This window comes from Vipera ursinii (assembly GCF_947247035.1).
Source record: "Vipera ursinii genome assembly, chromosome: 2".
Classification (NCBI taxonomy): Eukaryota; Metazoa; Chordata; class Lepidosauria; order Squamata; family Viperidae; genus Vipera; species Vipera ursinii.
Window position 1 is genome coordinate 156,770,200 of NC_139513.1, and position 72,089 is coordinate 156,842,288.

At 39.9% G+C, this 72,089-nt stretch overlaps 4 protein-coding genes across 4 annotated transcripts; all 4 read right to left on the reverse strand.

The window, feature by feature from the left end:
* Positions 1–20,392: 20,392 nt before the first annotated feature.
* LOC310634905 (lysozyme C, milk isozyme-like) lies at positions 20,393–24,203 on the reverse strand (the record flags this gene model as incomplete). Its single annotated transcript, XM_083353442.1, has 4 exons — positions 20,393–20,456; positions 21,517–21,595; positions 23,138–23,299; positions 24,068–24,203. 4 exons carry the CDS (start codon positions 24,201–24,203, stop codon positions 20,393–20,395), a joined length of 441 nt encoding a protein of 146 aa, XP_083209568.1.
* A 14,157-nt stretch (positions 24,204–38,360) lies between these two features.
* LOC310636837 (lysozyme C, milk isozyme-like) lies at positions 38,361–41,985 on the reverse strand. The gene is made up of 4 exons (XM_083356949.1): positions 41,792–41,985; positions 40,880–41,041; positions 39,434–39,512; positions 38,361–38,469 (listed from the first exon to the last, which is right to left on the reverse strand). Exons 1-4 carry the CDS (start codon positions 41,925–41,927, stop codon positions 38,403–38,405), a joined length of 444 nt encoding a protein of 147 aa, XP_083213075.1. The 5' UTR covers positions 41,928–41,985; the 3' UTR covers positions 38,361–38,402.
* Positions 41,986–47,342: 5,357 nt separating this feature from the next.
* Positions 47,343–50,551, reverse strand: LOC310637001 (lysozyme C, milk isozyme-like; the record flags this gene model as incomplete). The annotated part of the gene is made up of 4 exons (XM_083357244.1): positions 47,343–47,409; positions 48,627–48,705; positions 49,542–49,703; positions 50,416–50,551. The coding sequence occupies 4 exons, from the start codon at positions 50,549–50,551 to the stop codon at positions 47,343–47,345; spliced, it is 444 nt and encodes a 147-aa protein (XP_083213370.1).
* Positions 50,552–61,749: 11,198 nt separating this feature from the next.
* Positions 61,750–64,592, reverse strand: LOC310637000 (lysozyme C, milk isozyme-like; the record flags this gene model as incomplete). The annotated part of the gene is made up of 4 exons (XM_083357243.1): positions 61,750–61,816; positions 62,949–63,027; positions 64,109–64,270; positions 64,457–64,592. The coding sequence occupies 4 exons, from the start codon at positions 64,590–64,592 to the stop codon at positions 61,750–61,752; spliced, it is 444 nt and encodes a 147-aa protein (XP_083213369.1).
* Between the last annotated feature and the right edge of the window lie 7,497 nt (positions 64,593–72,089).

A 72,089-nucleotide genomic window follows, 5' to 3' on the forward strand; every position in this document is an offset into this window, starting at 1 on the left:
GGGCCCAAAAATCCCTGACTCCGGCATCAGGAATTTTCTTCCCAACAAAATCTTGATTTTTAAAAATTATGATAAACACCATTTTTAAGGAAGAAATTCAACCCCGAATCTCATTCTGGTGTCCGTTTTTACATTTGGGTCAAAAAAAATATTCACCTCCTGGGCACAAAAATCCCTGACCCTGGAATCAGGAATTTTCTTCCCCGGACACCAAAAAAATCTTGATTTTTAAAAGCAATGAAAAACACCATTTTTGAGACTGAAATTCAACCCCGAATCTCATTCTGGTGTCCGTTTTTAGATTTGGGTGGGGAAAAAATTTCACCTCCTGGGCACAAAAATCCCTGACCCTGGCATCAGGAATTTTCTTCCCTGCACACCAAAAAAATCTTGATTTTTAAATTTTATGAAAAATTACATTTTTAAGGACAAAAAGCAACCCCGAATCACATTCTGGTGTCCGTTTTTAGATTTGAGTCAGAAATTTTTTTTCACCTCCTGGGCACAAAAATCGGCATAAGGAATTTTCTTACCCAGACACCAAAAACATCTTGATTTTTAAAAACTATGAAAAACTCCATTTTGAAGGACGGAATTCAACCCCGAATCTCATTCTGGTGTCCATTTTTAGATTTGGGGGTGGGAAAAAATTTCACCTCCTGGGCACAAAAATCCCTGACTCCGGCATCAGGAATTTTCTTCCCGGGACACCAAAAAATTCTTGATTTTTAAAAGCTATGAAAAACTCCATTTTGAAGGACGAAATTCAACCCCGAATCTCATTCTGGTGTCTATTTATACATTTGGGTGGAAAAAAAATTTCACCTCCAGGGCACAAAAATCGCCGGGACTTAAAAACCTGGTTGTTTGAATTGTCTGGCCTGGACTGAGGGATTTTAAATTAAATTAAATAAAATTAAAGAAATTTGAAATTTGAAATTTGAAATTATTTGAAATTTGAAATTTGAAATTTGAAATTTGAAATTTGCCTTGCCTTGCCTTGCTTTACCTTGCCTTGCCTTTGGCATCAGGAATTTTCTTCCCCGGACACCTAAAAATTCTTAATTTTTAAAAGCTATGAAAAACACCATTTTTAAGAATGAAATTCAACCCCGAATCTCATTCTAGTGTGCGTTTTTACATTTGGGTGGAAAAAAATTTCACCTCCTGGGCCCAAAAATCCCTGACTCCGGCATCAGGAATTTTCTTCCCAACAAAATCTTGATTTTTAAAAATTATGATAAACACCATTTTTAAGGAAGAAATTCAACCCCGAATCTCATTCTGGTGTCCATTTTTACATTTGGGTGGAAAAAAAATTTCACCTCCTGGGCACAAAAATCCCTGAATCCGGCATCAGGAATTTTCTTCCCCGGATACCAAAAAATTCTTGATTTTTAAAAGCTATGAAAAACATCATTTTTAAGAATGAAATTCAACCCCGAATTTCATTCTGGTGTGCGTTTTTACATTTCGGTGGAAAATAATTTCACCTCCTGGGCACAAAAGTCCCTGACTCCGGCATCAGTAATTTTCTTCCCCGGACACCAAAAAAATCTTGAATTTTAAAAGCTATGAAAAACACCATTTTTAAGCACGAAATTCAACCCCGAATCTCATTCCGGCGTCCGTTTATAGATTTGGGTGGGGAAAAAAATTTCACCTCCTGGGCACAAAAATACCTGACTCCGGCATCAGGCATTTTCTTCCCAACAAAATCTTGATTTTTAAAAATTACGAAAAACACCATTTTTAAGGACAAAATTCAACCCCAAATCTAATTCTGGCATCCGTTTTTACATTTCGGTGAAAAAAAATATTCACCTCCTGGGCACAAAAATCCCTGACTCCGGCATCAGGAATTATCTTCCCTGGACACCAAAAAAATCTTGATTTTTAAAAACTATGAAAAACACCATTTTGAAGGACGAAATTCAACCCCGAATCTCATTCTGGTGTCGGTTTTTAGATTTGTGGGTGGGAAAAAATTTCACCTCCTGGGCACAAAAATCGCCGGGACTTAAAAACCGGGTTGTTTGAATTGTCTGGCCTGGACTGAGGGATTTTAAATTAAATTAAATAAAATTAAAGAAATTTGCAATTTGCAATTTGCAATTTGCAATTTGCAATTTGCAATTTGAGATTTGAGATTTGAAATTTGAAATTTGAAATTTGAAATTTGAAATTTGAAATTTGAAATTTGAAATTTGAAATTTGCCTTGCCTTGCCTTGCTTTGCCTTGCCTTGCCTTCGGCATCAGGAATTTTCTTCCCCGGACACCAAAAAATTCTTAATTTTAAAAAGCTATGAAAAACACCATTTTTAAGAATGAAATTCAACCCCGAATCTCATTCTAGTGTGGGTTTTTACATTTGGGTGGAAAAAAATTTCACCTCCTGGGCCCAAAAATCCCTGACCCTGGCATCAGGAATTTTCTTCCCCGGACACCAAAAAATTCTTGATTTTTAAAAGCAATGAAAAACACCATTTTTGAGACTGAAATTCAACCCCGAATCTCATTCTGGTGTCCGTTTTTAGATTTCAGTGGGGAAAAAATTTCACCTCCTGGGCACAAAAATCCCTGACCCTGGCATCAGGAATTTTCTTCCCTGCACACCAAAAAAATCTTGATTTTTAAATTTTATGAAAAATGACATTTTTAAGGACAAAAACAACCCCGAATCTCATTCTGGTGTCCGTTTTTAGATTTGAGTCAGAAATTTTTTTTCACCTCCTGGGCATAAAAATCGGCATAAGGAATTTTCTTACCCAGACACCAAAAACATCTTGATTTTTAAAAGCTATGAAAACACCATTTTTAAGGATGAAATTCAACCCCGAATCTCATTCTGGTGTCGGTTTTTAGATTTGGGGGTGGGAAAAAATTTCACCTCCTGGGCACAAAAATCCCTGACTCCGGCATCAGGAATTTTCTTCCCGGGACACCAAAAAATTCTTGATTTTTAAAAGCGATGAAAAACTCCATTTTGAAGGACGAAATTCAACCCCGAATCTCATTCTGGTGTCTATTTATACATATGGGTGGAAAAAAAATTTCACCCCCAGGGCACAAAAATCGCCGGGACTTAAAAACCTGGTTGTTTGAATTGTCTGGCCTGGACTGAGGGATTTTAAATTAAATTAAATAAAATTAAAGAAATTTGCAATTTGAAATTTGCAATTTGAAATTTGAAATTTGAATTTTGAATTTTGAAATTTGAAATTTGAAATTTGAAATTTGAAATTTGCAATTTGCAATTTGCAATTTGCAATTTGCAATTTGAAATTTGAAATTTGAAATTTGAAATTTGAAATTTGCCTTGCCTTGCCTTGCTTTGCCTTGCCTTGCCTTCGGCATCAGGAATTTTCTTCCCCGGACACCAAAAAATTCTTAATTTTTAAAAGCTATGAAAAACACCATTTTTAAGTTTGAAATTCAACCCCGAATCTCATTCTAGTGTGGGTTTTTACATTTGGGTGGAAAAAAATTTCACCTCCTGGGCCCAAAAATCCCTGACTCCGGCATCAGGAATTTTCTTCCCAACAAAATCTTCATTTTTAAAAATTATGATAAACACCATTTTTAAGGAAGAAATTCAACCCCGAATCTCATTCTGGTGTCCGTTTTTACATTTGGGTGGAAAAAAAAATTTCACCACCTGGGCACAAAAATCCCTGACTCCGGCATCAGGAATTTTCTTCCCGGGTCACCAAAAAATTCTTGATTTTTAAAAGCTATGAAAAACACCATTTTGAAGGACGAAATTCAACCCCGAATCTCATTCTGGTGTCTATTTATACATTTGGGTGGAAAAAAAAATTTCACCTCCAGGGCACAAAAATCGCCGGGACTTAAAAACCTGGTTGTTTGAATTGTCTGGCCTGGACTGAGGGATTTTAAATTAAATTAAATAAAATTAAAGAAATTTGAAATTTGCAATTTGCAATTTGCAATTTGCAATTTGAAATTTGAATTTTGAATTTTGAAATTTGAAATTTGAAATTTGAAATTTGAAATTTGAAATTTGAAATTTGCAATTTGCAATTTGCAATTTGCAATTTGCAATTTGAAATTTGAAATTTGAAATTATGAAATTTGAAATTTGAAATTTGAAATTTGAAATTTGAAATTTGCCTTGCCTTGCCGTGCTTTGCCTTGCCTTGCCTTTGGCATCAGGAATTTTCTTCCCCGGACACCAAAAAATTCTTAATTTTTAAAAGCTATGAAAAACACCATTTTTAAGAATGAAATTCAACCCCGAATCTCATTCTAGTGTGGGTTTTTACATTTGGGTGGAAAAAAATTTCACCTCCTGGGCCCAAAAATCCCTGACTCCGGCATCAGGAATTTTCTTCCCAACAAAATCTTGATTTTTAAAAATTATGATAAACACCATTTTAAAGGAAGAAATTCAACCCCGAATCTCATTCTGGTGTCCGTTTTTAGATTTGGGTGGAAAAAAAATTTCACCTCCTGGGCACAAAAATCCCTGAATCCGGCATCAGGAATTTTCTTCCCCGGATACCAAAAAATTCTTGATTTTTAAAAGCTATGAAAAACATCATTTTAAAGAATGAAATTCAACCCCGAATTTCATTCTGGTGTGCGTTTTTACATTTCGGTGGAAAATAATTTCACCTCCTGGGCACAAAAGTCCCTGACTCCGGCATCAGGAATTTTCTTCCCCGGACACCAAAAAAATCTTGATTTTTAAAAGCTATGAAAAACACCATTTTTAAGCACGAAATTCAACCCCGAATCTCATTCCGGCGTCCGTTTATAGATTTGGGTGGGGAAAAAAATTTCACCTCCTGGGCACAAAAATCCCTGACCCCGGCATCAGGCATTTTCTTCCCAACAAAATCTTGATTTTTAAAAATGATGATAAACACCATTTTTAAGGACAAAATTCAACACTGAATCTATTCGGGTGTCTGCTTTTACATTTGAGTCAAAAAAAAAAAATTCACCTCCTGGGCCCAAAAATCCCTGACTCCGGCATCAGGAATTATCTTCCCCGGACACCAAAAAAATCTTGATTTTTAAAAACTATGAAAAACACCATTTTGAAGGATGAAATTCAACCCCAAATCTAATTCTGGCATCCGTTTTTACATTTGGGTCAAAAAAAATATTCACCTCCTGGGCACAAAAATCCCTGACCCTGGCATCAGGAATTTTCTTCCCCGGACACCAAAAAAATCTTGATTTTTAAAAGCAATGAAAAACACCATTTTTAAGAATGAAATTCAACCCCGAATCTCTTTCTAGTGTGCGTTTTGACATTTGGGTGGAAAAAAATTTCACCTCCTGTGCACAAAAATCCCTGACTCCGGCATCAGGAATTTTCTTCCCAACAAAATCTTGATTTTTAAAAATTATGATAAACACCATTTTTAAGGAAGAAATTCAACCCCGAATCTCATTCTGGTGTCCGTTTTTACATTTGGGTGGAAAAAATAATTTCACCTCCTGGGCACAAAAATCCATGACTCCGGCATCAGGCATTTTCTTCCCAACAAAATCTTGATTTTTAAAAATTACGAAAAACACCATTTTTAAGGTCAAAATTCAAACCCAAATCTAATTCTGGCATCCGTTTTTACATTTGGGTCAAAAAAAATATTCACCTCCTGGGCACAAAAATCCCTGACCCTGGCATCAGGAATTATCTTCCCTGGACACCAAAAAAATCTTGATTTTTAAAAACTATGAAAAACACCATTTTGAAGGACGAAATTCAACCCCAAATCTAATTCTGGCATCCGTTTTTACATTTGGGTCAAAAAAAATATTCACCTCCTGGGCACAAAAATCCCTGACTCCGGCATCAGGAATTATCTTCCCTGGACACCAAAAAAAATCTTGATTTTGAAAAACTATGAAAAACACCATTTTGAAGGACAAAATTCAACCCCGAATCTCATTCTGGTGTCGGTTTTTAGATTTGGGGGTGGGAAAAAATTTCACCTCCTGGGCACAAAAATCCCTGACTCCGGCATCAGGAATTTTCTTCCCAACAAAATCTTGATTTTTAAAAATTATGATAAACACCATTTTTAAGGAAGAAATTCAACCCCGAATCTCATTCTGGTCTCCGTTTTTACATTTGGGTGGAAAAAAAATTTCACCTCCTGGGCACAAAAATCCCTGAATCCGGCATCAGGAATTTTCTTCTCCGGATACCAAAAAATTCTTGATTTTTAAAAGCTATGAAAAACATCATTTTTATGAATGAAATTCAACCCCGAATTTCATTGTGGTGTGCGTTTTTACATTTCGGTGGAAAATAATTTCACCTCCTGGGCACAAAAATCCCTGACTCCGGCATCAGGAATTTTCTTCCCCGGACACCAAAAAATTCTTGATTTTTAAAAGCTATGAAAAACATCATTTTTAACAATGAAATTCAACCCCGAATCTCATTCCGGCGTCCGTTTATAGATTTGGGTGGGGAAAAAAATTTCACCTCCTGGGCACAAAAATCCCTGATTCCGGCATCAGGAATTTTCTTCCCGGGACACCAAAAAATTCTTGATTTTTAAAAGCTATGAAAAACACCTTTTTGAAGGACGAAATTAAACCCCAAATCTCATTCTGGTGTCTATTTATACATTTGGGTGGAAAAAAAATTTCACCTCCAGGGCACAAAAATCGCCGGGACTTAAAAACCTGGTTGTTTGAATTGTCTGGCCTGGACTGAGGGATTTTAAATTAAATTAAATAAAATTAAAGAAATTTGAAATTTGAAATTTGAAATTTGAAATTTGAAATTTGAAATTTGAAATTTGAAATTTGAAATTTGAAATTTGAAATTTGAAATTTGAAATTTGAAATTTGAAATTTGAAATTTGAAATTTGAAATTTGAAATTTGAAATTTGAAATTTGAAATTTGAAATTTGAAATTTGAAATTTGAAATTTGCCTTGCCTTGCCTTGCTTTGCCTTGCCTTGCCTTCGGCATCAGGAATTTTCTTCCCCGGACACCAAAAAATTCTTAATTTTTAAAAGCTATGAAAAACATCATTTTTAAGAATGAAATTCAACCCCGAATTTCATTCTGGTGTGCGTTTTTACATTTTGGTTGGGAAAAAAATTTCACCTCCTGGGCCCAAAAATCCCTGACTCCGGCATCAGGAATTTTCTTCCCCGGACACCAAAAAAATCTTGATTTTTAAAAGCAATGAAAAACACCATTTTTGAGACTGAAATTCAACCCCGAATCTCATTCTGGTGTCCGTTTTTAGATTTGGGTGGGGAAAAAATTTCACCTCCTGGGCACAAAAATCCCTGACCCTGGCATCAGGAATTTTCTTCCCTGCACACCAAAAAAATCTTGATTTTTAAATTTTATGAAAAATTACATTTTTAAGGACAAAAAGCAACCCCGAATCACATTCTGGTGTCCGTTTTTAGATTTGAGTCAGAAATTTTTTTTCACCTCCTGGGCACAAAAATCGGCATAAGGAATTTTCTTACCCAGACACCAAAAACATCTTGATTTTTAAAAACTATGAAAAACTCCATTTTGAAGGACGGAATTCAACCCCGAATCTCATTCTGGTGTCCATTTTTAGATTTGGGGGTGGGAAAAAATTTCACCTCCTGGGCACAAAAATCCCTGACTCCGGCATCAGGAATTTTCTTCCCGGGACACCAAAAAATTCTTGATTTTTAAAAGCTATGAAAAACTCCATTTTGAAGGACGAAATTCAACCCCGAATCTCATTCTGGTGTCTATTTATACATTTGGGTGGAAAAAAAATTTCACCTCCAGGGCACAAAAATCGCCGGGACTTAAAAACCTGGTTGTTTGAATTGTCTGGCCTGGACTGAGGGATTTTAAATTAAATTAAATAAAATTAAAGAAATTTGAAATTTGAAATTTGAAATTATTTGAAATTTGAAATTTGAAATTTGAAATTTGAAATTTGCCTTGCCTTGCCTTGCTTTACCTTGCCTTGCCTTTGGCATCAGGAATTTTCTTCCCCGGACACCTAAAAATTCTTAATTTTTAAAAGCTATGAAAAACACCATTTTTAAGAATGAAATTCAACCCCGAATCTCATTCTAGTGTGCGTTTTTACATTTGGGTGGAAAAAAATTTCACCTCCTGGGCCCAAAAATCCCTGACTCCGGCATCAGGAATTTTCTTCCCAACAAAATCTTGATTTTTAAAAATTATGATAAACACCATTTTTAAGGAAGAAATTCAACCCCGAATCTCATTCTGGTGTCCATTTTTACATTTGGGTGGAAAAAAAATTTCACCTCCTGGGCACAAAAATCCCTGAATCCGGCATCAGGAATTTTCTTCCCCGGATACCAAAAAATTCTTGATTTTTAAAAGCTATGAAAAACATCATTTTTAAGAATGAAATTCAACCCCGAATTTCATTCTGGTGTGCGTTTTTACATTTCGGTGGAAAATAATTTCACCTCCTGGGCACAAAAGTCCCTGACTCCGGCATCAGTAATTTTCTTCCCCGGACACCAAAAAAATCTTGAATTTTAAAAGCTATGAAAAACACCATTTTTAAGCACGAAATTCAACCCCGAATCTCATTCCGGCGTCCGTTTATAGATTTGGGTGGGGAAAAAAATTTCACCTCCTGGGCACAAAAATACCTGACTCCGGCATCAGGCATTTTCTTCCCAACAAAATCTTGATTTTTAAAAATTACGAAAAACACCATTTTTAAGGACAAAATTCAACCCCAAATCTAATTCTGGCATCCGTTTTTACATTTCGGTCAAAAAAAATATTCACCTCCTGGGCACAAAAATCCCTGACTCCGGCATCAGGAATTATCTTCCCTGGACACCAAAAAAATCTTGATTTTTAAAAACTATGAAAAACACCATTTTGAAGGACGAAATTCAACCCCGAATCTCATTCTGGTGTCGGTTTTTAGATTTGTGGGTGGGAAAAAATTTCACCTCCTGGGCACAAAAATCGCCGGGACTTAAAAACCGGGTTGTTTGAATTGTCTGGCCTGGACTGAGGGATTTTAAATTAAATTAAATAAAATTAAAGAAATTTGCAATTTGCAATTTGCAATTTGCAATTTGCAATTTGCAATTTGAAATTTGAGATTTGAAATTTGAAATTTGAAATTTGAAATTTGAAATTTGAAATTTGAAATTTGAAATTTGCCTTGCCTTGCCTTGCTTTGCCTTGCCTTGCCTTCGGCATCAGGAATTTTCTTCCCCGGACACCAAAAAATTCTTAATTTTAAAAAGCTATGAAAAACACCATTTTTAAGAATGAAATTCAACCCCGAATCTCATTCTAGTGTGGGTTTTTACATTTGGGTGGAAAAAAATTTCACCTCCTGGGCCCAAAAATCCCTGACCCTGGCATCAGGAATTTTCTTCCCCGGACACCAAAAAATTCTTGATTTTTAAAAGCAATGAAAAACACCATTTTTGAGACTGAAATTCAACCCCGAATCTCATTCTGGTGTCCGTTTTTAGATTTCAGTGGGGAAAAAATTTCACCTCCTGGGCACAAAAATCCCTGACCCTGGCATCAGGAATTTTCTTCCCTGCACACCAAAAAAATCTTGATTTTTAAATTTTATGAAAAATGACATTTTTAAGGACAAAAACAACCCCGAATCTCATTCTGGTGTCCGTTTTTAGATTTGAGTCAGAAATTTTTTTTCACCTCCTGGGCATAAAAATCGGCATAAGGAATTTTCTTACCCAGACACCAAAAACATCTTGATTTTTAAAAGCTATGAAAACACCATTTTTAAGGATGAAATTCAACCCCGAATCTCATTCTGGTGTCGGTTTTTAGATTTGGGGGTGGGAAAAAATTTCACCTCCTGGGCACAAAAATCCCTGACTCCGGCATCAGGAATTTTCTTCCCGGGACACCAAAAAATTCTTGATTTTTAAAAGCGATGAAAAACTCCATTTTGAAGGACGAAATTCAACCCCGAATCTCATTCTGGTGTCTATTTATACATATGGGTGGAAAAAAAATTTCACCCCCAGGGCACAAAAATCGCCGGGACTTAAAAACCTGGTTGTTTGAATTGTCTGGCCTGGACTGAGGGATTTTAAATTAAATTAAATAAAATTAAAGAAATTTGCAATTTGAAATTTGCAATTTGAAATTTGAAATTTGAATTTTGAATTTTGAAATTTGAAATTTGAAATTTGAAATTTGAAATTTGAAATTTGCAATTTGCAATTTGCAATTTGAAATTTGAAATTTGAAATTTGAAATTTGAAATTTGAAATTTGCCTTGCCTTGCCTTGCTTTGCCTTGCCTTGCCTTCGGCATCAGGAATTTTCTTCCCCGGACACCAAAAAATTCTTAATTTTTAAAAGCTATGAAAAACACCATTTTTAAGTTTGAAATTCAACCCCGAATCTCATTCTAGTGTGGGTTTTTACATTTGGGTGGAAAAAAATTTCACCTCCTGGGCCCAAAAATCCCTGACTCCGGCATCAGGAATTTTCTTCCCAACAAAATCTTCATTTTTAAAAATTATGATAAACACCATTTTTAAGGAAGAAATTCAACCCCGAATCTCATTCTGGTGTCCGTTTTTACATTTGGGTGGAAAAAAAAATTTCACCACCTGGGCACAAAAATCCCTGACTCCGGCATCAGGAATTTTCTTCCCGGGTCACCAAAAAATTCTTGATTTTTAAAAGCTATGAAAAACACCATTTTGAAGGACGAAATTCAACCCCGAATCTCATTCTGGTGTCTATTTATACATTTGGGTGGAAAAAAAAATTTCACCTCCAGGGCACAAAAATCGCCGGGACTTAAAAACCTGGTTGTTTGAATTGTCTGGCCTGGACTGAGGGATTTTAAATTAAATTAAATAAAATTAAAGAAATTTGAAATTTGCAATTTGCAATTTGCAATTTGCAATTTGAAATTTGAATTTTGAATTTTGAAATTTGAAATTTGAAATTTGAAATTTGAAATTTGAAATTTGCAATTTGCAATTTGCAATTTGCAATTTGCAATTTGCAATTTGAAATTTGAAATTTGAAATTATGAAATTTGAAATTTGAAATTTGAAATTTGAAATTTGAAATTTGCCTTGCCTTGCCGTGCTTTGCCTTGCCTTGCCTTTGGCATCAGGAATTTTCTTCCCCGGACACCAAAAAATTCTTAATTTTTAAAAGCTATGAAAAACACCATTTTTAAGAATGAAATTCAACCCCGAATCTCATTCTAGTGTGGGTTTTTACATTTGGGTGGAAAAAAATTTCACCTCCTGGGCCCAAAAATCCCTGACTCCGGCATCAGGAATTTTCTTCCCAACAAAATCTTGATTTTTAAAAATTATGATAAACACCATTTTAAAGGAAGAAATTCAACCCCGAATCTCATTCTGGTGTCCGTTTTTAGATTTGGGTGGAAAAAAAATTTCACCTCCTGGGCACAAAAATCCCTGAATCCGGCATCAGGAATTTTCTTCCCCGGATACCAAAAAATTCTTGATTTTTAAAAGCTATGAAAAACATCATTTTAAAGAATGAAATTCAACCCCGAATTTCATTCTGGTGTGCGTTTTTACATTTCGGTGGAAAATAATTTCACCTCCTGGGCACAAAAGTCCCTGACTCCGGCATCAGGAATTTTCTTCCCCGGACACCAAAAAAATCTTGATTTTTAAAAGCTATGAAAAACACCATTTTTAAGCACGAAATTCAACCCCGAATCTCATTCCGGCGTCCGTTTATAGATTTGGGTGGGGAAAAAAATTTCACCTCCTGGGCACAAAAATCCCTGACCCCGGCATCAGGCATTTTCTTCCCAACAAAATCTTGATTTTTAAAAATGATGATAAACACCATTTTTAAGGACAAAATTCAACACTGAATCTATTCGGGTGTCTGCTTTTACATTTGAGTCAAAAAAAAAAAATTCACCTCCTGGGCCCAAAAATCCCTGACTCCGGCATCAGGAATTATCTTCCCCGGACACCAAAAAAATCTTGATTTTTAAAAACTATGAAAAACACCATTTTGAAGGATGAAATTCAACCCCAAATCTAATTCTGGCATCCGTTTTTACATTTGGGTCAAAAAAAATATTCACCTCCTGGGCACAAAAATCCCTGACCCTGGCATCAGGAATTTTCTTCCCCGGACACCAAAAAAATCTTGATTTTTAAAAGCAATGAAAAACACCATTTTTAAGAATGAAATTCAACCCCGAATCTCTTTCTAGTGTGCGTTTTGACATTTGGGTGGAAAAAAATTTCACCTCCTGTGCACAAAAATCCCTGACTCCGGCATCAGGAATTTTCTTCCCAACAAAATCTTGATTTTTAAAAATTATGATAAACACCATTTTTAAGGAAGAAATTCAACCCCGAATCTCATTCTGGTGTCCGTTTTTACATTTGGGTGGAAAAAATAATTTCACCTCCTGGGCACAAAAATCCATGACTCCGGCATCAGGCATTTTCTTCCCAACAAAATCTTGATTTTTAAAAATTACGAAAAACACCATTTTTAAGGTCAAAATTCAAACCCAAATCTAATTCTGGCATCCGTTTTTACATTTGGGTCAAAAAAAATATTCACCTCCTGGGCACAAAAATCCCTGACCCTGGCATCAGGAATTATCTTCCCTGGACACCAAAAAAATCTTGATTTTTAAAAACTATGAAAAACACCATTTTGAAGGACGAAATTCAACCCCAAATCTAATTCTGGCATCCGTTTTTACATTTGGGTCAAAAAAAATATTCACCTCCTGGGCACAAAAATCCCTGACTCCGGCATCAGGAATTATCTTCCCTGGACACCAAAAAAAATCTTGATTTTGAAAAACTATGAAAAACACCATTTTGAAGGACAAAATTCAACCCCGAATCTCATTCTGGTGTCGGTTTTTAGATTTGGGGGTGGGAAAAAATTTCACCTCCTGGGCACAAAAATCCCTGACTCCGGCATCAGGAATTTTCTTCCCAACAAAATCTTGATTTTTAAAAATTATGATAAACACCATTTTTAAGGAAGAAATTCAACCCCGAATCTCATTCTGGTCTCCGTTTTTACATTTGGGTGGAAAAAAAATTTCACCTCCTGGGCACAAAAATCCCTGAATCCGGCATCAGGAATTTTCTTCTCCGGATACCAAAAAATTCTTGATTTTTAAAAGCTATGAAAAACATCATTTTTATGAATGAAATTCAACCCCGAATTTCATTGTGGTGTGCGTTTTTACATTTCGGTGGAAAATAATTTCACCTCCTGGGCACAAAAATCCCTGACTCCGGCATCAGGAATTTTCTTCCCCGGACACCAAAAAATTCTTGATTTTTAAAAGCTATGAAAAACATCATTTTTAACAATGAAATTCAACCCCGAATCTCATTCCGGCGTCCGTTTATAGATTTGGGTGGGGAAAAAAATTTCACCTCCTGGGCACAAAAATCCCTGATTCCGGCATCAGGAATTTTCTTCCCGGGACACCAAAAAATTCTTGATTTTTAAAAGCTATGAAAAACACCTTTTTGAAGGACGAAATTAAACCCCAAATCTCATTCTGGTGTCTATTTATACATTTGGGTGGAAAAAAAATTTCACCTCCAGGGCACAAAAATCGCCGGGACTTAAAAACCTGGTTGTTTGAATTGTCTGGCCTGGACTGAGGGATTTTAAATTAAATTAAATAAAATTAAAGAAATTTGAAATTTGAAATTTGAAATTTGAAATTTGAAATTTGAAATTTGAAATTTGAAATTTGAAATTTGAAATTTGAAATTTGAAATTTGAAATTTGAAATTTGAAATTTGAAATTTGAAATTTGAAATTTGAAATTTGAAATTTGAAATTTGAAATTTGAAATTTGAAATTTGAAATTTGAAATTTGAAATTTGCCTTGCCTTGCCTTGCTTTGCCTTGCCTTGCCTTCGGCATCAGGAATTTTCTTCCCCGGACACCAAAAAATTCTTAATTTTTAAAAGCTATGAAAAACATCATTTTTAAGAATGAAATTCAACCCCGAATTTCATTCTGGTGTGCGTTTTTACATTTTGGTTGGGAAAAAAATTTCACCTCCTGGGCCCAAAAATCCCTGACTCCGGCATCAGGAATTTTCTTCCCCGGACACCAAAAAATTCTTGATTTTTAAAAGCTATGAAAAACATCATTTTTAAGAATGAAATTCAACCCCGAATTTCATTCTGGTGTGCGTTTTTACATTTCGGTGGAAAATAATTTCACCTCCGGACTCGTCGGGATGCTGGTCCCTCTTTTCAAACTGCGACCTCGAGGCCAGTGCGGACATGCGGGGCTGGAAGTTTGCATTGAGCTTGGCGACAAAGTCCCGGTAAGAGACGGTTTCTATGGGTACCGGGGCGAATAAGTTTGCGGCGACCGTTAGGAGTGCGGGTCCGCCTATGCAGAGCTGGGCTGCCGCCTTTGAGCCGTCCTCCGAGATCTGATTAAATCTCATGTACAGCTCGGCGTGTGACAGGTATTGGGCCCATTTCTCCACGTGGCAGGTGTCAAAATTGCGGGGTTGCCCTGTTTGTGCCATCGATCGTCCGTCGGCTGCTGTGGTGTCTGGGTTCAAGTCGTGGTTGCGGTGGCCGGAGCTGGTCTCTGGTTGCTCGTGGTGGCCGGGTCACGGTGGCTGGCAGTCGCGTTGGGGGAAAAGAAAAGATGTGTTCAGCTCTTTATTGTAGGGGGTTCTGTACTGAAGAACAAGGGCTACCTGGCCTCCTTATATACCTGGCCAGGTAGGCGGCCAGCCAATGGGGTTGGCCCTAGGTTTCCCGCCGAAACTAGGTTTCCCGACAAACCGTCCAGGCCAACGCCCCCTAGTGGCCGCTGCTATGCAGATGCCTGCACCTGGATACATAACACTTGCCCTGCTTGTCCTTGGTTGGCACCATGAGCAGCCGCCACCACCTGCCCCACCTTGTTATGCCGCTGCTGCAGGCTTCCAGCAGCGGGAGTCTCCGGGATGAGCTTTGGTGCGTCTTCTCTGCACTATGCTCTGTCTGCAGGGGCCACCCTGGGAAAGGTGCAAGCGCAGCTGTGGTCCGGGACGGTTAACTGCTCCGAGCCCTGTCTGGCCAGCTTTGTGCCTCCGTACCCCAAGAGCAACTGGTTGCGAGTTGCTGCCATGCACTTTCCTGAGTGCGCCTCAGCCCCGGATCTCCCCCCACCTGGGACTCCGTTCACGTCTTCAGAAGGTAGTGGGGCAAAGGGCGCTTTGGCATGTCTTCCATCCCTCCTGTGTGAAGGGTGCCTTCCTGCCCTGCCATTCACAGCAGCATTGTTGGCGCGCATGGACCAACTGTGAGCGAATGTGAGGTGTTTATGTTGCTGGAATAAAGCTTATTAAATGAGCTGGCGACCTCCGAGTACCGTTGATAGATCTTCCTGAACTTTCCTCCTGTGCTTCATTAAGAGTTATGTGGGCATCAGGTTTCTTGGTAAAAATGGATTAGGAAGGAAGGAAGGAAGGAAGGAAGGAAGGAAGGAAGGAAGGAAGGAAGGAAGGAAGGAAGGAAAGAAGGAACAATGGGAGAGAGGAAGGGAGGGAGAGAGGGAGAGAAATAGAGAGAGAGAGAGAAAGAGAGAGAGAGAGAGAAAGAGGGAGAGAGAGAAATAAAGAGAGAGAGGGAGAAAGAGGGAGAGAGAGAGAAGGAGAGAGAAAGAAAGGGACAGAGAAAAAGAAAACGAGAGAGGGAGAGAAAGAGAGAAATAGAGAGAGGGAGAGAAAGAGGGAGAGGGAGGGAGGAAGAGAAAGAGAGAGGGAGAGAAAGAGGGAGAGAGAAATAGAGAGATGGAGAGAGAAACAGAGAGAGAGAAAGAGGGAGAGAGGGAGGGAGAGAGATAAAGAGGGAGAGAGAAAGAAAGAGAGAGAAAGGAGAGAGAAAGAAAGAGGGAGGGGAGAGAGGGGGGAGAGAGAGAGGGAGAAAAAGAGAGGGAGAGAGAGAGATTAAATTAGTAACATGGTGGTTAAGTGAATCTGGTTTCCCCACTAACTTTGCTTGTCAGAAGGTTGCAAAAGGTGATCACATGACCCTGAACAATGTGACCATCATAAATATGAATCGGATGCCAAGCATCCGAATGTAAAACACATGACCCTGGGAATGCTGCAACGGTCAAAAGTGAAAAATTGTCATAAGTCACTTTTTCCAGTGCTGTTGTAACTTTGAACAGTCACTAAGCAAATTGTTGTAAGTCGAGGACTACCTGTACTTTATCATTGTTTTCCTTTTTTTTTGGTCAAGTTTTTGACACCTTGCTGGGCGACTGGTGGTACTCAGACATTGCCTTATCCTAAAAGTAGTACAATGGGTGAAAAGGTTGAAAAGCCCTGTTCTATAAGGTGCTGTAGGGCTTCATAGAACCAGGCAATTTCATCCTCTTCAGCACTGGTGGTTGGGGCATAGACTTGGACTACTGTGATATTGATTGGTTTGCCTTGGATTCAAACTGAGATCATTTGGGGGATTGTACCCCAGTATTGCTTTTCCTACTTTTTTATTGACTATGAAGGCTACTCCATTTCTTCTGAGGGATTCTTGCCTACAGTAGTATACCTGATGGTCATCTGAATTCACCCATTCCTGTCCATTTTAGTTCGCTGATTCCTAAGATCTCGATGTTCAGTCTTGTCATCTCTTGTCTGACCACGTCCAGCTTGCCTTGGTTCCTGGATCTTACATTCCAGGTTCCTATGGAGAATAGATCTTTACAGCATCGGACTTTCCTTTCACCACCAGATACATCCACAGCTGAGTGTCCTTTCGGCTTTGGCCCAGTCACTTCATTCTTTCTGGTGCTACTAGTACTAGCCCTCTGCTCTTCCCCAGTAGCATATTGGACACCTTCTGACCTGAGGGGCTCATCTTCCAGCGTCATATCATTTTGCCTTTTGGTACTGTCCATGGGGTTTTCATGGCAAAGATACTGGAATGGGTTGCCATTTCCTTCTCCAGTGCATCACGTTTTGTCAGAACTCTCTGCTATGACCTGTCTGTCTTGGGTGGCCCTGCATGGCATAGCTCATGGCTTCATTGAGTTATGCAAGCCCCTTTGCCACAACAAGGCAGTAATCCATAAAGGGGCCATTAATTAGTACCTCATAAAAATAGCTCACTGGTGTTCCAAATAGCAATCTTATTTATGGGAAGTGGTTAGTAAAATGTTTTCCTCAATTATAAACAGAACTGTCTCTTCCAGAGAATAATCTGAATTGAAAGATGACTTCTTCAGATCTGTATACAGCATCCAGTTTAATAAACAAAGAGACTCTCCTACACAATACATCCAAAAGTCAAATATTTATTTCTCTACTTCAAGTAAGAGCTCTATCGTAGGGCTTTTGCTTGGTCAGTTTGTTTCTTTGCTTGTTTACTTATTTATTAAATTTATATGCCACTCATCTCCTCTACAAGATGATTCTGTTCTTGCCTTACCTCTCCTTTATATATATCCCCAAAGAATCACAAAACAATTTCTTTCAACTCATTAACTCTTCTAATTCCATTGTTTAATTCTTTGGTAAACAATTTTTTTTGGATAAGAATTCTATATCCAGTCATAAATGACAAAGCAGTTCCTCGTTGTATACCTTCTAAAAGTGGTTGGTTTATCTTTCCTTAGGAGTATGTAAAGTGCACCCTGTCTTCTTTCATACACAAGTCTGTGCACAAATCTACTTCTAGAGAAATGTGTATGGGAAACAAGCCCATGTTAAAAATATATCATGCCGTACTTTTCTCCTTGAAGGAAGGGCTATTGACAAATGGCATTCAGCTGGGTAAAATTTAGGCAACGTTTGCAGTAGCATGGGATTGCTTGTCTTTTTGTCTCTGTTTGCTCCTCCAAAGCCCTGTTTTAAACCCTCTTAGGTCACATCCAAATGATTAATGTTTCCATCCCTCAACTCTTTTGATTCCGGTGTAAACAACATTTAAGGTTGATGGATTTTAATGGATTTTAGGTCCATGTACTAACATAACCAACTAAAATCAAGAGGAATTGTAATTGTTGCTTGAATCTGCAAGCTCCCTACCCATGTACATTCATAGATTTTGTAGTTTGATCCTCATTCACTATCTTTAAATGAACAAATTCCGCAGTATACTTTGTAATGGTCACTCACTGGTGCATTCAACCCACACGCCTACTTCACTCATGCATTTCTGATCTTATCCCACTGTGAAATTGTTAACAGAGGTACTTCAAGATAGCATTCCTGCTGTACTGAGATTAATTTCTATGTATTAAAGTGAACAGAAACACTCTTCCATACAAATCTTTCTGCTTATTATAATAAATGTATGACCTTCTAAACAGACTACATACTACACAATAACCTCCTATTCAGCTAAATTACTTTTATCTTTTTTTCATCCTTAGTAAATTTTTACCCAGGCACATCCATCTACTTTTTCTAATCACCAAAAATTTATGACTCCCATAATTTATAGATGTCTCCTACCTCTGAGGTTATAGGTTACTTTTCTGATTTCAAAACCCCTGACAAGAGCCCCGGGCACTCCTGAATTTCTGAGACAAGGCTTTGGAGGTCTTTGGGAGCAAAATGGGCCTGCAAGCGTCTGTGGGAAATTGCGGCTGAAGATGCATCTAGTCCCTGCTGAAATTAAAAAACTGAATCCTCTTTATGCTGGATCCTTCCAATACAGTATAGCTTGGTCTTCAGTTTTCACTAGAATCCGGTGCTTCAAATCCCATTGAATGAGATCACACAAAAGAGTGTGGATTCTTTCTGGTTGAAATTATTACAGACTGGGAGATTTTGCAGGCTGAATCTTGCTTAGCATTACCCAAATTCACCAGGAGCTGCCATTAGCTTTTGCTTCCATCTGCTGCTGGGGGTTTTGTGCATATGTTTACCTGAACAGAGTTTCCAGCAGTCTTCTCAACTTTCTCCATGTGCAGGTATCACAGCTGGACCATGTTTAATTGTACATACTGCAACTGAGTAGACAAGACTAGTAGACTAGATTCAACAGACTAGCATGTCCAGATTGTGAGAAGAGATGTGATAAGGACATTGAAAGAGCATAAATCACAGTAATTTGGTCTGTATCATTAATCTGATGTTGTTGTTTATGCTCTGGTATTTGGCAGGTAAACAGATGGGAGATAAATGGCAACAAATTCCAAATTCAGAGATCAGTTTTTCTTATGCTACAGACGAAAAGCTAAGGCTTAACATCATTGCAGGTTAACCGTAGAATTTGTGTGGCCTTGGATGCCAACCTAGAGTTTTCATATAAGAGTTTCAAGATAGTTCACTAATATTGTATGAAGAGATGCATCAGGGTCTCTTTAAATGATGCCAAGCTTTGAATGAATGACATAGTTCAGTGGTGGAGAACCTATAGCATGTGTGTCAGAGGGGGCACTCAGAGCCCTCTCTGTGGGCATGCTCGCCTCATTCTTTGGCTAAGTTTTTGCAGGAAAAAGCCATTTCCCAAGCCCCTTCCTGGCAAAAATGGAGCCAAAGCATGCCTCACTTTTATTGAGAGCAATCCTGTGAAAATAAGGATGACAAAGGATAGCACAGTTCTGAAGATGAAGTCCTTAAAATGTGGAATTCTCTGCCAAATAATTTAAGTCAATGAAAGCACTTGGGATTGCTTTCCTTACTTTGTTTGGATCATCTTATGCTTGTGAGTAGCTGTTTTCAGCTTTGAATTATACCAAATCTGACACCAGAAACAGACCAACAAATGACCTGAGTGCCACATGTGTTGCTCTCAAAACTACAAAGTATGAGCCAAGGCTAGACAAATTATCAGCATGCATACAACAGCAAAAATCACATTAATTGTTCAAACGCATGTCAAATGCAAAAGTTTACCTTTCAATAAAAAATTGTTTGTATCATTGAAAGCTTTGTTATTGTGTTTTTCTTTTAAAACAAAAGATGTTAATGTATGAGTTGTTTTTTTAAACTAAAACTTCAGTATTCAAGTTAAATTGCTGTGTTGGTACTTTGCGATAAATAAGTGGGTTTTGGGTTGCAGTTTGGGCACTCGGTCTCTAAAAGGTTTGCCATCACTGACATAGTTGGTTCCATACATCTGCTCTGCAGTAAGAATGATTCGTAGGCAGTTCAATTATTTTGGAATAATGAAGGATAAAAAGGAAATAAAACATGAAACAGGGAAGGGCATAATGCACAATACTCATTTTATGGCAGCATTTTATGGAAGATTTTAAAAAGCAAGGTCTTTCCCTCTTTTCCATCCAGAAGCCATTTAGAACTCATGTTTTGTGTGCAAAGAAATTAATTCTTCTTAATGTGTGGAATACAGTCGTAGAATCTAACTGGGGTTATAGGAGGAATAATGTAATTTTCAGTACAGGAGGAGGAAGAGAAATACAGGATCATCAGTTTCACAGGGTGCAGCCTTTGCTCCATTCTGACACATTCGTTCTTCTGCAGTTCTTCCAGGACCACCTTAAAAAAAGGAATAAGAATAAAAATAAACATAATGCATGTCTTTCTAGACCACACTTATAGTTCTTTCTTTGAAAACCTCAGTCTAATAGGGGAGATTCATGAATTTTCAAAGTAAGCTAGTTGCAACTATCATTCATTCATCTTTCTTCTTTGTTGACTGATAATTTTCTTAGTTATTTAAATTAATCTCATCCCCCTCCCAGTTTTCAATAATTGTTATAGCTAACATAGTTCTCACTTTCTATTTTTGACAATAAAGTCAGAAATAGATGCCACTGATGCCCAATAGATAATTTGGAGTCCCACATAACCTTGATAGAGTCCATGCCAGCAGGGACTAAAGAAAATCAAATTCCAAAGTATTGCGTGAGCACCGGAGGGGGTCATAAAATCCTGCCCCAAACCTTAGATTAGAGTGTCTCAGAAGGGCACACAACAGAGTAACCATTAGATAACTCAATTGTTGACTATATAATGTCTTTGTGATTTGCTTTTAAATGCTGATTGCTGGCTTAAGAGTTTTCCATGTAATGATCTGCTTCTGCAGCAGCGGTTCCTATTAATCCTATGACTTGGTGGCTTCATGAACGATCTCTCCCTATGTTTACAAATCCACTTCTCTGATCCTAGGGAGCCCATCCATGGGATAAGAATCCTGGTGTTTAAAAGGCCACCTGCCATATTCCATCTCAACCTGTACCTACTGGGTAGTAAACCCCAGATTTTAAAGCACATAGGTGGATAATGTGTGTGAAATCACTGGGAAGGAATAATCCAGCTATAATCATCAACAACAACCTCCCCCTCCCCCCTAGGTCTTAGTGTTGTGTCTTAGTCTACCATTAAACCTGGGTTCAAAAGATAAACCTACATTTTAAAGCAACCAGAATGCAAGTACAGCAAAAGAAGTGCATCTTGTCATATTCAGAAAGTATATTTTACCACCCATGCTAAAAATTGTACAATAGTCTAAAGAAAGGCAATTAACTTTCATGACTACATGTTCAGTTGCTACCCAGTGTTACAAGTGGGAGATGTTAATAAGAGATTGACTCACCATTGATTCATCCTATTGCAGCCTTTCACAATTTGCTTAGCACAAGCAATATCATCTGTGATGTCATCATCTAAGAAAGCTGCAGAAAGAGGCAAATTGGAATTTGTCCAATTCCAGATGTTTCAATGGTATTTCCAAAGATTTGCATAAAATTATTTAAAGCAGGTTCTTACCCAATAGACCCTTTAATCATAGGATTTCATTAGTTAGGTACAGTATGCAATACTGTATGCAATACATTCATGTCCTTAATGGTATAACCCAGTCATGTCAATCTCACAACGTCACGAGATGTTAGAAGACGTATCGGGACTGTTTTGCCATTGCTGGCAATGGGGTAGGTGTAGCTTCCTGATGATGCGTCCTATTTTTTACACAGCTGGTGTAGATCATTAACTGCCTCTTCTCATGCCCTTAACCATGCAGAGTAACAACTCTGAAAAGTGTAATGTACTAGTAATCAGTTTTAGCTGTAGAGCTGAATATGCTGGATATGCTGACTTCCCAACAGTCTCATTGCACTCTTGGAAAGGAGCGAGAGAAAAAACCTCTCATCTGTGTCCAAAAACCAGATTTCTCTGACAAAGGGCAGAAAATACAGGATCAGGTTCCTTAATTGGGTGGGATTCTGGAGCTTATATTGTTACCTTTAACTTGTGCCTCAAGCAAGATATTGACTAATTACAGTGAAGACAGGATCAGTTGGCTCTTTTATCAAATGACCCTTTGCATTGCACATGGAGACCGAGGTTAGTCTAGTGCAGGGGTCTTCAAACTTGGCCATTTTATGACTCATGGACTTCCAATTCCCAGAATTCCTCAGCCAGTGTGCCTGTCTGAGGAATTCTGGGAGTTGAAGTCCATGAGTCATAAAAGGGCTGAGTTTGAAGAACCCTGGTCTAGTGGTAAGGCTCCCTGTTACACACCAGGAGACTGTGAGTTCTAGTCTCACCTTGGAAATGAGAGCTAGTTGGGTGACTTTGGGCCAGTTACATCCTATCAGCCCAACTCACTTTAAGATTTAAGTTCTTATAAGCAAAATAGGAGGAGAAGGAGAAAGGAATATTAGGCAAGTACCCAACCTTGAGTTGTTTATAAAAATAATAGAAGTGTGGTATTAAAAAAAAATCTGTAGGAAGCACTGAAGAGAGTGTGAGATTGTTAATGTGAGTGGAACAGCGGAACCTGACCACATACCAGCCTTCTGCTGTTTAGATAATATTGTGGTGGATGTTCTGGGAGCAGAAAGCAAGATACATCTGTGTGAAGGAATTTAGAGTAGTTGTGACAAGTTGGGTAGCAGGATACTAAACAGAAGAAGGCTAAGAGGCCTGAAAACACAGTGGCTACATATGAACACCATTGACCTGAGCAGCAACTTGGTGATTCAATGTCAATCCTCATGGAGAGCAATCCCCAGAATTTTGATTTGACATATTTGGGACATTTCACTTTTGTAGCTTTTCTAATGAAATAGGTGCAAGCCTTTAAATCAGGTAGTAAATCAGGTCCTGAAATCAGCACTACAAAGGGTGTACAGGCACACTACCTCCTTGTGTTGTAGAGCATTATAAGAACAGAATTTTGAAAATCTGTCAAAGCTTTGACAGACGTGTCTTACCACTGCAAGGCTTATGACAGAGATCAAGTGAACAGCTCTTGTTATTTTTGCACCAATAGCGGCTGTTTATCTGGAAGATCCCATAGTTCATACTGTTATACTTGTTTGTCTGAGTCACAAGCTGGGTGTTGTACTTGCTCGTGTGAAATGCAAGACAGATCCCTGAAAGAAAGCAAATGGAGGATGGGCTATTAAAGACCAGTGCTATAAATGAAACAGCTATCCTGATTTTTTTAAATAGAACATTTATAACGCAATGTTTAACCATCTTCTCATTCTTTCCACAACCAAGGAAGGTCACAAGACTTCCAAAACATTTTGGAAACCTTCAGGGAAATTTAGAATAAATCTGATTCTTGTCTCCAAGATATTCCTGGAATTCTTAACGACACATAAAGCCACCTCTCCTTTCTCCTCTCTGCCTAATTCCAGCCTTCCAGGCAAGAGGTACATTTTTACTGTGCATCTTCTGCCAAACTGCACAAGTAGAATATCTTCTGTGATGGCTACTTCAATTGTATACGGAATTTAAATGATTTGGTGGAAGTTGAAATATCTAACCTTTGAGAGGATGCTGATCCTAGCAGGGATATCTCCTTATTCTTAAGAGAATAAATAAAATATGGGCTAAGCCATAATTGTAAAAAGACAACACAGAGACCAAGGCGGTATAACCATACCTCAGTTCTGCAGTTGTCTCAATCAGGCAACAAACCAGAGATTGATCAGCGTCATAAGAACGAGAGTATTATTGCAGGTGGTGTGTGAGGTCTTCCCAGTCATTTGGGTTGAGAAGAAAGCATATCTCCTTGTTCTAAGAACATTAAAAAGGGCTGGTTGAAGTTATTCTTGAAAAGATCTGCTCCATTTGGCATCCCTCTTGGAAATCTGGATCTTGCTGAGGTAGAGAGAAAGAGAGAGTAAACTTACAGTCATCCAAGCTGTAGCCAAAATAGTTTCCCATGCCATTGTTTTTCAGAATTGAAGCCACTTCACATTTGCTGTATCTTTTGGCTAAACTACATGCAATGAGGAGGAAGAGGAGGGTGACCACTAAAGCCTTCATTGTTATTGGCTCCTTGGAAGACAATGTCTGACTTCTCCAGGATGGCTACTGGGTTTTATAGTCAGAGCTTGAGAAACTGGCACCTCTGGAGAGCTGCCAAACAAAGTATGTAGAAATTACTCCCTACTTGAAGTTAATTTAGAGTAAGAGGCAGCGAGTGCTGAGAGAAAGATCAAAGAGAAAGAAATAATTGCCATTTTCAATTTCATCGGAAGATTAAACTCAACCAATAGTGGTTGGTGTTATATACGTAGGTTCATCAGGTTGGTACAACCACCTTCAACACCAGGTGGCACCTGTCAGGTGTCCTGATTGGTCAACCTGTCCGGCAGGAAAATAGAGCAACCAGGTTGGTTAGCTTAAGGGGCATCGGCATTATAAAAGGGGCACCAGGGGGCGTGCACGGCAGTCCATCCTTGTACTGAATAAACAGCTCTACGTACTACCCTGTCTCGTTCCTGTCTCCATGCGGTCGGCCACGCTATAACAGTTGGGAAGGGGATTTTAGCCATCAGACAGATTCTGTATCAAAGGAATCTGTATGAGAGGTTCTAGAAATGAACAAGCGGTGGTTTCAACTGTGTGACTGAAGCCCCAATTCTTTAAGGTGTCTCGCAGGTGAAATAGGAACAGGACTTTTACTGAGTGTTGACTGCAGCCTTCTTGACTTTTTGGACCCCTGCCCTGAAGACATTCTTCTCTTTCTGGGGCACCTGACATTTGTTTGAAGTTTCTATTTGTTTGTTTCAGTACAACTATGGTTTTACTGTATGTTTTTTTTGTTTGTAATGATGTGGAGTAATGTAACATATTGAAATAACCCAGTGAACTCTATTTTATTTCTTGGTTTTATTGCCATTTTACAATTCTTGCACTGGTCTTCATCCAGTTTCCGTGACCATGTAGATGGATTTTATTAATCTGATCTGGAACCAGGAGACTGGGTTTTAAAACTTTTAAGTCTCTGGATCTAATGTCCTAACATTGTCAGCTCAAATAAGCATGAATTGTAATTGTTGCTGGTATCTACAAGCTCTCTGGGCAAGTACGCTTCCTTCAAATTTTGCAGTTGATCCTCATTCATTGCCTCTTTATGAACAAATCACCCACCCAAATCAAAGTACATTACCGTGTACTTTGTAATGGTCACTCACTGGTGCAGTCAACCCACATGCCTTCCGTCACTCATGCTTTCCTGATCTTATCCCACCATGAAACTGCTAACAGTGGTACTTTAGGATAGCATTCTGCTGCACTGAGATTAATTTCATGTCTCCAACCCTCATTTCCACGTATTAAAATGAACAGAAACATTCTTCCATACAAATTGAAGGGTCCTGGAACAAAGGGAAATTACTTAGTCTAACTGCTGCTTTCTTGCTTTTTGTAATCAGCTTTTGCACCAGAGAAATCTCATGCAAGCTTGGGAAACATGTACATAGATGTGATAGACTGAAGGAGGGAATAAGGGAGTGTACAGAAATGATTGATGTCTTCTTTATGATGTAATGGCTCTGTTGTCTGATTTTCATCGGCTAACAAAGTTTATAAAGCAATGTTACCAACTTTCTAAGACGTGGCACTTCTGGACATAACTCTGCCAGCATTCCAGATTGTTGGCCACCCAGCTGCTTAATTTGATCAAATAAAGTCCTGCTTGATTAAGACGTTTCCGCTTGGGTTATCTGATTAGATTGATATGGTACCTCAGGTTTAAGTTAGGGACTGGGACCTTACAAAATCTTTCTGCTTATATCAATAAATGTATGATTCCCCTCAATAGACTGCATGCTACACATTAGCTTTCTATCAGCTAAACAACCTCTCTCTTTTTTTCTCATCGTTAGTAAATATCTACTTGTTCCATTCTTTCACCATAAATACATAACTTACATAATTTATGGGTGTCTCCTACCTCTGAAGTTATAGGTTACTTTTCTGATTTCAAAACCCCTGACAAAAGCCCTCAGTGCTCCTGAATTTCTGAGACACGGCCTTGGAGATCTTTGGGAACAAAATGGGCCTGCAAGTGGTTATGGGAAATTTTGACTGAAGACTTATCTAGTCCCTGCTGAAATAAAAAAACTGAATCCTCTTTATGCTGGATTCTTCAAATACAGTACTGTTTGGCCCTCAGTTCTTATTAAAATCCAGTGCGTCAATTCCCATTGAGTGAGATATACACAAAAGAGTGTGGATTCTTTCTGCTTGAAATTATTACAGACTGGGAGATTCTGTAGGCTGAGCCTTGCTCAGTATTCCCCAAGTTAGCCAGGAGTTGCCATTAGCTTTTTGTGTCATCTGCTTCTTGAGGGCTTGTCCATATGTTTACTTGAACAGAGTATCCAGCAGCCTTCTCAACTTTCTGCATGTGCAGGTATCACAACTGGACCATGATATATTGTGTGTCCTGGAACTGAGGATGTACAAAGTAGACTAGATTTAGCAAACTAGCATATCTAGAATTTGAGAAGAGATGCGAAAAGCTCTTTGGAACAGCAAAAATCACAATAATTTGGTCTGTGTCATTAACCCGCTGATGTTGCTGTCTTGTTTGAATGCTCTGGTATTTGGCAGGTAAACTGATGGGAGGAAGATAGCCACCAACTTTTACATTTGCAGATCAGTTTTTTTTAAACTGTAGAACGAAACCCAAGCTTTAATATAACTGGATGTTAACGGTAGAATTTGTCTGGCCTTGTACGCCAATCTACCATTGGCAAAAGAATGCTAATGAACAACTGTCTGCAAGGAGTTTAAATCTTTCCATTCCCCACCATCCAGTCACAGCTGAAGAAGCTGCTTGGATGCGAAGTGAAACGTCTTCAAAGAAAAACAAGAAATTCCAGTTGCCTCATGAAAAAGCATCTTTGGGTCAACTATGACCTGGATGAGTGGGAATCTCCATAGATATTTACCATTGGCCAATCTGCTCTACCATAAGAATGATTGGTAGCCAGTTCAATTACATTGGAGTAATGAAGGATGAAAGAAAATAAAGCATAAAACAGAGAAAGGCATAATGCACAATGCTCATTTTATTGAAGCAGTTTTTGAAGATTTCTTTCCCTCTTTTCCACCCAGAAACCATTTAAAAATCATTCTTTGTGTCACTGCACGTTTTTTTTTGTTCGTCAGAAAAGTTCATTTCTAACTGTACATTTTCCCCTGCTCTCTGCACCTGTTGTGATAACTTATCTGGTAACCATAGTGAATCCCATATGACTAGTTATGTTATGGTTTCAGTCTGTTTAGTGCGCATGTCTAGAAGAGGTTCCCACAGTTTTTTCTTTATTGTTTTATTCACTTTGCTGTTACTGTCTGTTACATTAGGATGTAGTTAGCTAGCTTTCTTTATAATATATATTTAGTTTTTATATTTTTGTAAGTAAAAGGTATTTAGTAAGATTATGCGTCGTGTTTTTATTGCCTTCCTGCATGCACATCATGCATTCTCTGAAGCACGGTCCTTCGCCCTCTACAAAGGTGATTTTTACCTTGACATTTTGGTATCGAGGATGGTTTGATTTATGTTTTTAGAGATGCATGTTTCTGCGGCTGTTATCAGTTAGTTAGTGCTAGCGAGGCAGCGGTGATTAACTGCTGAAACATGTCAGGAAGGAAGCCACGGCTGAAACGGGAGGCCAGGAGTCTGTCTGTTGGGCATCTCCCTTCAACTTTAAGAACTCCGATAGCTTCAGCCACACGCCTTGGAGATGACGCACCTACTCCTGTCAACGATGTAAGGTCAGTCACTCCTTTTTCTACTTTTCCAAGCTCCCTGGCAGCTGCTTTTGAAAATGTTCACACTCCAGGGGCTCAAAATGCATTTCAAAGGCTTGGAGCAAAATCTAAAGTTCAGCCGAAGAAAATTCCTTCTGCTCCTTCAAGCCCCAAGCAAACTATGCGAGATAGGGCTATGCAAGGCTACTGTGAACAAATTGGGGTTTTTGAAAAGCGTTTGCAGCAGGCAAAGGAACATGTGTCAATGGTTCAGCAATATGAGAGGAATTATGAGCATGAACCGGCCATATTGCCACACCCACAAGGAAAAGCCATATTGCCTCCTTCTTCCCCAAAGCCAAAGTCACGCCCATCATTGAGTGTCATGCAAGACGAATGGGAACCGGAGGCTCCTATGTCACATGATTATGGGCTGTCCCAAAGGACATACAGAGCCACAGTGATGCCTGAAGCAAATGTTATGGCACCATCTACTGGTGAAGCTGCATTAAGACATGAATTGGAGCTCTCACTCTTGCAACTGTCTGTGCAGGAATCTTTGCTCAGAGATACAAGTTTTCTGCCATTATCTGAGGCTCCAGCCCCTGATGGTGCTAGGATTCCTGTTACTATTGCCTCTCCTGTTAATATTGCTTCTATGCAAGTCCCTCTACCTGGCAGAACACAGCCATATTTAACCCACATGCAATTGCCACCGGGTTCTTATATGCGAAGGCCAGTGTCATCTGCAGGTTATGCTAATGCACCAGCCCCAGCGCCAGCGCCTCCTGCTGGCCAGGGTGGAATAGCAGCTCAAAGACAGTCACAGCCAGCACCAAGACTACCGGCAGCTTCAATGCAACTGCCGCATGTCCAGGCACAGATGCCACTGGTGCCCCCTGCAGGTTATGGTCGGATTGCACAACCTGCACAGCCAGTACCTCAATTGTATATTCCTCATCAAACACCTTCCATTGTACCACTGGCTGGTGATTCAAAATTAAAGAAGTCAGGACAGAATTACAGGGCATGGGTCAGTGAGGTTGGACTTTTGCTACGCAGAGAAGGTACTCACATGATGGTGTTTAATCCTCCTGCCCAGCCATGGACTCCTGACATATGGGACTTGGATAATAGAGCATGCACAACATTATTGATGTCAATGGACACTGAATTGCAGCTCACGTTTTCACAAGATGCAGCTGCCCAACAAATTTGGACTCAGAGACATGTTATCGGCCTACATCAATTGAGTCTACATGTTTACTTTTGTCTGAGTTCCATGGTTCCAGATTAAAACCTGGTGAACGTATTGGAGCACATTTGACTAAAATGAAAGGTATTAGAAAAGAACTGGGTGAAAAAGGCTATCCTATTGATTTTCAAATGATCAGCATTATCATCAATTCTTTGAATCATGAGTGGAAAGATGCTATTTCCAAGATTAATCAAGTGCCTATTGCTCAACGCACAGTGGATCATGTATGCAGGATTTTAGCCGAAGAAGAGGCACTTATGCAAGCTGCACCACATTTAAGGGAACCACCTGCATCAAGAGCTTCAGTGAGGCATGCCTTCCGTGGAAGGACCTACGTTCCAAGGATGCCAAGATGCTACATCTGCAATCGTGTGGGACATGCCACCCAGGCTTGTCCCCAACGAGTTCCAGCGCCCATCACATACCAGCCCAGAGGAACAGATTCCAGAGGAGGCAGAGGTAGAGGCGGACGACAAGGTCGTGGTCGTGGTTCCAAGCGTGATCCACAAGCTCCACTTGTCACATTGGTTGTGACCAACGATCCACAGCCTCAACCAGAGTACGACAGACGACTTCTTTGGACTTTGGACAGCGGAGCAGCATTACATGTTACCTACAGAAAAGAGCTTTACACAGAGCTGTACGAGCCTGAACCTGAACTTTGGGAACTTTACTCTTTTTCCAATCATCCTGTTCAGGTCATGGGAAAAGGAACTGTTTATAATGAAGAGCTTGGTGCTCTCATTCCAAATGTTTACTATGTTCCATCTGCCAGTAGTAATTTGCTTAGTCAGAGTCATTTGTCTAGGTTTTCTCATTTTCAGGTCCACCATCTTGAAGAAGCAAGTTATATAGTCAAAGACGGAGATATTGTTGCTGAAACCATGTTGATTGGTGGTGTTTATTACTTAAAACCAAAGTTTAAGCAGCAAGAGCAGGCAAGTATACACGTTCCAAAGAGCACAGGCCCAGAGAGAGATGTCCCAGAGAGAGATCCTGTTGCTACTCCAAAGGTTCCTAATAATGATAAAAATACAAAAAAGACACAGGTTGCTCACAGCAAGCCTGGGGTTCCTAATAAAAATGCTAATGTTGAGAATTCACTAACAGGTAAACCTTTGCATTCCAGGTGTATCCATAAGTGGCACAGAAGATTGGGTCATGCCAGTTTCCGTGTTCTGAAGAAGATGCCAGAGTTCTCAAGAGGTTTGGATCTAAAGGGGTGTAAGGTGTTTTTGGACTGTGCTGTCTGCAAGAAAGCCAAATCCAAGGCAGCAGCAATTCCAAAACGCGCTACACACCTGTCAACACGCATTTTTGATTTGGTACACACTGACATAGTTGGTCCTTTTGCACCAACACTTGGTGGTAAAAGATATTTCTTGACAATCGTTGATAATTATTCTAGATATGGATATGTATATCCTATGAAAGAAAAATCTGAGACCTTTCAGATCTTTAAAGACTTTGCTAGTCTTGTCTATACCCAATTTGATGTCAACATTGCCAGAATCCAGAGTGATCGCGGTGCTGAATTCATGTCTCAGCGTTTCCAGGACTGGATGCGTGAGAATGGGATAGTACATCAGACATCTGCTCCTTATACTCCAGCTGAAAATGGAGTGGCAGAACGCAGAAATGGAGTTCTGCAAACCATGATGCGTTGCCTCCTTGAAGATGCTGACCTCAGTCTTCCATACTGGGGTGAAGCTATCAAATATGCTAACCATATCATCAACCGCACTTGGAGTAGCGTGATAAATCAGACCCCTTATTTCATGTTGTATGGACACAAGCCTGATCTCTCACATCTCCATGTTTTTGGTTCATATGCTATGGTGAATATTCCTTTAGCCCAAAGAAAGAAAGGGGGTCCTGCAGCAAAAAGGATGAGATTTATGGGCATTGATGATAATTCAAAATGGAGCAAATACATTGATTCTCATCATGTTATTGTGGTTTCACAATCTGCTACTTTTGAGGAAGATGCTGACTGGTCCAGGATTCATTCTAACGATCCTGGAGTTTATTTTCCTAGAGATGATGTTGCTGATGCCACACAACCTGATCAAGATTCACAGGATAATGTTCCTTCCACGAGTTCTTCTCAACCTACTGTTCCGTCTTCGCAAGCCGCCGATGTTGCTGCTGGCGACAATGATGAAGACGAGGACGACACGGAAGAAGAATGGACGGTTGGCCCGAGGCGTTCCAAGAGGACCACAAAGGGAATCCCTCCAAAACGGTATTCGTGGCAAGTAACAAAAACACCTGTACCTTTGATTTGTAATGTTACACTTCCACCTGAGAAGTTCACACAGATCAAACATCTTCCTGAATCAGAACAAGATAAATGGTTTGAGGCGATGCAGGCTGAAATGGACAGTCTAAAGAAACTTCAAGTGTTTACGCCTGCAAGCCCTCCAGCAAACAAGAAAGTTATTGGTACTCGATGGGTCTACAGGATCAAAAAGAAGCCGAATGGTGAGTCGTTGTACAAGACCAGACTGGTAGCCCAAGGTTTCGCTCAACGTTATCTTGAGGACTATACAAATACATACTCACCCACAGTGTGGACTGAAAGTGTGAAAATTGCTTTAGCCACTGCAACTGTCCTTGGCCTGGAAGTTTTCCAGTTCGATGTTGAAACGGCTTATCTACACGCTGATCTTGACGAGGACATTTACGTGAAAGGTCCTCCAGGTTTCAGACAGCAAGAAGGGGATACCTGGTTTCTACACAAAAGTCTTTATGGTCTGAAACAGTCTGGTTTAATGTGGTACTTATGTCTTTCTGACAAACTAAATTCAATGGGCTTTATTAAGTCCGAAACAGATGAATGCGTGTTTACTAAAAGATCCGGTAATAGGTATGAGATAATTCTTGTTTATGTCGATGATATTGTTTATATTGGTCCAAATAAGCAGATGAGTGAGGTTTTTGCTAAAGCTTTACAAAAGTTTTTCACATTGAAGTGTTTAGGATGTATTAACACTTATTTAGGTGTTCAAATTGCCAAAACTCAGAAGGGGTTTAGTCTCACACAAGAAGAGAAGATTGAACAACTGTTACATCACTGTAACATGGAGGACGCTAAGCCTGTGAGTATACCCATGCAAACTGACTTTCACATTTTGGCACATGAACCAAGTCCTGAGTTCGAAGATCAAACACTATATCGCTCAGTCATTGGGTCGCTGCTGTATATTAGTAGTTGGACTAGACCCGACATTGCACTTAGTGTTAATCTGTTATCACAACACGTAGGCAAGGCAAAACAGTTTCATTGGACATGTGTTAAAAAGTTATTGAGGTATCTACAGTAAAACACACCAAAGACATGAAGTTGTTGTTGGAACCCACACATACTGACTATGCAGAGTTATGTTGTTTTGCAGATTCAGATTGGACGAGTGATAAGAAGTCACGGAAAAGTACATCAGGTTACATGATGTTCTTAAATGGTTGTCCTGTTTACTGGCATGTGCGTAAACAGAATTTTGTTTCTTGTTCCTCTACAGAAGCTGAGTATGCTTGTGTGTCTGATGCATGCAATTCTTTAACCTGGTTTGATGCTTTAGTCACAGATATCTGGACACATCCGATTCGACCGATCACAGTGATGGAAGATAATGAATCTGTGGTTTATATTTCTGAAACACGTTTTACAGGTTCAAGGTCCAGACACATTGACATCCGATATCAAAACATAAGGCAACTGGTTAAACAAGGTTTTGTGACATTACAGTATGTGCCTACACGTGATCAAATTGCTGATATGCTGAACAAACCACTTCCTACAGCCCAGCATGAGTATCTGCGTGAGAAGATGTGCCTTACTTGAGTCTTCACTTTGCTGACGAAAGAAGGGGAATGTCGCTGCACGTTTTTTTTGTTCGTCAGAAAAGTTCATTTCTAACTGTACATTTTCCCCTGCTCTCTGCACCTGTTGTGATAACTTATCTGGTAACCATAGTGAATCCCATATGACTAGTTATGTTATGGTTTCAGTCTGTTTAGTGCGCATGTCTAGAAGAGGTTCCCACAGTTATTTTTTTATTGTTTTATTCACTTTGCTGTTACTGACTGTTACGTTAGGATGTAGTTAGCTAGCTTTCTTTATAATATATATTTAGTTTTTATATTTTTGTAAGTAAAAGGTATTTAGTAAGATTATGCGTCGTGTTTTTATTGCCTTCCTGCATGCACATCATGCATTCTCTGAAGCACGGTCCTTCGCCCTCTACAAAGGTGATTTTTACCTTGACAGTTTGTGTGCAAACAAACTCATTCTTCCCAATATATGGAATGCAGGCATAGAATCAAATTGTTCAGTGTGGTTATGTAAGGAATAATATCATTTTCAGCACAGGAGAAGGAAGAGAAATGCAGGATCATCAATCTCAGAGCCGGCAGCCACTGGTCCATTTTGACAGATTTTTTCCTTTGCAGTACTTTTTCCAGGCAACCCTTAAGAAAGGAATAAGAATAAAAATAAGCATAATTCATATCTTTATAGATCACATATGTGGTGATTTTTTAAAGCGTTTCAGATGATGTAATTCTACTTGGAGAGATTCAGGAAACGTCTCCGTGAGCTAGTGGCAACTATCACTCATTCGTCCTTCCTGTTCATTGACTAATAAAGTTCTTTTTTTAGTTGTTTAAATGAATCTCCTTTCCTCCAGATTGAAATAATTGTTTTAGCTAACATAGTCCCGACTTTCTATTTTTCTCAATAAAGCTTACATGCCACTAATGTCCAGTAGATATTCTGGACTCTCTTTAGAACAGCACAGAGAGAGTACTTTTCATATAATTCAGATTATTGACCACATAACATTTGTATTGTTTGGTTCTAGATACTCAGCTTAAAAGTTTTCCATTTAATGATCTGCTGCTGTGCCCCCCTTTACTATTCTTTCTATGACTGGAGGCTTCACAAATGATCTCTCCTTGCTTCTCACAAAATTAGGTTCTTTACCCACCAGTTTTCTGATACTACGCAGCTCATCCATGGAATTAGAATCCTGCTGTTCAAAAGGCCCTCTGCCTAAGTCTTCTGCTGCCTGCTTCAGCTCGGCACTAAACCCTAGACTTTTTAACAGCTGACAGGCACGGAAGTGGAAAATTGATGTAAAATGACTGGGAAGGAATAATCCAGCTATAAGCAGCATCCATGCCCCGTCTTAAATTGTGCCTCAGGCTACTTTAAAACCAGGAATCAAAAGAGTGCTAAACCGATATTTTACAGCAATCAGAATGCCAGTATAGCAAAAAAAATTACAATCTGTAATATTCAGAAAGTATATTTCACTGCCAATGCTAAAAAGGCTTACAATAGTCTAGAGAAAGTAATTTAATTTCATGACTACAAGTTCAGTTGCTACCCAATGTTACAAATGGAAAGATGATAATGAGAGATTGACTCACCAGGCAACCATCCTAAGGGGATCACGCACAATTCTCTTAGCACAAACAAAATCATCTGCGATGTCATCCTTTGTGAAAGCTGCCGAAAGAGGCAAATTAGAATTTATCCAACACCAGATGCTTCAAAAGTATTTCCAAAGATTTGCACAAACTTATGATTTAAAGCAGATTCTTACCAAATGTCGTTTAGGACAGCATTAGTTATATACCATGTGCAATACATTCATATCATTAGCAGTATAAGCTACTATTTACACAGCTGGTGTAAACCATGAAATACCTTTTCTCCTGCTCTAACCACATAGAGCAGGGGTGTCAAACTGCCGGCCCATGGGCCGGACGTGTCATCCAAAAGCTGCACCCACCCCATTGCCGGCAATGGCGAAACTGTCCCAATACGTTCGACATGTCTGATGTACAGTAACAATTTTGAAAAGTGTAGATTACTAGGAGTTTGTTTTCGCTTTGGAGCTGAAGATGGATACATTAAAATTTTGTTTAGTCACAATCTTTCACTTTTCACATTCTGGACAAGCATTGGTCACGTATCCTAGTAAAAGATGTTACATATGTGCATAAGTGTAGTCAGTAGCATATGCCTTTTTAAAAATATCAAACATGCAAAGAAACAAAAAGAAGTCCAAAATATCTGTATTACATCCAGAAATGCCAACTTTGCAACCAATATTTCTCATCCATGACTATGGCACCCTAAGGATACCTTAATACATGCAAATGCTTCTCTGGGATCATTAACACCGCAGGGATTGCTTTTTCCTTCCAGTAACAGATTGCTGGGAAATACCAAACATGGCCTTCAGAATTCCAATGCTTGTTACAAATTTTCCTGGATGTGGTTGGAAAGAGGCTGTTTGGCACCAGAGACCACTGCCACGAGGAACACAGCTCTGGGTGGGAGCTCAGCACGGGCCGTGGCGTGTCAACTGCGGGGAGGGGAATCCCCACGGCGGCTGTGAGGAGGGGAATCCCCATGGCATGTGGCTCTGAGCCGCAGGGATGGGGGTGCAAAGGATGGGCCGCGACGCCGTAGCAAGACATCGGCATCGCTCCCAGTGACAGCACCTATGAGTTCCGGCATCTTTTTTTTTTTTTTTAGAAAAAAAGCACTGGTTTTAAGTCTCTGGATCTAATGTCCTAACATTCTTAGCTCAAATAAGCATGAATTGTAATTGTTGCTGGTATCGACAAGCTCTCTGGGCAAGTACGCTTCCTTCAAATTTTGCAGTTGATCCTCATTCATTGCCTCTTTATGAACAAATCACCCACCCAAATCAAAGTACATTACCGTGTACTTTGTAATGGTCACTCACTGGTGCAGTCAACCCACATGCCTTCTGTCACTCATGCTTTCCTGATCTTATCCCACCATGAAATTGTTAACAGTGGTACTTTAGGATAGCATTCCTGCTGCACTGAGATTAATTTCATGTCTCCAACCCTCATTTCCACGTATTAAAATGAATAGAAACATTCTTCCATACAAATTGAAGGGTCCTGGAACAAAGGGAAATTACTTAGTCTAACTGCTGCTTTCTTGCTTTTTGTAATCAGCTTTTGCACCAGAGAAATCTCATGCAAGCTTGGGAAACATGTACATAGATGTGATAGACTGAAGGAGGGAATAAGGGAGTGTACAGAAATGATTGATGTCTTCTTTATGATGTAATGGCTCTGTTGTCTGATTTTCATCGGCTAACAAAGTTTATAAAGCAATGCTACCAACTTTCTAAGACGTGGCACTTCTGGACATAACTCTGCCAGCGTTCCAGATTGTTGGCCACCCAGCTGCTTAATTTGATCAAATAAAGTCCTGCTTGATTAAGAAGTTTCCGCTTGGGTTATCTGATTAGATTGATATGGTACCTCAGGTTTAAGTTAGGGACTGGGACCTTACAAAATCTTTCTGCTTATATCAAAAAATGTATGATTCCCCTCAATAGACTGCATGCTACACATTAGCTTTCTATCAGCTAAACAACCTCTCTCTTTTTTTCTCATCGTTAGTAAATATTCTACCAAGGTACATCCATCTACTTGTTCTATTCTTTCACCATAAATACATAAGTTGCATAATTTATGGGTGTCTCCTACCTCTGAAGTTATAGGTTACTTTTCTGATTTCAAAACCCCTGACAAAAGCCCTCAGTGGTCCTGAATTTCTGAGACACAGCCTTGGAGATCTTTGGGAACAAAATGGGCCTGCAAGTGGTTATGGGAAATTTTGACTGAAGACTTATCTAGTCCCTGCTGAAATAAAAAAACTGAATCCTCTTTATGCTGGATTCTTCAAATACAGTTGCAGTGTATGCCTCCCAGCATACACAAAGGACAGCACAGCAGGAGGCTGATGGTGCAGATCAGCAGAGGGGCTGGACAGCTCAGGGCGATGACTGCTCACTCAGGATAAGCCTAATGACTTAAGCTGTTGACAGCCCCAGGCATGGTCAGCCTGGTGGGAAGCCAGGATCTACACCCATTGTCACCTGCACTGGCAGGAAGCCCAGGTTTGAACTGATTGGATGCCATCCACCTGGGCAGGTACAAATAGACACCAGGCTTCCCTGTTTCCCCAGTTCGTTCTGTTCAGAATAAACTCTTTACCCCAGCTCTGTGTCTGTCTCCATGTGAAGCACGCGACTTTACACAGTACTGCTTGGCCCTCAGTTCTTATTAAAATCCAGTGCATCAATTCCCATTGAGTGAGATATACACAAAAGAGTGTGGATTCTTTCTGCTTGAAATTATTACAGACTGGGAGATTCTGTAGGCTGAGCCTTGCTTAGTATTCCCCAAGTTAGCCAGGAGTTGCCATTAGCTTTTTGTGTCATCTGCTTCTTGAGGGCTTGTCCATATGTTTACTTGAACAGAGTATCCAGCAGCCTTCTCAACTTTCTGCATGTGCAGGTATCACAACTGGACCATGATATATTGTGTGTCCTGGAACTGAGGATGTACAAAGTAGACTAGATTTAGCAAACTAGCATATCTAGAATTTGAGAAGAGATGCGAAAAGCTCTTTGGAACAGCAAAAATCACAATAATTTAGTCTGTGTCATTAACCCGCTGATGTTGCTGTCTTGTTTGAATGCTCTGGTATTTGGCAGGTAAACTGATGGGAGGAAGATAGCCACCAACTTTTACATTTGCAGATCAGTTTTTTTTAAACTGTAGAACGAAACCCAAGCTTTAATATAACTGGATGTTAACGGTAGAATTTGTCTGGCCTTGTATGCCAATCTACCATTGGCAAAAGAATGCTAATGAAAAACTGTCTGCAAGGAGTTTAAATCTTTCCATTCCCCACCATCCAGTCACAGCTGAAGAAGCTGCTTGGATGCGAAGTGAAACGTGTTCAAAGAAAAACAAGAAATTCCAGTTGCCTCATGAAAAAGCATCTTTGGGACAACCATGACCTGGATGAGTGGGAATCTCCATAGATATTTACCATTGGCCAATCTGCTCTACCATAAGAATGATTGGTAGCCAGTTCAATTACTTTGGCATAATGAAGGATGAAAGAAAATAAAGCATAAAACAGAGAAAGGCATAATGCACAAAGCTCATTTTATTGAAGCAGTTTTTGAAGATTTCTTTCCCTCTTTTCCACCCAGAAACCATTTAAAAATCATTGTTTGTGTGCAAACAAACTCATTCTTCCCAATATATGGAATGCAGGCATAGAATCAAACTGTTCAGTGTGGTTATGTAAGGAATAATATCATTTTCATCACAGGAGAAGGAAGAGAAATGCAGGATCATCAATCTCAGAGCCGGCAGCCACTGGTCCATTTTGACAGATTTTTTCCTTTGCAATACTTTTTCCAGGCAACCCTTAAGAAAGGAATAAGAATAAAAATAAGCATAATTCATATCTTTATAGATCACATATGTGGTGATTTTTTTAAGCGTTTCAGATGATGTAATTCTACTTGGAGAGATTCAGGAAACGTCTCCGTGAGCTAGTGGCAACTATCACTCATTCGTCCTTCCTGTTCATTGACTAATAAAGTTCTTTTTTTAGTTGTTTAAATGAATCTCCTTTCCTCCAGATTGAAATAATTGTTTTAGCTAACATAGTCCCGACTTTCTATTTTTCTCAATAAAGCTTACATGCCACTAATGTCCAGTAGATATTCTGGACTCTCTTTAGAACAGCACAGAGAGAGTACTTTTCATATAATTCAGATTATTGACCACATAACATTTGTATTGTTTGGTTCTAGATACTCAGCTTAAAAGTTTTCCATTTAATGATCTGCTGCTGTGCCCCCCTTTACTATTCTTTCTATGACTGGAGGCTTCACAAATGATCTCTCCTTGCTTCTCACAAAATTAGGTTCTTTACCCACCAGTTTTCTGATACTACGCAGCTCATCCATGGAATTAGAATCCTGCTGTTCAAAAGGCCCTCTGCCTAAGTCTTCTGCTGCCTGCTTCAGCTCGGCACTAAACCCTAGACTTTTTAACAGCTGACAGGCACGGAAGTGGAAAATTGATGTAAAATGACTGGAAAGGAATAATCCAGCTATAAGCAGCATCCATAGCCCCGTCTTAAATTGTGCCTCAGGCTACTTTAAAACCAGGAATCAAAAGAGTGCTAAACCGATATTTTACAGCAATCAGAATGCCAGTATAACAAAAAAAATTACAATCTGTAATATTCAGAAAGTATATTTCACTGCCAATGCTAAAAAGGCTTACAATAGTCTAGAGAAAGTAATTTAATTTCATGACTACAAGTTCAGTTGCTACCCAATGTTACAAATGGAAAGATGATAATGAGAGATTGACTCACCAGGCATTCATCCTTTGGGGATCACGCACAATTCTCTTAGCACAAACAATATCATCTGCGATGTCATCATTTGTGAAAGCTGCCGAAAGAGGCAAATTAGAATTTATCCAACTCCAGATGCTTCAAAAGTATTTCCAAAGATTTGCACAAACTTATGATTTAAAGCAGATTCTTTTTTTATTGAAAAGTTTTATAAAAGTTACAATATTATCCCATCCCTAACCCACCCCTAAACCCCCTCCCCCTCCCCCACTTCCCAAAGCTGATTACAGGGTTACAAATATAAAATAATCATAATCTAACTAACATTAACCAACTATATAAATAACCAAATACATAATGCACTTTAACCCATCTATAACATAATTACAATCTAAAAGTATCCAACTTATACTAATACAATAATAATACCGTATAATATATATATTATTATAACTAATGATAATAATAAAAAAGGCTTAAGTTATAACAATCTAGAATTTACTTATAAGCTAAATGGAACTTTTTGGTCCCATATTTTTTCTGAATATAATCTATCCATCTTCTCCAAACCGAAATGTATCTTTCTTGTGAATGATCCTTCAAGTAAGCAGAAATCTTACCCATTTCTGCTAAATTTGACACTTTAAGCGTCCATTCCTCTATAGTAAGGCAGGCAATCCTTCTTCCAATATTGCCCTACCAATAACCTCGCAGCTGTTATCAAATTCAACATCAAGTTAATTTCTTTAGTATCACCATCTGTAATAACACCCAATAAAAATAATTGTGCTGTAAACTTTATCTTTCTCTTCAAAATCTTTGACTAATATTGACTAATTACAGTAAAGCTAGGATCATGTCACTCTCTTTTCATGGCACGTGGAGAGCCAGTTGAGTCTAGTGGTTAAGATTCTAGGCTACAAACCAGGAGACTGTGAGTTCTAGTCTCACTTTGGAATTGAAAGTTGGTAGGGTGACTTTGGGCCACTCATTTCCTCTCAGCCCAACTCACTTCACAGAGTTAAGTTGTTTTAAGGAAAATAGGAAAAGAAAGAAGGAATATTTGGTAAGTATCCAACCTTGAGTTGTTTATAAAAATAATAAAAATGAAAAAATCTTTAGGAAGCTGAAGAGAGTGTGAGATTGTTAATGTGAGGGGGACAGGTGGACTTATTACATATGAGTCTTTTGCTCTTCAGGTAATACTGTGTCAATGTTCTGCAGGCGGAAAGCAAGGTACATCTGTGTGAAGGAATTTAGAGTAGTTGTGACAGGTTGGGTAACAGGACACTAAATAGAAGAAGGCTAAGAGGCCAACAGAAAGCTAGATATAGTGGCTAAATATTATCACTGTGGACCCAGGCAGGAACTCAAAACAATTTTCATAGACTGTTGATGAGTCAATATCAATCCTGACCATAATAATAACAGAATTTTGGAAGCCCGTTACACTAGGTTTCTTACCACTGCAAGGCTTATTGCAGCCATTGGCTGTACGACCCTGGTAATTGTTGCACCACCAACGGCTGTTTATCTGGAAAATCCCATAGTCGCGACTGCCATCTGAGTTTCGAGGCCCCACAGTTCGGCTGTTGTATCTGCTCTCATAATAAGCCATACAGATCCCTGGAAAAAAGCAAATGGGGAATGGGCTATAAAAGGTCTGTACTGTAAAGGAAAAGGCTATCCTATTTTTTTAAAAAGAGCATTTATAACACAATGCTTAACTATCTTCTCATTCTTCCCTCAAGGAAGGACCCAAGAAATCCAATACATTTTGAAAACTTTCAGGGAACTTGGAATAAATCTGACTCTTGTCTCCAAGATATTCCCGGAGTTCTTAATTGCACATAAAGCCACCTCTCCTTTCTTTTCTCTCCCTAATTCCAGTCTTCCTGGGAGGAGGTACTTTTTATTGTGCATTTTATATGTAGAAAATCTTCTGTGATGGCCCCTTCAATCGTATACTGTATTTAAATGATTTGGTGGAATTTGAAAGACTTTATCTTTGAGAGGATGTTTAACCGGGCAGGGATAACCCTTTATGCTTAAGTAAATACATAAAATATTGACTAAGCCATAATTGTAAGCAGACAGCACAGAGACCAAGGTGGTATAACCACACCCCTGTTCTGCAATTGTCCCAATCAGGCAACAAACTCACCTTGATAAAATCAAGGTTATTAGTGCTGGGAGAAGTGTGAGCTTTCCCTAATCATTTGAGATGGGAAGAAAGCATATCTTCTCATTCTAAGAACATTCAAAACATTCATTGGGAAAGTTGGCTGAACTCATTCTTGAAAGATCTGCCCATTTTGGATCCCCCTTGTAAACCTGGATCTTGCTCAGGTGGAGAGAAAAAGAGAATAAACTCACAGTTGCCCAAGGCATAGCCGTAATATCCATCCAGGCCATTTCGTTTCAGAATTGAAGCCAGTTCACATTTGGTGTATACTTTGGCTTCATTGGCAACAATGAAGAGGAAGAGGAGGGCGAGCACTAGTGCCTTCATTGCTGCAGCTCCTTGGAGGACGATGTCTGACTTCTCCAAGACGGCTACAGGATTTTATAGTCACAGCATGAGAAACTGGCAGCTCTGGAAAGATGGTAAACAAAGTATGTAGCAATATTTCCCCCATCTGAGGTTAATATGGACTGATAAGCAGGGTGTGCTGAGGGCAAAGATCTAAGAGAAATAATAATTATCATTTTCATTTTTATCAGAAGCCAAAACCAACAAATAATGGACAGCATCTGTCAAGTTGATGGATCAATGAGCAAGTGGTAGTTTCAACTGTGTGATTGTAGTTCCAAAATTTTATTTGTTTTAGATGTGATGTATGTGAAAGAGGCACTTTTGGGGGGCTTTTATTATGTGGTGACTGTTGCCTTCTTGACTTTTCAGACCTCCATCCCATTGACATTCCTCTGTCTCTGGGGAACTCAACGTTTAGTTGAGATTTCTACTTCTTTGTGTCAATACTATTCTGGTTTCAGCGTATATATTTTTGTCTGATGAAGTTTGTGGAGTAATTGAAATAACCCAGTCATTTCCTCTCAGCCCAACTCACTTCACAGAGTTAAGTTGTTTTAAGGAAAATAGGAAAAGAAAGAAGGAATATTTGGTAAGTATCCAACCTTGAGTTGTTTATAAAAATAATAAAAATGAAAAAAAATCTTTAGGAAGCTGAAGAGAGTGTGAGATTGTTAACGTGAGGGGGACAGGGGGACTTATCTTTTGCTCTTCAGGTAATACTGTGTCGATGTTCTGCAGGCGGAAAGCAGGGTACATCTGTGTGAAGGAATTTAGAGTAGTTGTGACAGGTTGGGTAACAGGACACTAAATAGAAGAAGGCTAAGAGGCCAACAGAAAGCTAGATATAGTGGCTAGATATTATCACTGTGGACCCAGGCAGGAACTCAAAACAATTTTCATAGACTGTTCAGTGAAGTGTTATTTTATTTCTTAGTTTTATTGCTGTTATACCCTTTTTTATATGTATCATCAAGTCTTAATTCTCTGTGACCAAGTAGATTTTTCTCCATCATGATCTGAAATTGCTGAATTCTGCAACTGGATTCTGTAACTTATTCATGGTATGGGCCACTGAAGTGAACTTCACATAGCCTGCCCTGGAAGACTACTCAGAACCTACATGTAATCCAGAAGTAGACAGCACAGGCAGGGATGGGCTTAAGTCAATTCAGTTGCCATATTTGGTTTTTATCTGCAAGAGCCCTTCGTAGTCATAGGACTACCTCATCTGCAGGACTACCTCATCTCCAATTTTGTCTATCTATCTCAGTGGTCCCCAACTCCTGGGCCACTGTCCACTATCAAGCTGTGGCCTGTTCAAAACTGGGCCATGTGATCAGCTGGCTGGCACACAAACACAGGCACACAGTTTGATTTGTGTGAGCAGCGGGCCGGTTCCTCTCCCCCCATCCCACTGGGCCTCCAAGCCCTAAATGTTGGGAACCGCTGATCTATCAAATATGATCTAACTGGATTAGCATATCTCAAATATGGTCTAAACAGTAATTGTTATGTACTGGGTTTTGGTGATACACCACGTGGGTTGCTGGAGCAGCTAACGGCTCTCCAGCAACCCAGACTAACTGTCTCCTGTCCTGCAATTGGCTAGCCCCAGGCGGCAAGAGTGGGTTCAAACCTATTGGCTGCCGCCTTGGGGCTATACTATATATTGCGGCTGGTTGCAGCCCATGCTTCAGTACAGTTCTAGCAAGAAATAAAGTATGAGTTATCCTGTACTCAGCCTCGTGTCATCATTCCTGCACCAAAGAGCCCACTATTTAACAGTAATATCTTTTGGTTCCCATGAAGCAAGAATCTGGCTTCTCCATCCACACAAAAGCTTCTCTTTTGAAAGACCTTGAGCATCTTGATGTTTCCTTGTTGACTGGAAAGGTGAATGTGAGTCATTGTCATGAATGTTTCTGTATTTTGCACCTTTTTTGCAGGGTTTTAAATTATTATCACTTGTTTTAAGTTGCATTCAAAGAAATGTAAGTTATGACAAATGAACACATCCATTTCAAAGACTGAAATTTCAACTCAGTTTCCAGTGTTCAAAAATTAAAACACCTTCCTCTTCCCCCTTCACCTCCTTTTCTAACAGAGTTTGCTGTAAATAAATTTTGGAAATATGAAGGGACACCGTGGGGCTAGGCTGAAGCTTCCTTGCCTAAGGAGGAAGTTGGGTGGAGAAAAACTAGGAATCTTGTCTAAATTATATCTTAGGGAAGGGAGTTAAGAAAGAACCAAGTCAATAAGGAAGCAAAAGAAAATAAATATAATCTGGACAAAAGACGTTGGGCTTGAGTACATGACCCCTGCCCCCTGAAATCCCATCAATAGCTACCAGACTTGTAAAATCACAAGGTAAGTGTAGCTGCCAGTCTTGTCAATTTATTTTATTTATTTTTTATTTTATTGCATTTATATACCGCCCTTTCCCTGAGGACTCAGGGTGGTTTACAGGGAGTTAAAAATCAATCATACAAAAGTTAAAACCCAATTTAAAAAATATTAAATCAACCCTGTACTATTAAAAACCCCAATTAAAATGAATGTCTCCTCAGCCTGGGCCCGAGAGCTCAAAGAGCCAGGTCTTCAGGCCCCGGCGGAATGATCGGAGGTCGGGAGCAGTCCTCAGCTCCACCGGCAGCTGGTTCCAGCTGGTTCCAATCAAGAAAGCAAAGCAAGCAAGCAAAGATTTCGGGTGATAAGAGGGCCCACAAGCCAATCTACTCTTTCAGCAGTCTTTGGATCAAGTCTGGCGGTTTCTGATGAGTGCCTGCCATCCTAGTCGAGAAGGGTGTGGATAATTTTGGATCAGTCTTTGTGTGTGTGTGTGCTTACAAGAAAGAGCAAATGTACATTTGAGTGAAGTTTTGCTATTATTGTAAATTAATTCACTCTCTGGTTGTTCCTCAATGTTCGCTTGAAAGTGATTTTTTGCTTGACCAGAGCTGTGAGTGTGCAAGTGGCCATAAGCCAAACTGGCAGTGTGTATAACAACATTTTTGCACTTATTTACACCCTGTTTATACCTCATCTTTCACTGTGTCCATCAATCCTCTCTCCAGCAGCCTGCAACCATGCTTCTCTTCATTTACACAGGAAATTTCGATGAGAAAATTCCTCCAGTTGGGCTTTTCAACAGTTAAACACTGGGCCAAGAATTTTGATTATAATATACAGATGGCCAGTGGGAAAATGTATGGTTAAAGGTTTGAATTTAGATTGTGTTATGAACTGAAAGAGAATTTTTATAAAATGATGTCTCATTGGTACATGACACCAGAAATTTTTTCCAGAATCTGCAAAGAATCTTCAAATGCATATTGGAAATGTGAACAACATGAAGGGACATTTTATCATGCTTAGGGGAGAAAAAAGCTAGAAAAAAATGGATTCAAGTGCATATTTTGATACAGATGGTTTTTATAGATCAATAGTTATTGCAGGGGTGTATGTGTCATAGCAAAACCGTGCCCACCCCATTGCCATCAATGGAAAAAAAGTCGCAATACGTCGCGCCACGTCACATGATGTTGCGAGTTTGACACCCCTGGCCTATTGAACCCAGAACCTTCCCTTTTAGAATTAATGATAAACAGTTAGAAAAAGCCATCGAAGATTATTTTAGTATATCATTTCTAAGACAGGATTATTACATACAGAGAGAGGGAAAGGTTTTACCCAGTATGGTAAAGTCCACTATGAAGGAATGGCTGGCAGATAAATTTCACTGAAACGGATAAATTGATTTCTTTGATTAGAGAAAAGATATTATCTATATTTATTGGTGATTGGAAACTTCTTATGGGATTTGTGGGTAAAAATGATTTAGGGCTTTGATAATTAGGATAGATTATTGAAAGAAGTGCAACATGATGTAATTTTAGAAAGAGAGGTTAAAATAGAATTGTGCAGTGCTTTTTTTGTAAAAAAAAAAGGTGCCGGAACTCACACATGTCATACAACCTGCCTTGCCTACCCTACAAGGTTCCATCCAAAAAAGGTGCTGGAACTCCGTTCTGGGTGTTCTCTGACAAAAAAAGCCCAGGAATTGTGTTTATAATTGCTGTAAAGATACCAGAAACCATTTTCTTTGTTTTCTGTTTTTCTTCATTTTTTCCTCTCCTTTCTTGCATTTCTCTGTTTCTCTTTGCTTTCGTCTTCTTTTTTCTTCTTCCTTACTTATATTAGTTTGTTTTAGTTTCTATCTTTTGTTTAATATTTTTAATAAAATTTATATAAAAAAGGTAAACAAACTGCATTTTCAGGATATGATAGATCACTGTAGAAGCAGTATGGTGGGAGGGTAGGGTGTTTTAAGAAATTGAATCTCTACATATTTTCCCCTAAATCAAATAGTCATTCTATTTTATTCTAATGATGTTGCCTCCTTATTTGGACACTCTGTAGTTTGGAAGGTAAACAGATGGGAGGAAGACAGCCACTGTTAAGTATAGTGGTTGACCGGTGAGACAAATAACGAGACGTCGAGGTTTCAACTGAAACTTTATTGTGGTTGAACTGAGGAGCCCTCACAACCTGGCTCCTTTAAATACTGTTGCCAATAAACCATTAGCCAATCCACATCCTTAATTGGTCCCACCAGAACGGCGGTCCAATAGGACGGATGTGAGGACACCACCTGTTGTTGCTGGGTGCCTCACAGCTGATGTTCAGCTGGCTGTCATCATAACTGAGCTTTAATTCATCTTAATATATAACAGCCACCAAATTCCAAATTCAGACATTCGTTTTCCTTCTACTGTAGAGCAAAAGTATTGGGATATTAGCTCTAGAAATTGTCTGGCCTTGGATACTAATTTAGAGTTTTCATATAAGAATTTCAAGATAGGTTACTAATATTGTATGAAAAAATGCATCAGGATCTCTGTTAAATCAAGTCAATCTGTGGACCAATGATGTGTTACACATGTCTCCCCGCCACAGGAAAGATTGCTAGCTTATGTGGGAATAATGAAAGATGAAAAAGAAATAAAGCATGAAACAGGGCAGGGCATAATGCACAGTACTCATTTTATTGAAGCAATTTTTGAAGATCTTAAAAAGCAAGCTTGTTCCCTCTTTTCCACCCAGAAACCTTTTAAAAATCATCATTTGCATGCAAAGAAGCCCATTCTTTTGAGCATGTGAAGTACAAGCATAGAGCCAAGTTGTTCAATGTTGGTTATATAAGTAGCATCACTTTCGTGACAGGAGGGGGGAAGAGAAGTGGAGGATGATCAATCTCACAGGTTGCAGCCCCGAGCCCATTCTTTTGAGCATGTGAAGTACAAGCATAGAGCCAAGTTGTTCAATGTTGGTTATATAAGTAGCATCACTTTCGTGACAGGAGGGGGGAAGAGAAGTGGAGGATGATCAATCTCACAGGTTGCAGCCCCGAGTCCATTGTGACAGATCTCTTCCTTGACAGTTGTTTTGCCAGGCAACCCTTGAAGGAAGAATAAGAAGATTGCTTTCCTTTCTACATCACACACATTTATTTATTTATTTTTGACGATGTAACTCTATTTCAAGAGGTTAAGGAAGTTTCAAAGTGAGCTGATTTTTCAATCAATCTCCTCCCCCCCCAATCAAAGGAAAATAATTGCCTTAGCTAAAATAGTCCTGATTTTCTATTTCTCATAATAAAGCCTACATGCCACTGATACTCAATAGATGCTATGGACTCTCACATAAGCTTGCCAGAGTCCATGTTAGCCAGGGCTGAAGTGACTTAAGGTCCCAAGTATTGGGTGAGCAATCCTGCCCCAAACCTTAGAATGTCTCAGAAGGTCACACAGCAGAGTAAATTTTACATAGCTGTAATTGTTGACCATATAATGTTTTTATGATTTGCTTTTAAATGCTGATTGCTGGCTTAAAAGTTTTCCATTTAATGATCTGCTCCTGCAGCCCCTTTCTTACTCATCCTGTAATTGGAGGATTCACAAACATCTCTCCCTGCTTGTCTCACTACTAGGTTCTTTACAGATCCAGATTAGTTCTCTGATCCCTTGGAGCTCATTCCTGGGATCAGAATCCTGGTGTTTAAAAGGCCATTTGCCAATTTCTTTTCCTGCTTGTCCCAACTGGATGCTAAATCCTGATGGTGAACCTTTGCGTGGCCAATTGGGTGGGTGTGGCCAATTGGGTGGGTGTGGTCAATTCGGTGGGCATGGCTGCGGTGGTAACGGCAGACTGGGTGGGACTAAAAAGTTCAATCAATCAATTCCAAGAGAATTTATCTTTTTTTTCCTGCAAGAAGTTGAAATTGATCGATTGAACCTTTTTTTGCATACGGTGGCAGGGGCCTAAAGCAAAAAGGTTTTATAAAACCCAGCTGAAGGCCTAGGACTGGAGCTATGGCACATGTGCCCAAAGAGAGGGCCCTGTGTGCCACCTGTGGCACGTGTGCCATAGGTTCGCCACCACGGGTCTAAAGAAAGGCAATTAATTTTCATGATTACAAATTCAGTTGCTACTGAATGTTACAAGTAGAACAGGGGTATCAAACTCCTGGCCTGTGGGCCAGATGCATCATGCCGAAACTGCGCCTACCCCACCTCTGGCAATGGGGAAAAAGTCATGATATGTCGTGACACATCATGTGACATGGCGAATTTGACACTCCTGAAGTAGAAAGATGTTAATGAGAGATTGACTCACCAGGCATTCATCTTATTACGATCACGGACAACTCTCTTAGCACAAGCAATATCATCTGTGATATCATCATCTGTGAAATCTGCCAGGAGAAGCAAATTAAAACATGACCCATTCCAGATGTCTCAAACTTTTTTCCAAATATTTGCATAAAATTATATAAAGCAAAAAGCAAAAAAACAAAAAACCCAAGTAAAAGAGATTGTGAGAATGTTGAAACATGTGGGACACTGCGACATCACCAGTTATAGTTCTGGCGCTCATTATAATTCAGACCACACTGGGGTGGGTGGTGTGGAGGCACAAAAATCAGATATATCTTTGTGAGGAAAGGTAGACAAGTTGTGAGAACCTGAGAAATGGTGTTACTAAGGGGGAGGGGAGCAGATTGATGAAGGATAACAGGCCAATGGAAAATATGGTGGCTAGATATCACAGTGACGCAAGTAGGAACTCAAAACAATTTTGAGACACAGAGTGATTAAATGTGAATCTTCTTGAAGTGATGGACACAACTGGACAATTACAGAGACCAATAAAGGAGAAGAAAGACTAGAATTTCCCTACAAAATTTTCATATGAGTTGCACATTTCACTTTTTTTGCTTTTCTAGTGAAACAAGTGTCAGGCCATGGTAGCAGATCAGGTCAGGAACCAAACACTACAAGGATTATGGGAATCTATGCTACTTCATTGTCACAGAACACAATAATAAGAACAGAATTTTAATAGCTTTTCTCTCCTACCTCATACACAAACAAGATCAAGGTGGGGTCATTTTCAGTCTCTTTCAGATGCCTCCTTCTTTTCCAGGACTGAGTTGTCATCCTTTTCTCACCAACTGTCCCTTAATAGTTCTCCTAACAATCCTTGCATTCCTTTATCAAGGTTATATCTCCTCTGCACTACAGAACTTACCACTGCAAGGCTTATTGCAGCCATTAGCTGTACGGCCTCGGTAATTGTTGCACCAAAAGCGGCTGTTTATCTGGAAAATCCCATAGTCACGACTGCCATTCCTGTTTGGCCGCCCCACTTTTCGGGTGTCAAAGCTGCTCTCATAAAAAGCCATACAGACCCCTGGAAGAAAGCAAATGGGGAAAGGGCTGCAAAAGGCCTGTTCTGTAAATGAAATATTTAACTATCTTCCTATTCTTTCCCCAAGAAGTCCAATCATTTTGGAAACCTTCAGGAGAATATGGAATAAGCCTGATTGTTTTCTGCAAGATGTCCCTGGGGTTGTTAAGGGCATATAAAGCCACCTCTCCTCTCTTCTTTATCCAGGCTTTCCAAAGAGGAGGTACAATTCCATTGTGAATATTTTGTATTACCACACCTGTGGAAAATCTTCTGTGATGGCTCCTTCAACCATATCCTGAACTGAAATGATTTGGGGGGAATTTGAAGAATCTTACCTTAGCATCCAAAGGTAAGATCCCTGGCAGGGGATATTATTCTGAGAAGAACAAATAAAAGATTGGCTAAGGCACTGATTGTTAAAATACAGGGTGATCTAAGCACCCTCCAGTTTTGCTGTTGTGCCAAAAAGGGAATGAAGTGGATATTGTTCGTTCTTATAAAAATAAGGGTGTTAGTGCAGGATGAAGTGTGAGGCTTCTCCAGTCATCTGGGATGGGACAAAAGCATATTTTACCATTCTAAGAAAATTGAAAGGAGTTTTTATTCATTGGATGGGCTGGAGGAACTCATTCTTGAAATGATCTGCCCATTTTGGACCCCCCTTGCCAACCTTGAACTTGCTCAGGTGGAGAAAAAGAGAAAGGAAACTCACAGTCACCCAAGCTGAAGCCATAATATCCATCCATGCCACTTGCTTTCAGATGTGAAGCCAGTTCACATTTGGAGTATTCTTTAGCTTCATTGGCTGCAACGAGGATGAAGAGGAGGCTGAGCACTAATGCCTTCATTGCTGCTGCTCCCCGGAGGATGATGTCTGACTTCTCAAGGATGGCTGCTGGGTTTTATAGTCACAGCTTGAAAAATTGGCACCACTGCAAAGATTGTAAGCAAAGTATGTAAACAACAATAATTGCCTAGCCCCAACCTGAGATAATTACGGCCTGAGAAGCAGAGCATTGAGGCAAAAGGCAAATTTGCATGAGAGGTGCCAAAAATGAAGAAGTGGTGGTTACAACTGCGGCATTTTTATGTGATGTGCGTGAAAAAGGAAAAAAAAAGTTTTCATTGTGGGGTGATTGCTGTCTTCTTGACTTTTTGGACTTTTCAGACCCCCGTCCCAAAGATATCCCTTCTGGAGGACCTAAAGTTTATTTGAATTTTCTGTTTGTTTGATTGTTTCAGTGCAACTCTCATCACAGTATATATTTCTTTTGACTGATTAAGTTTGTGAAGAAATGCAATATATTGAATTAACCCAATGAACTGTATTTTATTTCTTGGTTTTATTGCCACATTACCCACCTGAAAAACACACATAGAAGGAGAGAGGGAAAGTTGGGAAAGAGGCTGAGCTAATTTTGTATTTTTGGATCATATTGCAGGAGATGACCATGCTGAGGCCAAAGGAGGGGTCAAATATATCTTAAGTTTGTAATCTCTTTGTGGCCACAAGAGCTAAGTCCATCCCTTATTGAATTCAGTTGACTTTTATATCCCACCAATTTGCCCTGGCTGTTAGTAGTTCACAATCTTGCATGGAGGTAGCATGGAATAAACTTGTACTGATTTGAACAACCTTGATTCCTGATTTCTTGCACCTGACCCATACAGGAGAATCTGACATGCATGCACAATGAATTCATGCATTCTAGGAATTTGCAACTCTTAACAGGATTCTTTATTCAAAGCTTTCTGAAACACAATCTGAAATTCCATTAATGTAATTTAATTTTTAATGGAATTGAATTGAATCGAGTTTGGTTTGTGGTTATGTTGAGAGATATGGATGTGAATTGGGAGAGCAAAAATTATCCTGTTAGGATAATAATCATTTCCTATGAATAACATTGGTTCGTTGATTGATTGATTGATTGATTATGTGCCATCAAGCTTTAGTCAGCATTTAGTGACCACATTGATATATTTTTCTTCATCATGATCTCAAATTGCTGAATTCTCCAGCTGGGTTCTGTAAATTATTCATGGTATGGGTCATAGAAGTGAATTCTGCATAGGCTGCCCTGGGGGCTATTCAGAAGCTACAAGTAGTCTAGAAGTGGGCAGCAGAGGCAGGGATGAGGATATATCACACCAGCTGCCTGCAATTAGTGCAGGTTCGCATCCCACCAGGCTCAAGGTTGACTCAGCCTTCCATCCTTCCGAGGTAGGTAAAATGAGGACCCAGATTGTTGGGGGCAATTAAGCTGACTTTGTAATAATGCCGCTTGGGGTGTGTGTGTGAAAGCCCTAATAAGCAGGCATATACATAGAATGAAGGCTACTGCTAAGCTTGTAAGCCGCCCTGAGTCTTCGGAGAAGGACGGGATATAAATGGAATTAAAATAAAATAAAATAAAATAAAAAAATATCAGTTAACTGCCACTTGATTTTGGAGGGAATTCAAGGTGCTGTTTTTTAACTACAAAAGCACTATATAATCACAGGATGCCTGCAGGACTCAAATTTTGTCTGTTTACCTAGTAAGATCTAACAGGTTTGGCATATTTCATATCCAATCTATTTAACAATAACATCTTTTGGATCCCAGAAAGCAGGAATCTGTCCTCATCCTTTGAGATCCATGATAGAATTAAATGAAAGGTCTCCAAATTTTAATATTGAAAGGGAAATTTAAAACTGAATATGCTGCAGTGGAATTTTACTAGGTGAAGGGAGAAGATGAGAACCAGGAATGGAGAGCACAAACAAAGGATGCTAAGTGAAACACGTAGGCAAAAATTAGCTAGGTCTTAGAGTGGGAAAGGAAGAAGACAAGCTATAAAAACATCTGTAAGAGAAGATAACTAGTAAAACAGGAAAGAACCTATTTTTTCCTAAAAGATCATAAAACAGGGGCTAGAACTCAAGCAACTGTGCATGTGCAATTAGTTGATTAATATTAACTGACAGACCTTGCATAAATTATCTCTTAATTTTAATGTACATGGGATGTATGATTTAGTATGTAGCAGGAAATACGTAGGAGGCGGTCAGAAAGAGTGTAACCTCACAGTACCTTAGCCAACGGGGAAAGAGGAGGGACGTGCGGATGGGGCCAGGGATCTATAAAAATGGGAATATTTTGGGTTGAAACTTTGGAGAGAACCAAGTTTTGATAGCTTCTCTCCCCGCTTATTGCAATATATGAAACAAAAGGCCTTCACTGTGTCTTGGCTGGTTATTGGTCAGGCGAGCTTGTCTCTGGTCATGAAGGAAAGAGGCCAGGAGCGCATAGCAATCTATATAGCCTCCACCCTGCTCTCTTTTAAAGGATTTTGAACCTCTTTCTGCTTCCTCATTACTGGGCCTCAGTGACATGACCCCACTTCTGAATTGGAATCATTGTTATGAATGTTTGTGTATCTTGCACCTCCCCATGACAACCTCTAGTCTATGTGGTTTAAAATTGTTGTCATTCATTTTAACCATTGTAAGCTGTGTTCAGAGAAATAGAATAGAAAGAACCAAACAAATCCATATCTGATTTCAGCTCAGTTTCCAGTAAAGAAGTTAAAATTAGTCCCCACTTTTCTCACTTCACCTCCTTTTTATTCTGGGAGTTCTGTTCTATGCTTCTGTTTGTTCTAGATATTCTTTAGATTTTGGAAATATGAGCAGGAGATAGTAGTACACTTATTTACACTATTGTGTAGTGGGTCCGACGCAAGGAAGAGACGCCAGCCGGTGTGTGAGTTCAGCTCTTTATTGGAGGGGGGTAGTGAACTGAGGGATGAGGGTTACCTGGCCTCCTTAAATACCTAGCCAGGTAAGCGGACAGCCAATGGGGTTGGCCCTAGGTTTCCCGCCGAAACTGGGTTTTCCGCCAAAACCGTTCAGGCCAACGCCCCCTGGTGGCTGTTGTATGCAGGTGTCTGCATACATAACATACACCCTATGTTTTATTGTGTACAATGAAATCATCTCTGAAGCGACCTGCAACCTTGGGGACTTTCCATGCTTCTCTTAGTTTACAAAGGAAGTTACTATGAGGAAATGCAATTGGGCTTTTTCAGTTGTTGCATCCTGCCTTTGGGCAGGTTTCTCCCCACCAACATTGAGAATTTTTTTGAGACTTCTCTTTCCCTTGAAATGACCCCTTTCAACATGCCATATTAAAGATTTGGAATAAATATAAGCCCAGGTTGTGGCCACAATTACCTTGAGGCCTCTCAGTTTAAGAAGCATATTATGGAAGAGAAATGGCAGACGAAGATAAATAGTTGACATATCAAACTTATTGGTAAGCCAGCCAGGAGAATTTAAAATCAGATCAAGAGTGCAATAAATAGCAGAAGGATATAATTGTCAATAATTTCCAATTTACAGTCATCTGAAATATTTAAAATGGATAAAAAGACATAGTGTAAAGCAAAGACAGCCAGAATTTGAAATATAATTGTTTTTTGATGATGGACATGAACTGTAATTATAAAAAAGTACAAACATTTCTTGAAATTTGAAGCAGAAGAAGAACAAGTTTAAAAATGCATGATAAAGTGGGTGAGGAATTTTGGTTATAATATACTGATGGTTAGTGGGAAAATACTGTTTTGCTCCAAGACAGTTGGAGACTCTTTTCAAACATACACAACTGATTATAACAACCATTAGTGAACTAACCCAATACATTACACCCCTTCCCCCTGAATAAGTCAAACACATTGCAATTATGAACATAATCACGCAAATATGCAGGTGGGTTTCATGTCCGTTCGTAGCGCCGCACTGTTGTTTGAGGTCCCCAATCTACTAGCCTCTTGGTTGGGCCGGATAGACCAGGATTCCTTGGCCAGATCGCTTCAGGAAGACCGGTAACTTGTTGATCGTTTTGACTGGGTAGACCTGTGCTGTCATGTCCATTATTGCCAGGTAGACCAGTGCCGCTGTCCTCGTTTGTGATACTGCCTGATGGACTCGGAACAGGGTCCATTGGTGACACCAGTTCTGCAGGCATAGTCTCAAAAGTTTTGGGTGACTCAGGCATGGACAGGTCACCAAGCAACCCATTAATTTCTTCTCTGTCAGCGGCTAGGCGCTGGCTAGCCTGCCACTGCTGCAATTGGTCTATGTGGCGTCGAACCACATGACCGTCATCCAGGGCCACTTCATAAGACAGTGGCCCTGACACCTTTGAAACCACAGCTGTCACCCAAGGTGCCCCCAGCCCGTAGTTTCTCGCCCACACTTTCTCACCAAGCTGCAAACTTCTTGGAGGCTTGGTTTGTGATGTTTCCACAGCAGCCCTGTCAGGGTGGAGATGGTCCAGCTTGGTGGTCAGCCGATGTCCCCATCTCAGTTCTGCTGGACTGTGGCCCATAGTGGTGCAAGGAGTTGTATGTTGCCATAGTAGAAAATCTGCTAAGCGATGATGCCAGTCACCTGTTGTTAATCTCTTCAGTGCTTCTTTGGTCGTTCTGACCACTCGTTCTGCTTGACCATTTGAAGCAGAATGAAAGGGGGCTAAGATAGCATGTCGGATCATGTTGGTCCTCAGAAAGGACTGGATCTCAGTTGCTGTGAATTCTGCCCCATTATCAGACACAATCACATCTGGCAAGCTGTGCATGGCAAAGATTCTGCGCAGTTCCTGGATGGTCCTGGAAGTAGTCATACTCCAGCCATTTAGAGTAGTTGTCCACAACAATGAGGAACACCTGCAAAGTCTATGTGCACATGAGACCAGGGAGCCTGTGTGGTCTCCCAGTGATGCCCCGGTGCTTCGGGCATTTCAGGTCGAGTCTCCTGACAGACCTGGTAGCTTCTTACTTGAGCCTTTATGTCTTTGTCCAAACCAGGCCACCACAAGTAACTCCTAGCAAGTGCCGTCATCCTAACTATGCCTGGATGACCCTCATGCAGAGATTCTAAACTCTTGCTCTTAATGTGGGTGCTATCGCCCTGCTACTCCATAGCACACAGCCTTTATGAGCTGACAGCTCATCTTTTCTGCTAGTGAAACTATGAAATTCTGGACCTGGTCTGCTATCAGGCCACCCCCTCAACACCCAGTTCAGTTCATGACTGAATGTTCTGTCAGTGGCAGTTTCAGCAGCCACATCTCCTGCTTATGAAGGGGAGTCCCAGGGAGATCCTGGATTGCCAGGATACGAGCTGCAGGTGCTGGGTCTGTGTGAGGCAAAGGCAGTTGGCTGAGTGCATCAGCATGGCCCATTTCCTTGCCTGGTATATGGACTAGCCTATAATAATAGGCAGCCATGAATATTGACCATCACAGCATCCTAGGAGAAAGGATCTGTGGGGCCTGCTTGTCTGCTGTGAAGAGCCTAAAAGAGGCTTATGATCCATGAAAACGGTAAAAAAGCGCCCATATAGGAAATCGTGGAATTTTGAAATTCCAACTACAACGGCTAAAGCCTCCTTATCTATCTGCACGTAGTTCCTCTCTGCAGGGGATAATGTTCTGGAATAGTAAGCGATAGGTACTTGGTGCCCATCTGCCATTAGATGGCTTAAAACTGCTCCTATGCCATACGGTGAAGCATCACATGCTAAACTTACAGGCAATTTCTCATTGAATTGAGCTAGTACTGAGCTCAATGACAGCAGTGATTTGACTGCTTTAAAAGCATTTTTGTGGGTATTTGACCACTCCCACAGTGCCTTTTTATCCAGAAGCCGAAGAAGCAGCTCTGCCAATGCTGCCTTGTGTGGCAGGAATGAATGATAGAAATTAAGTGACCCTAAAAATGTTTGCAGATCCCCCTTTGACTTAGGTCTGGGAGCCTGTTGTATAGCTTTAAGCTTAGAGTCAGAGGGGTGGATTCCAGCAGAATCTTTTCGGAATCCCAGGAACTCAGTAGAATCCACACCAATTTGGCACTTGTCTCTTTTTAACTTTAACCCAGGTTCGCGGAAACTTGAAGAACTGCTCTGAGACGTTCTGCTAAGACTGCTGCGGATTCTCCAGCAATTAGAACATCATCAAAGTAAGGGCACACTCCTGAAATATTCTTAAGTGTATGTTCCATTACACTCTGGAACAACCTTGGGGCAACACTTACTCCAAACTGCAGGTGACAAACCCTGAATGCCCCTCTATGTGTAACTATTGTCTGTGTCTCTGCTGTGGCATCATCCACAGGCAGTTGCTGATATGCCTGTGTGAGGTCCAGTTTAGCAAATACACAACCTCCCTGCAGTGATGCCAGGATGTGGCTTACCACTGGAACTGGGTAAGCATGTTGTTGCAAAGCTTTGTTAATTGTGCATTTGTAATCAACACAAATGTGAATGTTCCCATTGGGCTTCACTGGGGTTACTATGGGGGTTTCCCACTCGCTGCTATCTACAGGTTGAAGCACTCCCTGCTGTATTAACTTGTCTAGTTCTGCATCTATTTTAGGCTTAAGTGCAAAAGGCACTCTGCGAGGTTTGATCCTGATAGGAGTTACTGTTGGATCAAGGTTAAGGGAGATTGGTGCTCCCTTGTATTGACCTAAATGAGGGCTGAACACATCAGCAAATTCCTGACACACAGCTGCTAGGTCAGCTGTTTGTGTGTGGTTCATGCCGGTTACTCTGATGCCCAGGGCATCAAACCAGTCCAGCCCAATAAAACTGGTACGCTGGCCATCAACGACTACGATATTGAGGGGATCCTCAAACTCTTTGAAGCTGACTTTTACTATGGCTTTGCCTTTCACCGCTACGTGGCTATTTTGAAAGTCTGTCAGAACAAGGCTTGACGGTTTGAGTTGGACTCATTTCCTGCCTTGTCTTCAGATGTAGCTAAATGTTTTGTGAGACATTATGGACAGGGCTGACCCAGTGTCTAGTTCCATAGAAGAAGAGACCCCTTGTAGCCTGACTTTAAGTCTCAACTTCTCTTTGAGAGGGTGTTGGGCTCCTGTCCTTAATATGTTTCTCCTTCCAGAACAGTAACCGCCCCTGTTCTGCCCTGGGGCCCATTTACCTTTCCGTGGGATGTCTTCAGGCAGAACTTCTCTCTGGTGACCTTTACAGACTCTGGCGATGTGCCCTTGCTTGCCACAAGCATGACACACTGCAGTGCAGAATCTGCACTCAGACCTCTTGTGCTGTTTGCTGCAACTGGCACAGCTAGGGAATAGAACTGTTTTGTCAATGGGACGTTGCCATCCGATGGGTTGCTTCTGTACCCGGTCAATCTCATCACCCTCATCTGGGTCTTCCATCTTTCTGTAGTTTTGTGGTGCACAGATGTTTGGCTGAGGGAAATCTTCTGAGGTCGTAGAGCCTTCATTGCTCCACTGGCGGCCTTGTCTGCCAGGACCTCTTTTAATGCATCCTGGAACATCAGCGTTTCTTTTGCGAAAAGCGTCTGCTGGAAATCTCAGTTCCTCAGGCCACACTCAAGTCTGTCTTTGAGTCGATCCTCTAAGTCAGGAAACTCACATAGTCTTGATGCTTGTCTTAGCATGGCCACGAATTCAGCTGTTGACTCCCCTGCCTGTTGCTCCCTTTGCTCAAATGCATACTGCCAAGCAATAATGGACAGCTTGGGTTTAAAAATGTTCCTTTAGCTTCCTTTTCAGATTAGTGTATGTAACTGATTCTAAGCTGGCTGGGGCTATTAGGTTTTTCACAATGTCGAAGGTCACTTGCCCGCTCACACAAAGCAAGGTGGATGCCTTCAGACCATCATCCCTCACCTGCTTGGCCCGCAAGTAGTTCTCTACCCTGGAGACATAGGAACTCCATTCTTCAGGGTGCGAGACATCAAACTCGTTCACCTTGCCCACTTTGGTCATACCTCATGCTCACAAGGTCTTGGTTAATGCCTTCTGCTGCTAGGACCTGCTGGGGATGGATCCCGCAGGAAGACTGTGCCAACAGTGTGGCTTACTGGCAGGCAGGGTGGGGACATGGTCCCTACCAGGGCTCTGGTGCCTGGTCTCACACCCTAGTGACTTCTGGCTAAGTGCTTCAGCTCACTGTCCTTAGCAGGATCCCACCTTCGTCGCCACTGCTACGTACTGCGTTCGTTGAGACATTGACCAGACCGATGTAATACAACTGCTCTTTATTGCTGAAAACACAGAAGTGACTCTGACAACCACTTGACATCTATTTATACAGTGCCGCCCTTAGGTGGCGGCCAATCATTTTAAAGAACAATTTCCCACTTAAATTGCAGGCTAGCAATTTGCTCCAAGACAGTTGAAGACTCTTTTCAAACATACACAACAACTGATTATAACAACATTAGTGAACTAACCCAATACTTTACACTATATATGGTTGATAGGGTTGAAATAACATTATGTTATGATCTCAAAGAGAATTTTTATAAAATGATGTCTCATTGGTACATGAGGCCAGAAAAATTATCTAGAATGTATATAGACTCTTTAAATACATATTGGAAATGTGAACAACACAAGGGAACATTTTTTCATGCTTGGTGGTCATGTAAAAACAGCCTAAAAATATTTAGCTTCAAAGGCATACTTTGATGCAGATGGTTTTATAGATCAATAGTCTATTGAAGGCAAGAACCTTTCTTTTTAGGATTAATGGATAAACAGTGAGGAAAAAAGCCATGGAAGATGTATTTCAGTACAGGGCTTTTCAACTTTTTCACCCATTGTACCACTTTTAGGATATGGCAACATCCGAGTACCACCAGTCGCCTAGTAAGGTATCAAAAACTTGATGACCAAAAAAAAAAAGGAAAAAAGGGATGAAGTACAGGTAGTCCTCGACTTACAACAGTTCGCTTAGTGACTGTTTGAAGTTACAATGGCACTGAAAGCCACAGCCGAGCAAGATACCTGCCTGCCCGCTTGGCGGTATTCTTCCTCCTGTCTGAGGTTTTCATTGTTGTGAGCATTTCTGTTGAGGATTGGCAGCAGGGGTGAGGTGGGGGGGGGTGTTTGGTTTTTATTCCCCCCCTCCCGCTGGGTGGTTGCAGCAGGTTTTGGTCACTTCACATGACCCTGGGACACTGACCATCATAAATATGAATCAGTTGCCAAGCATCTGAATGTAAAACACAGGTTCCTGGAGATGCTGCAACATTCCAGCTGATCAGTACTTCTGGGCTCAGCAGAAGCATCAGGATCAGCGCCAAGCTCCAGCTGGAGTCTAGCGCTGATCCTGGTGCTTCTGCTGAGCCCTGGCAGCCCTGCAGCTCCAGCTCTCTCTTGCTCAGGCTTGTGTGGTACTACCACCAGTTTAGCTCATTCTCCTCCCCTGCTACCACTTTTCTAGGATGGCCGTGTACCACCTGCCAGGTGCCAATGTACCACAGATGGTACCCGTACCACTGGTTGAAAAGCCCTGTTTCAGTATATCAGTATTTCTCAAGAATTCCCCAGCCAGCTGGAGAAAAATACCATTTATTATTTAGTGGATTTCTATGCCTCCCATCTGACTAATACAATGTCTCTGAGCAGCTTACAATATAATAAAAGTTAAAAAGTGCCAAATCAATTGGTATGCAATAAAAAGTTAAAAATTTAAATTAAAAACCAAGATGATGGGCACCTGTGCATGAGAATCTTCTCTATCCCATCAGCCAGCCTTCATAGAGAGAGCCCCGTCAATAATATTATCTTTATTTATTGATGACTGAAAGCCTGTTATGGAATTTTTGCATAAAAATAAAAAAAGGAACATGATTTATGGTTTGGATGATTACCTAGGAGAGATTATGGGGAAGAAAGAGGAGGATCGTGTAATTTTAGAAAGCAAAAACCTATTACTTTTATAACTGCTGTGAAAAATATCAGGAGCATTTTTTTCTTCATTTTCTGTTTTTCCTCCCATTTTTTCTTTTCTTGCAGTTTTTGTCCCTTTTTCTTTCTTCTTTTTCTTTCTTCTTCCTTACTTTATATTAGTTTGTATCAGTTTTTAATCTTCTTGCTTAATACTTTTAATAAAAATTATATACAAAAAAGGAAGCAAATTACATTTCCCCAGAAGGTGGGAGGGTGGAGTGTTTTAGGAGACTGAATGTGTAGGGGTTGTCCCCAAATCAAGTAGTCATTCTATTTTATTATAATGTAAGTGGAACAACTGGTTTGGTGTAACGGTTAAGGCACCAGATGAGAAACCAGGAAACTATGAGTTCTAGTCCCAGTCTTACTCTGACTTGTTAACTACATCCTGAAACTGATGATGCACTGAATAGACTATAGAATAACATATCTATACTTTGAAAGAAGGTAAGATGAGGACTTTGGAACCGCATAAATCACAATATTTTGGCCTGTGTAATTTAATCTGCTAATGTTGCTTTCTTATTTGGATACTCTGGCATTTGCCAGGTCAATGGATCGTAGTAAGATGGCCACCAAATTCTAAATTGAGACACAAGTTATACTGTATAGCAAAAACCAAGCCTTAATATAACTGGAGGTACATCCTAGATATTGTCTTCCCTTGAATGCCAATTTAGAATTTTCATGTAAGCAGTGCTTTTTTTGTAAAAGAAAAAGGTGCCGGAACTCACACATGTCACACAACCTGCCTTGCCTACCCTACAAGGTTCCATCCAAAAAAAGGTGCCGGAACTCCGTTCTGAGCGTTCTATGAGAAAAAAAGCCCTGCATGTAAGAATTTCAAGATAGTTTACTAATATTGTATGAAGAGATGCATCAGGATCTCTGTTAGGTGAGGCTCAAGTTTTGAACCAATGACATATTTGGTTGCACAGTTCTCCCCTGCTATAAGAAAGATTAATAGCCAGTTCAGTTATTTGGGAGTAATGAAGGATGAAATGAAATAAGTGAAAATGGCAAAATGCACAATACTCATTTTATTGAACATTTTCAAGCAATCTTTGAAGCGTTTAAAAGAGTTTGAAAAACTCTTTCTCTCTTTCCTATCCAGAAACATTTTTAAAATCATCATTTGTATGCATAGAAACTTGTTCTTTCCAATTTGTGGGGTACAGGCATTGAATCAAATTGTGAAATGTTGGTTATATAAGAAGTATCATTCTCATCACAGGAGGAGGAAGAGAAATGCAGGATTATCAATCTCACAGCCGGCAGCCACGAGTCCATTGTGACAGATTTTTTCCTTTGCAATGTTTCCTCCAGGCAACCCTAAAAGTAAGAATAAGCCACATGCATAGTTGTTTGTTTAGTTATGTAAATCTACTTCAGGAATAACCGAATATGAGAATAACAGAATTGGAAGGGATCTGGGAGGTCTTCTAGCCCAACCCCCTGCTCAAGCAGGAGACAAGAATTTCCAGGTGAGCAAGTGGCAACTATCTTTCTCTCATCTTTCCTGTTTACTGACTGATAAAGTTCCTCTGCTGATTTGTCAATGAATTCCTTTCCACCAGGATAAAATCTAACATATTTTTTTTGTGTTTTAGCTAAAATAGTCCTAACTTTCTATTTGCCACAATAAGACCTATTTGCCAGTAATGCCCAAGAGATACTTTGGATTCCACGTATTATCCTAGGTAGGGTCTATGCTAGCCAGAGCTAAAGGGAGTACAAGTCCAAAGTCTTTGGTGAGCACCAGTGGGCTCACAAAATCCTACCCCATATCACAGAATCCCTCAGAAGGGCATACAGCAAAGTCAATTTCAAATTATTGTAATTTTTGCCCACATAATACCACTATTGCTTGGTTCTAGATGCCCAGTTTAACAGTTTTCCATCTAATGATTTGCTGCTGCAGCCCCTTGTCTTTTCCAACCTATGATTGGCAGCTTCACAAAGGATCTCTCCCTGTTTCTCTCACTGCATTCTTTATCTACTGATTCTCTGATCCCATAGAGCTCGTTCCTAGGATCAGAGTCCTGGTGTTTAAAAGGCCATCTGCCAAATTCTTCTGCAACTTGCCCCAACTCAGTACTAAGTCCCAATGCCGAACCTGTGCTAAAATATTTTAAAACAAGTGAGAAGCACAAAAGTGTATAATGGATGGGAAATTACTGGGAAGGAATTGTTCATATAAAATAGGCATCAACAAACCCCTCTAGTAAGTAGTGTGCCTGGCTACTTTTAAACCTGAGTTTAACAGACTTATTTTTATTTTATTTTTAATGCAATCAGAATGCCAGAGTAGCAAGAAAAGTACAACTTGCCATATTCAGAAATTGTATTTTACCATCCAGGCTAAAAGTTATACAATAATTTAAAGAAAGATAATTAACTTTCACGACCGTTCTATTGCTACCCAGTGTTACAAGTGCAATATGTTAATGAGATATTGACTCACCAGGCGTTCATCCTTTGGGGATCACGGACAATTCTCTTAGCACAAGCAATATCATCTCTGATGTCATCGTTTATGAAAACTGTCAGGAAAGGCAAATTAGGGTATGTCCCAACCCAGATGTTCCAAAAAGACTTTCATAATATTACTATTTAAAGCAGATTCTTCCTCAAGTGGCATTTTAGTTGTAGGACTTCATCGGTTATTATGTAATGCGTTCACTTCTTTAACAGTGTAACCTACTTTTTATACAGTTGATGTAGACCATGAAATGCCTTTTCTTATCGTCTAACTGTGTAGAGTAACACGTCTGAAAAGTGTAGAGCACTAGGAATCTGTTTCCCCCCTGGAGCTGAATATGCAGACTTCCCGACTGGCTTATTGCATTCTTGGAAAGCAGTGAGAGAAGAATTGTCTCACCTGAGCCCCAGAACCAGATTTCTCTGAAAAAGGGCATAGAGTACTGGGTCAGGTCCCTTGCTAGTGTGTGTGCTGAAATTGTTGCCTTTAACTTGTACCTCTGGCATGACCTTGACTAATGGTTTGGTGGGTGGTGTGGAAGCACAAAGTGAGATATATCTGTGTGAAGGAAGTTAGAGGATTTGTGACAATTTGGGAAATGGAGTACAAAGCGGAGGATCAGATTGAGGAAGGAGAAGAGGCCAACAGAAAATATGGTGGCTAGATACTATCACAGATAACCCAAATGGGAATTCAACATTAATTTGAGAGACAGGGTGATTCAGCGCCAAACTTCATGAACCACCGGATGAAACTGAAGAAGTACAAAGAGCAATAAAGGAGAAGGACTAGAATGCCCCTTCAAAAGTTTCCTCTGACTTATTTGGGACATTTCATTTCTTTTCCAGTATAATACGTGTCAGCCCTTGGCATTAGATCAGTTCAGAAACAAACACTATAAGGATTGCAGGTATACTAATTCATAACAACAACAGCAACAATAACAGAATTTTGAAAGCTTGTCAAGACCTCTCTCTCCTACCTCTTATACCAAACCAAATCAAGAGTTATTTTTACTTCTGGAGATTTCTTTCTTTCCTAGACTGAATTGTCATTATTTTCAACTTTATTTTAATAATTCTCCTAACAATTCTTGTATTCCTTCATCAGAGATAATTCCTCCGCTACACTAGGTGTCTTACCACTGCAAGGCTTTTTACAGCCATTAGCTGTAGGGCCCTTGTTATTGTTGCACCACCAACGGCTGTTTATCTGGAAAATCCCATAGTCACGACTGCCATCTCTGTTTGGTGGCCCGATAACACGGCTGTTGTATCTACTCTCATGATAAGCCATACAGATCCCTGGAAGAAAGCAAACAAGGAAAGGAGTATAAAAGACTTGTGTTGTCAATGAAAAACTGTCCTAGTTTCTTACACAGAAGATTTAACCATCTTCATTCTTCCCCCAACCAAGGAAGGATCCAAGGACCCATCCCTCTTGAAAATCTGGATCAGGCTAAAATAGAGAGATAGAAAGAGTAAACTCACAGTTGCCCAAGGAATAGCCGTAATATCTATCCATGCCATGTCTTTTCAGTATTGAAGCCAGTTCACATTTGGAGTATACTTTGGCTTCATTGGCTGCAATTAGGAGGAAGAGGAGGGTGAACACTAGTGCCTTCATTGCTGCAGCTCCTCGGAGGAGGATGTCTGACTTCTCCAGTGTGGCTACTGGATTTTGTAGTCCCAGCTTGTGAAAGTGGAAGCTCAGGAGAGATTGATAACAAAGTATGCAGCAATAGCATTTCCTAAAATTGAAGCAATAATAAAATAACTAGAACAGAGTACTGAAGACAAAGAGGAAGAAAAAAAAAGAAACAACTGTCATTTCAATTTTGCAAGAAGACAAATCCAATCAAAAAATGGACGAGAAAGGCATTTTTAGCTCCCCAAGATCCTAGGTCAAGGGAAGGAAGTTCCTAAAATGGACAAGTGGTGGTTGTAACTGCTTGACTGAAGCCCCATCCTTTTTTTTATTAAAAAGTTTTACAATACATTTTATCTTTAACAAACCCAAAAAGAAAAAAAAGGAAAAAACCCTCCCAACCCCCTCCCCCCACCCTCTTCCCCCTCCCCAACCCTCCCCAACCCCTCCCTCCCTTTCCCCTCCCCCCCCCGCTTCCCAGAGCAAAATACAGGGTATAAAAATACAAACAATCATAATCTAACTTACGCAAACAATCCTAAACTATTTAAACTACCGAACTTTAACTCATATAAGAAAACTCCAAACATATATATATATATATATATCATATCAATAATTATACAAATACAGAATAATACTTTCCAATCTAATACCAAAACACAGGGTATAAAAATACAAACAATCATGATCTAACTTACGCAAACAATCCTAAACTATTCAAACTATCAAACTTTAACTCATATAGGTAAATTCCAAACAAACATATATATATCATGTCAATGATTATTCAAATACATAAAAACAATCTCAAATAAACCAATTTATATCAATTGTCTAAGACTATTCCTCATTCCAACTAAGCTTTAAATTTACATTATCCTAATGTGTTATACAACTTAAAATACCATAAATTACTTTCCAAACTTAAGAATTTTTATATAATCACATCATTCTTGTATTCTTATATTCTATTACCTATTCCAATATTACCCATAAAAATATTACAAATTAACGTCAATCACAAAGAAAACAATTTATATCAATTTTATAAAACTATTCTTCTATCCAACTAAAAGCTTAAAATTTTTCATCCAAATAACAAATCATAACCTACAGAATGTTTTTCATGTGTGATGTATGTGGAAAAGGAAGAAGGCTTTTATTGTGTGGTATCTCCTGCTTTCTTGACTCTTTCAGATCCCTGTCCCAAAGACGTTCCTCTTTCTCTGGAGGACGCTTCATTTAGTTGCAGTTTCTGTTTCTTTCTTTCAATACAACACTAATTTCAGTGTATGCCTTTAATCTTATGAAATATGTGGAGAAATGCAACATACTAAAGTTACTCGGAGAACTGTGTTTTATTTCTTTGGTTTTATTGCCTTGATTATCATTCTTGAGGGCACATGAAGAGGGAGAGCGAGAAAGATGGGGATGAGGCTCTAATTTTGTATTTTCTGCTCATACGGGAGAATCTGACACGGAGGTACAATGAATTCATACCTCTTAGCAACCTGCACCTTTTAATAGCATGCTTCATTAAAAAACTTTCTGAAACATGATTTTGAATTCTGTTAATTTAATTTAATTTAATTTAATTTAATCAAATATGGTTTGTGGTCATGGTGAAAGATATGGACGTGAATTGGTAGAGCAAAAATTACCATGTTAGATTAGTCACTGTTTATTATGAATAACATTGATTATGTGCCATCAAGCCTTTGTCAGCTCTTAGTGACCATATAGATATTTTTTTCTCCATCATGATCTGAAATTTCTGAATTCTGCGACCAGATTCTGTAAATTATTCATGGTGAACTTTATATAGGCTGCCCTGGAAGACTATTCAGAAGCCAGATCTAGTCCAGAAATGGACGGCAGAGGCAGGGATGGGGATATGTCAGTTAAATGCTACTTGATTTACGGGGAATTCAAGGTGCTGGTTTTTATCTAAAAAAGCCCTGAGTGGTCACAGGATGACTCATCTCCAAGTCTGTCTTACTATCTTGTTATATATAACAGGATTTGCATATTTCCAAATTGATCTATTAAACCAGGGGTGTCAAACTCAATTTCATTGAGGGCCACATCAGCATCGTGGTTGCCCTCAGGGGGCTGGGTGGGTATGGCCTGGGTGGGCGTGGCCTACTGGGTGGGCTTGGCTAGAGTGCGTATGGCCTACTGGGTGGGCATGGCCAGCTCTACATCGTTCGCATCAAGGGTGCCTTTGGGGGCCTGGGCAGGAGTGGGACAGATCTGGGGGTCTCTGGCAGAAGGAGGGTCTCTGGGCCAGGGCCAAGACAGCGGGGACTGTTCCCTCACTGTTTCCAGGATGGCTTTGGGGGCCACATGAAACCACTTCGTGGGCCGGATTTGGCCCCCAGCCTTGTGTTTGACATGTCTGTATTAAACAGTAACATGCTTTGGATTCCAGGAAGCAGGAATCTGTCCTCATTCTCTGCGATCCACACAGCCCCCACCCTGCTCTCTTTTAAAAGACCTTGAACCCCTCATTACTGGGTCTCAGTCACATGACTCCACTGCTGAATTGGAATCATTGTTATGAATTCTGCACTTCTCCATACCAACTTTTACATGGTTCTAAATTATTACCATTTGTTTTAACCATTGTAACTTGTGTTCAGGTAAATAGATTCCAAAATCCCCAGCAAGAGCTACCAGTGCTCCTGAGTTATTGTGACACAGTTTTGGAGGTCTTTGGGAACACAATGAGGCTACATTTGGCTATGGGAAATTGTGACTGAAGACATACCGTATCTAGTTCTGCTGAAATTAAAAACCACCTTATGCTGGATTACAGAATAGCTTGGCGTTCAGTTCTTACTAGAATCCATTGCTTCAAATCCAATTGAGTGAGATCTCACAAAGGAATGTGCATTCTTTCTAGTTGAAATTATTACAGACTGGGAGATTCTGCAGGTTGAATCTTGCTTAGTATTCTCCAAGTTAACCAGGATAGTTACCCACTAGCTTTTGCTGCGGTCTGCTGTCTGCTGTTTTGTACATATGTTCACTTGAACATAATATACTGCAATCTCCTCAGCTTTCTGCATCTGCAGGTATCACAGATGGACAATTTGTTGACTACATCTTGGAACTAAGGATGCACAGAATAGAGTAGATTTAACAGAATAGCATATCTAGACTTTGTGAGAAGATCAGATCCGGATTTTGGCACACCAGACATCACAGTAGTTTGGCCTGTATCATTAATCTGCTGCCGTCAGCCTCTTGTTTGGATACTCTCTTATTTGGCAGGTGAATGGATAGGAAGAAGATGGCCACCAATTTTTAAATTGAGAATCAGTTTTTCTTATACTATCGGGCAAAAAAACAGGCCTTAATATAACAGGAGGTTAACCACAGAATCTGTATCACCTTGGATGCCAATCTAGAGTTTTCATATAAGAATTTCAAGATAGTTTACTAATATTGTATGAAGAGATGCATCAGGTTCTTTGTTAAGTGACACCAAGCTTTGAATCAATGATGTATTTGGTTGTGCAGGTCTGCTCTGCCATAAGAATGATTGATAGCCAGTTCAGTTATGTAGGAATAATGAAAGATGAAAAGGAAATAGATAAAGCTTGAAACAGGCTTCATTTTATTCAAGCAATTTTTGAAGATTTTAAAAAAACATTTTCCTCTTTTCCACCCAGAAACCATTTTAAAAAATCATCATTTGTGTGCAAAGAAGCTCATTTTTCCCAATGTGTGGAGTGCAAGAAGAGAGACAAACTGTTCAATATGATTGTATAAGGAACATTATCATTTTCATCACAGGAAGAGGAAGAGAAATGCAGGCTCATCAATCTCAGAGCAGGCAGCCACGAGTCCATCGTGACAGATCTCTTCCTTTGCAATGGTTCCTTCAGGCAACCCTAAAAATAAGAATACAAATTAAAAATAAGCCTGATGCACGTCTTTGTACAACACACACTTTTATTTTGACAATTTCAGATGATATAAGTCTCCTTGGAGGGATTGAGGAAGGTGAGCTATGGCAACTCTCCTTCATTCATTTTTCCTATTCTTTGACTTCCTTTCTTAATTGTTAATCTTTTTCTCTCCAGGTTAAAATGAAAGGAATTACAATTGTTTTATTAAATAGTGCCGACTTTCTATTTCTCACAATAAAGTTTACATGACATTGATGTCCAATGGATAGTTGGGACTCCCACATAACCTTGAACAGAGTCCATGCCAGCCAGTGCTTAGGGGAGTTAAGATCTGGAGTATTGGGTAAGCACTAAAAAGCTCACAAAATTCTATCCAAAATCTTAATATGTGCACATAAGAATAGCACTTACCAGAGTAATTTTTGAATAATTCTGATTATTGAGCACAAAACCTTTTTATGCTTTGCTTCTAGATCCGTGGTGGAGAGCCCTCTCTGTGGGCACATGCACTGTTGCCCCAGTCCTAGGCCGTCAGCTAGGTTTTATAAAACCTTTTCGCTTTAGGCCTCTGCCACCATGTGCACACAAAAAAGGTTCAATCAATCAATTTCAATTTCTTGTGGGGAAAAAAGATCTTGCAAAGTTGGAATTGATTGATAGAACTTTTTAGTCCCATCCAGTCTGCCATTACCACTGTGGCCATGCCAACCCAATGGGCCATGCCCACCCAATTGGACATACCAACCCAATTGGACACACCAACCCAATGGGCCACACCCACCTGACACCTGACGATACATAAGTGGGTTTTGGGTTGCAGTTTGGGCACTTGGTCTCTAAAAGGTTTGCCATCACTGTTCTAGATGCTCAGCTTAAGGGTTTTCCATCTAATGGAAAACTGCTGCAGCCCCCTTTCCTATCCATCTTATGATTGGAGGCTTCACAAACTATCTCTTCCTGCTTCTTTGTCGCTTGTTCCTGGGATCAGAGTCCTGGTGTTTAAAAGGCCATTGGCCAAATTCTTCTTCTACCTGTCCCAACTTCTACCTGTCTCAATGCTGACCTTGTATTTAAGAGATTTTAAATGAGGCAAGAAAGACAGAAATTGAGGGTGGCTGTGAAATTATTCAGTTATAACAAACATCAACACTCACACTTGTAAACTGGGTGTCGGTCTACTTTAAAACCTGGATTTAACTGTCCACTAATCCCAGGTTTAAACGTTTGTTAAATCTATATTCTAAATCAACCAAAGTGGAAGTACAGAAATAAAAATGTAACTTTTCAAATATAAAAAGTGTATTTTTCCACCAAGGCTAAAAGTTGTACAATAATTTAAAGAAAGGTAATTAACTTTCATGACCACAACAATAAGTTCAGTTGCTACTGAATGGTATAAGTAGAAGATGTTAATGAGAGATTGACTCACCAGGAATTCATCCTTTTGGGATCACACACAACTCTCTTAGCACAAACAACATCATCTTTGAAGTCATTATTTGTGAAAGCTGCCAAAAGAGGCAAATTAGAATATGTCCAAACTTTACAATGTAAAGCTTATTGTCATTTTTTACTGTGGGCACAACGGCACACATCAAAAATGAAATTTAGTTGCCTGCTCTCAGAGTGAAACACATACATGACACACACCTAAAACATACCATATACAACATATGTATAGACCCACACCCCTACATATACATAACAATAAAATATTAAATACTGTCCATCTTGAATATATAATGGAAGGAGGAAGCCTGAGAGTTCACAAGGTTAACGCTGTATGGAATGAAACTATGGCTGAATCTGGATGTTCCGCTACGGATACCATGAAGCCTTTTCCCAGAAGGTTAACAAGGAAAACAGGTTGTGAAGAGGATGAGTAGTGTCCCAGATAATCTTACTGTTGTGTAGCTGGTTCTTTGCAGGTAATACGTGAGACGGAAGGTTTCAAACAGGAACATTTCTTTATTTAGGCAAACAGGAACAGAACTGAAACAGAGGCTGCTGAGCAGCTACTTATATGGTTGGCCACTAGGAGGCGGCCAATAGGTTTAAAGCAACCCATTCCCACCCCAAATCAACCAATGATCTTCTTGGAGACAACAAGTCTGGCTTAGTCAGTGACAGTTACACAGACACACCATTGAGCAACCTTAAGCAGCATTCAAACAGACACGTGAATCAGTTCAAGTAAAAATCCCAATACATTACACTTACGGACCCTGTTCAAACAATGCTTCTGTGCTGTGTCCTGGATGGGAGGGAGGGAGGGAGGGAACTGCCAATGATCTTTTCGGCCATCCTCACCACTCTCTGCACCGCCTTCCTGTCTGAAGCAGTGATGCTTCCAAACCAGACTGTGATGCTGTATGACAGGATGCTCTCGATTGTTCCCCTGTAGAAAGTGGTCAGAAAAGGGGAAGGAAGATGTGCTTTTCTCATGCGACGCAGAAGGTGCAGGTGCTGCTGTGCCCGCTTCACCAGTTTCTCAATGCTGAGCGACCAAGTCAAGCAGAGAATTGAGTTCCTTAGCCAGGTGGCATTCTGGTGCTGAATTTTTTGCCCTTAACTTGTGTCTCTAGCAAGATATTAACTAATTTCAATGAAGTTAGGATTAAATGGCTCTGCCAGGCAAGCTACCCCTGACATTGCAGATGGAGAGCTAGTTTGGTCTAGTGACTCCAGTCTAGAAAAAAACAAGAGAGATTGTGAGATTGTTAATGTGGGATGGGAGGAACAAGGGAACTTCACCAAGCAAGAGAGATAGTGAGACTGTTGATGTGGAATGGCGGGGAATAGGCAAACTTCACCAAATATGTTTCTGGTATTCATTAGAATTCAGACCACAGTGAGGTGGGTGGTGGGGAGGTACAAAGTGAGATATGTCTGTGTGAAGGAAGTTAGAGAACTTGTGACAAATTGAGAAATGGGGTACTAAGTGGGGGAGTATAATGAGCAAGGATGAGGCCAACAGAAGACATGGTGGCTAGATACTATCACAGATGGCCCAAGTAGGAACAAAAAGAATTTTGAGAGACAGGATGATTCAATGCCAATCTTTATGAAGCATTGGATGCAGCTGGACTACTACAGAGAGCAATAAAGGAGAGGAAGGACTAGAATCGGCCTACAAAATTTCATCTGAACTTAGACATTTCACTTGTTTTGCTTTTCTAGTGAAATAGTCAAATAGATAGCAGGAAGCAATATTGCAAGGAGTACAGGCATACCTCATTGTCTCAATTCTTTTGAATTTTGAAAGTTTGTTAAAACATGTCTCTTTGCCTGTCCATTACAATGTGTGTCTTACCACTGCAAGGCTTATTGCAGCCATTAGCTGTAGGGCAATGATAGTTGTTGCACCACCAGTGGCTGTTTATCTAGAAAATCCCATAGTCGCAATTGTCATCCCAGTTTCGCTGCCCCACAGCTCAGCTGTTGTACCCACTCGCATGATAAGCCATACAGACCCCTGGAAGAAAGCAAACAGGGAAAGGACTATAAAAAGCATGTGCTGCAAATGAAAAAGCTATCCTAGGTTTTTTAAATAGAA

Coding starts and splice junctions, on each gene's coding strand:
- LOC310636837 (XM_083356949.1), bottom strand. CDS start 41,927: ATGAAGGCACTAGTGCTCGCCCTCCTCTTCCTCTTCATTGTTGCCAAT. Junction 39,513..40,879: donor CTGCAATAAGCCTTGCAGTG/GTAAGAAACCTA, acceptor CTCTTTCGGCAG/CTTTCACAAATGATGACATC. Junction 38,470..39,433: donor CCCCAAAGGATGAATGCCTG/GTGAGTCAATCT, acceptor TCCTTTCTTAAG/GGTTGCCTGGAAAAAGTATT.